The sequence below is a fragment of the Netta rufina genome, assembly GCF_964035555.1.
Source record: "Netta rufina genome assembly, chromosome: 12".
NCBI classification, from domain to species: Eukaryota; Metazoa; Chordata; class Aves; order Anseriformes; family Anatidae; genus Netta; species Netta rufina.
The window spans coordinates 21,824,487-21,896,575 of NC_140135.1; the positions used below are offsets into that span (position 1 = coordinate 21,824,487).

The following is a 72,089-nucleotide window of genomic DNA, read 5'->3' on the forward strand; positions in this document are numbered from 1 at the left end:
TAAAGCTTAGCTTTGCTGCTGGCAACGTCGCTGCGATCAGCTCCCATGGGCTTCCAGTTCCATCACGTTTTTCCCATCACACCTTGCAGTTCTGTCTTCTCCTGACCTCTAACATAAGCGCGTTCCTGGGATGGCACAAATTGACTGACAAGAATCATAGAATCACAGAATTATAGAAGATCCTGAGTCCTGAGTTGGAAGGGACCCACAAGGACCATCAAGTCCAACTCCCGGCACCACACAGGTCTACCCAAAATTCAGACCATGTGACCAAGTGCACAGTCCAAACGCTTCCTAAACTCCGACAGGCTTCGTGCAGTGCCTGCTTCCCTGGGGAGACCGTTCCAGTGTGCAACAACCCTCTCGGTGAAGAAACTCTTCCTGATGTCCAGCCTGAACCTCCCCTGCCTCAGCTTGACACCATTCCCGCGGGTCCTATATCTGGTGACTAAGGAGAACAGATCGGCGTCACTGGTGCCTAGAGAGAACAGATCGGCGAGAGAAGAGGCGATTTAAAAAAACAAAACAACAAAAACAAACAAACAAACAAACAAAACACACCACACTACCCAGCGCTCGCCCGCCCGCAGCCCCCGGGCAGCCGGAAGCGGCGCGCCCCGCCCCGGGCCGGGGCGGCCGGAAGGCGGGCGGGGGGCGCGGGGCGGGCGGCGGCATGGCGGGCGGGCGGTCGTGGCTGTCCGGGCCTCGCAGGCGGCTGAAGCCGCTGCGGACGGTGGTAGCGTGGAGGGGCAGGGCGGAGTGGGACCAGGTGATGGTGGGGCTGTACTGCGGGGACGGCCGCCTGCAGCAGGAGGCGCTGGACCGGGTCTCGGCCTGGAAGAGCCGGTACGGGCCGCGCGCCGGCGGGGAGCGGGAGCGGGGAGCCGTCGCTGCCTCCCGGGCCGCCCCCCGCGGTCCCTGAAGCGGCCGTGCGGGGCTGCGCGCCCCGGGCTGCTTCGGCACGGCCTGGCGGGGCCGGCCGAGGCGGCGTGCGCAACCGCGGGCGCCTCGTCCTGCGGGGCCCCTTCTCTGGCAGTCGCCTTCGGACACGCGGGTGGCGCCGGTAATAGCGCGGGGCCGCGGGCGCCGGGGAAGGCAGGAGCCCTGCGTGCCCGCAGCCTCCCGGACTCGTTCTGCTCGGGACGGCGCGCCGCGCTGAGCGCGTCCGGGGCCCCCGCGTCGTCTTAACTGTGCGTTGCCTCTGCTGCACCGTAAAGGAAGCCGGTCCAGTTACAGCGACTCGTGCTGTATGAGTGCCATGAGTGCTGACGTTTGGCACGTCAGTAGGTACTCATTTGACCTGCCTAGGAGCAGCTGTGTGATCGCTGTTCCAAATAAAAGTCTTCTGGAAGAAGCCTTAGTGTCTTTCTGCATACCTGTTCTCAGGCTGCTTAGTACCACAAAGCACAAAAAGTATTGTGAAGACTACCCTTTTTGTAGGGGGAGTGTATTCTTGCGAGGCTGCTCATCATTTCTTTAATTTCTAGGTATGGCCCCAAAATGCCTCTTGCAGTGGATTGTACTGCCGAACTGATTCGTTGCAAGGTTCTGGATTCATCTGGCAGACTGAGGTCACACGAGCTCATCCTGTCCTATGGTCTGGCCCTTGTAAGGTAGGACTCTGAAGGCCTACAAGGAAAAGAGAGATCTGGACAGAGAGCATTATTCAGCTGTCTCATTCCACTTTAGGTCTTTGGGACTCCATTGTTGTATGGTTTCTGGGGGATTTGACTCTGGGGTTCCAAGTTTCTTTGCAGCTTTTGATAAAGTTATTTATCTTTTCTGTAACCTGCATGCAGATTTGTCAACCTGATCACAGAAAGGAAACAGAAAATGGTCAGCATTCCGCTGAGACAATTAGCCATAGAGGTAAATATTCAATAAAAGTTAACCAATAACTTCTGTATATACAGGGAGCGTGGATGTTGGCTATTAATAACATCGGGAGGAGTTGTCAGGGTCATTCTTTCATAAGCAAAATAATGGATACAGATGCCTGTACTCTCCAACTGCAAAGCTCTGAAGGTGCTTGATGTTCTTTAAAGTCACATTAGGAGTAACAAAGGCTGGTGATGTTCACTAAAACATTTTGAATCCTGTGTGATTGAATTTTTAGATGCAAATAGTCCCACTTGACGTATATGCCACCTATTTGTATTACTGAGAGATGGAAAAAGAGCTAAGTCTATAGTTTATAAATTCAACTCTTTGAGAACCAAGATAATGCATTAAAAGCACTTAGTTATATTTTCAGGCATTTTCATCTTGTTATTCTCAATTGTTTAAGGTGAGTTTCTGTTTGGAGGATGGAAGATTCGGGGTGTAGTGGTAACTTGAGTTCTTTTTTTGTCAGGTGCACTGAGCATCGTTTCTGGGTTTGAACAGCAAATATTGACAGGGATGAGCAGATAGTATTTGAGACTCCTAGATATGCAGCCTTGTCCAATGACTCTATATGCGAAAGGAGATTTTTTTTTTTTATTTGTTTTTTTAAAAAGGTGCTGCTACTCACTTCTTAACACTGATCAAACTTGCAAATAGAGACTTTAATTATTAAAAGTCAGTTATCCATGGGAAAAATGCAAATACAACTCACAGTGTATATGATCTGAGTATTTCATATGATGTGATCATATCTTCATTACAAACTGTCATCCAGCATGTTTCATCAGTTGAAATACAGTTTAACTGATTGATACATCGAGTTACACATAGTGCTTCTGACTGAAAAGACAGCTGTTGTTGCAAGAAAAGTTGAAAAATTTAAACCGCAAAATCCAGCGTTTGTATGGATGCTAGGCCCCAGGAGGACCGGGGTCAGAGAGGAGGGGTCTCAGCCCACCCTTGAAAGGGGAAGCTGAAGAAGTTGTTCTCACTCGGGAAGAGGTTGTCTGCGGCTTTGCAGAGCTGTGTATGGTTAGGCCCAATGCCATGGGAGTTGTGTGGTGATGCCTGTAGCTGCTTTTGCAGGTGGATATCCCCATCTGGGTCGTGGATCTGCGCCATGAGCTGACCCATGGGAAGCTGCCCCGCCTGGCTCTGTGCCGCAAGGGTGAGTGCCACTATTGGAAGGTGTGGGAGGGCCTCGCCTGCAGTGCACTTAGGCAGCAGTGTCCCCTCAGGACGCATCACAGCTGGTACAGAGCCCTGAGGGAAGCAGCCCTCCCTACTGGGGCCCTGCTGAGCAGGCTGCGGACTCATCCTTATGGGGAGCATTGTGGTGTGAAACACCTATGAGGGTGTGCCGCAGCCTTGTGGGGGTAGCTGAAGCGTGCCCATTGAGGAGCATGCAGAAGAGGAGGGGAAACCAAGGCCATGGAGGGGATGTTGCTCTTCACTTTCCCATGCCTTCTGTTGTTGGGAGAGGTGGGGCAGAATCCCAGTTTTTGGGAAGGGGAAAGTGCAACTGGATGTAGCCAATGTTAGGCTTTCAAAAAGGACTGGAGGTTCTCTAATTCTGTTGGAAGGAATGACCTTCCATTTGATGGGGCAGGTGTTCAGAGACTTTCTCTTTCCCCTGAAAAAAATACTGGAAACAGTAGTTCAGCCCTAATGTTTCTTTACAGCACATAAAGTTCACATCAGGGAAGGAGGTGAATGCTTTTCCCGATGGTTTCAATGTACCCGAGACTGTTTTTAAAAAAAAAAAAAAAAAAAAAAAAAAAAGCATTTTAGGGGGAGATGCAGTAGGTAACACAACCCTGAGTAAATGACCAGCTCATAGTCTATGAAGAAATTCCTGGGAATTTGGGGTTAAACACTGAGGAGGCAGAGAAATAACCTTTGGCAGGGTCCTAAATTGAATTTGGTAGCGAAATAGTGATGGGATTTTCTTTCTTTTAAGGGGTTTTTCTTTCCATTCTATCTAAGGTATGCCTAGTGTAGTCTGCACCAAAAAAATATATTTTTGCTTTAGACGTTGTGTTGATAGCAGACCTATAAAAGAATTGACTTGTTTTCTCAGTAGAGTGCAACTGCTGGGACTTCGTTTCCACTTAAATGTGGTGTAGCTTCAGTAAGGAGTGTCCAATCTTTTTTGTTGCCAAAAAAGCAGTGGGTAGGTGTTACCAGGGCTGCAATACTGGATTGTGTGGGTTTTTGTTTTGGTTTGGTTTTCTAAACTCACTCACCTTTTCATTAATAGAATAGTATGTGATTTCAGGGTTTGTTAATGGTGTTCCTTTTCGCAATGCAAGTTAGCAATATGCCACCTGCGTTTTTTTGTTAAATGGGAAAGTAAACCTCACTGAGAAGAGAGTGTTTTATATTCTCCGTTAGGTTGTGATGTTGTGCTGGACTGGCTACGAAAGACATATTGGAGCCGTCAGTTGGGCAATAATTTGTGTGAAGAAAGTGAGGAGGAGGAGGAGGAGGAGGAGGAGGAAGAGGAAGAGGAGGAGGAAGAGGAGCAGGAAGCGATAGGAGCAAACACAGAATTGGACAATGACACATGGGAGGTTCAAACCCCACAGCATGAGGCCTGTCAGAAGCACAAGGAATTCCATGGTAGGTGTCCCTGGAACAATAGCAGATAAAAAGAATTAGATCTGTCCCATCCTAGCAAAACAGTGTCATCTTTGATCCCTGACAATGGATAAAGGTATACCTTCAGCTCACATTTTGGGATTGTTTTATGGATCTTGATGGATTCTGGGGTAACTGACTTTTCTGACCTAAGTTCACTGAATTAGTCACATAAAATCTTTTACTTTATTGAATATACAGTATCGTAATCAGTAACAGTAGTGACACAGGGATGGTTTAAGACCAAGCATTGTGAAAGTTAATTCTAGTGTCGTGACAACCATAATTTTGGGATTGAGATGGCTACCAAAAAAGTAGACTATGTGCCTTTTACAGACCTCAAAACATTATCAGATCATAACTTGAGCAGGAGCAGAATAAAGACAGTTCAGCTAGTTTCTATGTACTTAGCATGTAGGCAGGAAATCACTAGATGCCAGTAGTATGTAAAAAACAACAATAACAACAACAACAAACAACACACACACACAAAAAACACAGGTTACTCAACCAGAACATAAGCTGGTAAGACATAAAGTGCAAAAACAATGGCAGAAGTTTGGTAAACTGTTTCACTGGTTGCTTTTTCATCGCCAGAGGTCTCTGAACCCCACAATCAGGAGCTTTACTCAACAGATTTGATTGACTTACTGGAGGAAGCCTTGTAGTCTGTTTCAAGAGATTTTGGAGTAGCCTCTCTCAGGCTGAGAGAGTTGGGTTTGTTCAGCCTGGAGAAGAGAAATCTCAAGGGAGACATTATGGTGGCCTATTTATGGTTTTTTTTGAGCTGTCTGCATTTATCCAACTTGTCTTTGTCCACTGCTAGTGATAAAATACTGAACCCCTAGTTCAACACCACTTGATAAGATTTCCATTGCCAGAAAAATTGGGAAGTTGCAGGAGTCTTCAGAGTATTGTCTGACTAAGACAGAACTGCAGCTCACAGCTGTAGAACTGCAGGACTAAGCAGCTTGCCTATATACAAGAAAACATTGCACAGTTAATCTATTCCCTGCTTAAACTATGTATTTATGCTTATTTCTAGAAAAAGTCAGAGATGTGCTGATATCCTACAAAGATGAGCAATTTCGGGTAAGTGTAGTCTGACCTTTTCCCTCTGCAGAGACAGAATTCTGTTTTACAGGTGCTATTTTGTAGAATCATAGAATATCCTGAGTTGGAAGGGACCCCATTAAGATCATTGAGTCCAACTTCTGGATTATGTCCAAATTATGTCCAACGTTCATCACTTAAAATTGCATTTAGAAGAATTTACAGTGTTGGTAGGTAGGTTGTTGATAGAATACAAACATCAGAAAAAAAAATCCTCTAAAGGATAAATTCAAGGCCTGAAGTCACTGAAGAAATAACTCTAGCTTTCAATGCATTTCTCGCCTGCTTTTTGAATACTTGAGTGTAGGATTCTGATGGGATTCTAGCGGTTGCATTATTCAGCCGTCCCACCATCACCAGCACCACCGGTTGTTTTGTCTTTAAAGAGTCTCAAATATTCCATTTTCACACTGTCAAGTCAGAATGGAGAGTGTTATACATGTATTTGCTTGCAGTTTAAGTGTGCTTTAAAGTAACTGTTCATAGCCAAACACCTGTTAGATGTACAATTCTTTTCCTTGCCTTCTGAAAACATATGGGGAGATATGAGAGAATTATTTTCAATCTGCATAGCTCTTTGGTATGGAGGGCTTGTCTTTTTCATTCATGCTTTCTTATTGCAAAGACATTTAATAAAGTATAACATAGCACAGTTCAACGGTAAAATGACTAGGCATGCATTAGGCCTTTCCTGTCATCCTAGAGGAAAAAGTGAGAATTTCATTACTGTTCCTGAGCAGAAAAACTAATTACTATTTCCATAAATTCAAGGGTGGTTTTTTTTGGATTTGTATTTTTTGGTCATTTTCCCAGGATTACTTTGTTTTGAGGGTAATGCAAAGTAGGGGAGTAGGAAGAAAGATTGTGTAGAAGGAGAAAACCTGGGCTTTGCTTTATTCTTAAAACTTCAAATGATAAAAGTTCCTGCATTCTTTCTTCCCATACTAGCTTTTCCTTCATTCTTTCCACAGTTCTGTGTAGGTTAAGACATTTATAGGAAAAACACAATTGTAATCAAAATTAAGTTTGTTTTCATCTCCTGGCAATCATGGGAGCATTTAATGACTAAGGCTTAATGAAGTAATTCTATCTGCAGTCGAGGGGTTTATATATGCCAGTCTCTCTATCCCATTAACAGCTGTTAATGAAAGCACAGTACCCTAAGACGACCTCAGTTTGAACCAAGTAATCTTGATTTCTAGGCCCCTGCTTTATTCTCTAATCCATATTTATTAGATTCAGCCAGATAGCCTTCCTTTTATACTGCTACTGCATTATATTCAAGGATGTAATACGTTGCTTATTTTTAGAGACTCCTTGGTCCTACCACCTTTTCAATGCAGTTTTTTTCTGAGTATGACATGACTTATATTAATTTCTAATATACCCCTAGGAAAGGGAACTTTGTGAGTCGTTTTCAAGTGCTCTTTATGAAGTACATATCACATGGGCATCTGGTTTTCATAGCAGCGCCTTTCTGTTGATCACTGGAGTATATTTTTTGTTAACACTTGGATTTTTCCTTCACTCAGGTTATGCAGACAGTCCAGTCTGTTTCAAAGTCTCGAGAATTGTGGTCTAATTCTTCTTCAGAGGTGGACTGGATTTTGGCTCAGATCAAAGACTTGATGCAAGAGAACAGGTACATCTCTGATAAGGAACTGAGGTGAAAGGTACAGTGCAGAGCTGAGCCTGTACACCTGTTGCACTACCTTTTCACTGTGTGTTGTTTAGCTGATCCTGGAAAAGGCAATAGGTTGATTTCCTCAACATCTTTGAGCACTGAGTTGTTAATCTCTGTTAATGAATAATGTTTCTCATGCCAGATGGTGTCCCAAGTGTGGGGTGCTGTCTCTCTTTTTACTCTGCTGACCCTCAGGCATGTCAACATCTTCAGTGTCTTCAAAAGCTCTCCCAAGAACCTTGGATAGACTTTGATTTCATAGTAACCTTTAGAATTTTTCAAAATTGTAGGGCGATAGTTGGCCTCTTCTATATTTCATATCCTTCTACTGCTACAGGGATACTGCTGGATCCTATTGGACCTAGTGTGCTGACACTTTGTTATTGTTGTATAAATTTGCATGAAGACCCTGTCCCACTCCGACAATCGTAATCAGTGTAACTCTAGAGGGGAGAGACAATCAAATTATAAACTTGAGCCATATCTTATGACGTTTTGAATATAAATATATATATGTCATGCAAGCTGCCAATTAGCTTAAGCAGTTATCAGATCTTGTGCCAAAACAAAACACTGAGAAAGAGACTTGCACCTTGCCCATCAGTGGCTGAGCATGGACAAATGAGCAAGAAGGCATGAAGTTTCTATATCAAGAAGCATACTTATTGAACACGGGAATTCTATAACACTTAAACTGTTGCTAGAAGGTTGGAAGGTATTGGTGGAAGCAAGCAATTGCACCTATTTCTGATTCTGATACCCTTTCTCTAAGCATTCTCTCTGTTGGCCACTCTCAGGACACTGATGGACTAAAGTCTGGTCCAGTGGACCTGCTTTTATAAAGATATTTGAGCCTGGCATCAATTACATGACAGAGAGGAAACAGATTGCCACAGTACAAAACAAGAGTTGTGAAAGGTCTGAGTGAGAACAAGAGACTTCAATCTTACGTGAAATGGATTTGATGGGGTATGTTCAAGCAAGGGGTATAATGTCTTGGTAACAGTTAAAAGATCTTAGAAGTACCCTTTTCATATAATGAAACTGAAGTGGTAAAGATCTTAAGGTAGTCATGTAGTTGGGGTCTTTCCACTGTTGCCTTGCTGGCATGCTCTCCTATTACTTTATGTCTGCAAGGCTTAATTGTCATGACAGTACTGTCCTAAAAGTATGTGATCAAGACAAATAGTTAATTTGGAAAATGCAACGCTTTTGATTTACTTGCTGTGCGCTGATTCTCAAAGATATGTTTTTGGTATCCTGTGAAAGTGCACTGAATCACATCCTAGCAGTTCTGGTCATTAACTTTGTATGAACCACTTGTTGCATCAGCTCTTGCTATTTGTCCCACGCAGCTGCACAAGCTGTATCCAGCCCCGATTGTGTGGATTTCCAGAAGAATCAAGAATGTGCTTCAACTATCAAATTAAATCTTCCCCCAGAATACTCAGAATCTAGATGCTTTTGACTCCATTTGTGGCCTTTGAGGCACCTGTGCTTCCAAGTTGTCCTAATTTAGCTGCGAAATACCATGTGCTATTAGATGAAGAGAGGGGTTGTGGTAGCTTCGTTTTTGAAACCTTTGGAACTGATGTAATATGTGAGGCTAGAAGCAATTGGAATACCCAGCCACTTTCCAGGGCTCTCCAGTACTTGTTCTTTACTACCTGCATAGCCAAACCATGATAACATTTTTCCCTTTCAGTAATTTAAATTTTCTGTGTCAAGTACCTCACACGCTACATCTTGCTTTGAATTTCACAGGTGATTCTCAGAACTCTTTAGGCTGAATTCACCATCTCATCTGTTCTTAAACTGTTAGAATGGACAGCTAGTGAATGGGATGGGATTCTGAGGCAGGGCTATTGATTAAAACTTCACTAGTGGCTGGGTACTATCAGGAGGGCAAGGATGTGAGGAAGCTGCTTTTGAGTTTGTTCAGTGAAAGGATAATGGTATATGTGAGTATTATGACATAAGATCCTAATATGGAGATACTGTTCACCCCAAATGTGTAGTAAAAAGAGGAATTTCTCTTTGGAAAGACTCGGAGTATTTATCTTTGGAAATATTAACTTTAATAAAAAACACCACCAACGACTACAAGCTAATATAAATAGCCAATTTTCTGCTTTGCAGTAGACTGAGTATCTCTAGAGTGTTTTCTAACTCTTAAGATACTGGTAGCAGTCTGACTGGAGGTGGTACTTGTGTACAGCATCAACAGTTATCACAGCTTGTGGTAAGTAGCTTCTCTGCTGATAAGGTTGGTTGTACTTTCCCCTCACTTCTGAAGGGTACTCTTGAGCAAATAGCAAATACTCTGAGAGCAGTATGGCAGGAGGATCCCATGTTAGCCTGCTTGTGCAAGAGTTTGTTTTCCTGCGATTAGCGTGGCACCTCTGCAACAATTTAACAGGCTTGAATTCAAGTGTGGCTTTAAGCTGTTTTAATCTACTTCTGTGGACTCCCGTTCTATTCAGCGTGATGTAACCAGAACATATGCATGTATATAGCAGCGTTTTTTGCATGACCGTACAAAATACTCTGGTCTGGCAGATGTAGAGAAGACTTGTAAAGTAATCATCCCAACCCCAACTGCACCTCTAGCTTGGATGGAATATGTGCATTGTCATGTGCTGATGAGCAGCTTCTGTTTATATGCTCCAAAAGTGCATACACATAAATCTGTTCTTCTAAAAAGCTGTTACTCTGGCTGAGTAGTTAAGATACCTCAGTGTTGGTGTTGTGATAGGTAGGCCTGTGTCTTTCCATGTTGGTAGGTCAAATGGAAGGGTTAGATTTTTCATCTTTAAAAAAGACCTACTTGTGGAAATATTCGGGATAGCTGTAAATTATAAATGAAACATTTAATTACTATACAATGTGTTGTGAATTGCACTACTTTGCGTTCATTTCTTGAGAAGTTAAAGTGATATTAGGATTAAATTGTTTCTACATCCTTCTTGCTTCAGGTGAATGTGATATCATGGATTACAGGGCAGCAGTAAATTGTCGTGCTTAGGAGAAGATGCATCCAAAATTACAGCAGTTAGAAAATTTGTCGTCTGCTTGTGAAACTCTTAGCTATGCCTCAACAACTTAATTCTATTTTCCACTGACCGTTCTCATACCAAAGACTTACTTTATCTGTTCTCAATCTCTGTTTTTGCTTCAAGTAGGCCTGGTGCTGCCATGCTTCACCTTATTTAAGCCTTTTTTACGCCTACTTCTCCCATTTTAATTTTACAAGATGAAAATTATTTGCATGAATTTATTTTTTTTTCCCCACAATGAGAATGTGCACCTGTTATATAGCAAAGACTGAATCTTGTAATGCAGTGAGATCGCTACCTCAATTACGCTTTTAAAAATACCTGTAAATGGGCTGTGTGTCAAAGCTGAGCTTGCATGGGAGAGTGGAGGGTGGATCCTGCTAACTGGTTGTCTCTTGCCATCTTGGCAGCCTGCTGTTGGAACTATGATGACTTATTCAAGTTTTGGAGTTTCTTTCATGCAGCAGGGTCATTGTCTCAAAAACACAGCTTGCAATGTTCTCCTGTCTGGATGCTTAAGGAAGAATCTTTATATGATATGACTGTTTGTTTTGCAACATGCATGTGCTTTAACAAAGAAGCCAGCGCCAGGCTGTATGCTGGTTCGCATTAGAAAGTTGCTTGAATGATATGTTTCCGCTTGAGAGAGAAACTGATTTTTCAATTAATCTGCATTTTCTAATGAAGACCTCACCTGTTGGAAGAGTTGCACTGTGCTGCATATTTCAGAGTAGTAACAGTTGAAAGGCCCCACTGCATCTGAACAAAGCATTTATATGCTACACTAGCTTACATAAAGATGTCATTACCAACAAGTGCTAAATCCCAGTAAGAACAAGTTGAGCTTGTTGAACATGACATAAAATCAACCAAATCACAAGTACATTTTTCTTATAGAGGGCGAGACAGAGGCTGATTGGAAGCCTCAGAATGGTAGAGCAAACTCTAGGATTTGTCACTCACTCCCCTACTTCACTTCTGAGCACCTACTTCATCTCATGCTATTTTATTTTAGCATCCAGCTGCAACTTTTAAAGAACACAAGCTGTTACATTTATAGTTAATGGAAGGCTGTGCCTATATCCATTCTTTTAACCACCTACACGTTTTCTTTAAGAGCCTGGAATTATTAAAAGTAGTTCCCAGAAAGGATTCATACATGTGCCTTCTGCTTATTAATCATAGCATGTTAACTGTATTGAAAATGAGACCCTGTCACACTGGTTTCCGTCAACCTTCATATTGCAACATAAATACAATATTATGTCATGGGGTTTCTCTTAAGTGCAGATTCATCTTACTCTAGAGGTAATTCTCCATTAAACGTTCTTACGGGAATGGTCACAGATTCGCTTAGTCCTTCTGAAACTGAATAAAAGCTCTGCTTCTGTAGAGCCCTTTGCTACAAGTCCGTTCTCCATTTTTTGCCACATGACATTTTTGTTTGAGCAGATGAATAGTGTTATGCTACCAAAGCAACAATGAGTGGGCAAGTATGTATAATCAAGTCACTTTTTACTTAATAAAAAAGAAACTCCACAAGCTCTCAGCATGTGTTTCTGTGTATATTTTTATATAAATGAGCACAGTGGTTTTTAGAAATTATTTATGAATACTGTTGTGGTAATTGCATCTGCTTTGCTTCAACTCTGCACTGAAATGCTGCAGTTGTTTTATTCATTCTGTCACACAGAGTCTGTCATGTGTCACGAATGCAGCTGGGTTTGTGGTTCCTCAGTGGACTCTGTGAAGATGGTTTTCTGGAGAACTGACTGGTGGTGCTTTCCTTCTCAGCTGAAGACAGAGTTGTTCCAGCAGTCTCTTGTATTTCTGAAGATGTTTAAATTAAAGACCCTGAGAGCTTTTTGCTTTCATTTAGGAGAGATTTTTTTTTTCTTTTGATATTTCACTCATGGGAAATAAACTAGCTGAGGAGGGAGGAAGGCTGATGTGGAATGTATTGACAATTTTGTGACTTCATTAGGTTTGGAGACCTGGATTATGGATTCGGCGATAACAGAGTTTGAGTTCTCTTGAATATGTCAAGCGACTTACAAAAATAGTTTTCTAATTTCGAATACCTATGCATTTGCAGATAAAACCTTTTGTTTCCACTATCAACATAAACTGTAATTTTGTACTGTTCAGAGGGCAGAAGATTCCTGTGACACTAAAGCACCATGAGCTAACTGCAAAGAATCCTCTGCTGTCTGCTTCAGAGAACTTACCCAGTGGACCTTTCTTAGTCATGTTATTCTACTTAGATGGCTCTCTACTGAAGCTACTGTCTGCATGGATATAGCCTTAAATAGTTGGTGATGAGCCGTCATTACATGTAGGAATAATGGTAATCATCCTGGAACAGTTTCCAGAAAAGAGAAGGATTAATTCTTGAGTTTGTTCTCAGAAACAAATTACATTCTGCTGCCTGCCTTCTGATCTCCCAGCACATTATCTACTAGTGACAAAGTGGCATAGTGTGTGTGTGTTTTCTTCTGCACTCAGAGCTCTTCAGCTCCTGTTTGTACCTATAAAAACATACATTGTATCTAAGTCATACCTGCATGTTTAGATTTGTAAATCATCCCTTTTGGAGAAAACAAATTTTCTCACCCATTCTATACCAAAATACGCCATGTTTGACACGGATACTACCATTCCAAATCCAATGATGCTAATGGTTTCAGCAGTTGTTTCTGTGGAATTTGTTCAGTGCCTGAAAATGGCCATGTTTATTTTTATTCTGAGAAGTGTTTATTTTAGCACTGTAGGTTTGCTTGGATAGAAAAGTTCATGGATAGAAGATGGAAACATGAATGGAATAACTCAAGCACATGGCTGTATATGGAGGCAGTGGGAATTTTGATTTTGTCCATTTTGTTGTTTTACTTTCAAGCATCAGTTCAGCTTACCTGGGTGGGTGCCCTCAATTTCTCTCTTGTGTTAAGCCAACCTAGTGGTTAGATGGGTCCTTTAGCTAGAGAATTCAATGTTGTCAGGCCAACTGTAGTTCAAAGAATAGCTGTAATGGCAGGAGACGTTCAAAAAAGAGTTATAGTTGCCATAGGTAAGAATAATTGTGACCCTACTGTAGTGAATCTGCTGAACAACTGTGAATAGGGTGTTAAGAAGTGCCCTGCCAGCAAGCCAGCAGGGTTGGTTTTTCCACTTAAATTTAATCTAGCTCTTGGTCCTTGGATCTTGACTGATCTGTTGGCTTGCAACTTGAATCATGCTTAAAATCATAGGTATTTCAGTATGATAAATGGTTTATGACAAACATTCCTGGACTATTTTTAAAATACCAATGGCAGATATTTCCCTCTGCACCTCAAGCAGAAGTGTTTTCAGGGTTCTGGTTCTGCTCCACTTGGTGTAGTTGCATATTCACTCCAAGTCTAATTGGGATGTATGCAGCCCAAAACAGACATAAGGTTTTAGTGCCTTACAAGAAGCTACATCACCTCCACACAGCTCTAGTTGACTCACAAACATGTTTCAGAACTAGTGTAAGTGGTGTTTTGATATGGATGGGACTAAGTGGCATTAATAAGATTCTGTGATTGCTCTAGGGAGACAGTGGCTGAAGTTCTTCTCAGTGATGGTTTTCTCATCCCAACAGTTGATTGCCTGAAGATGTTAAATATCAAGTATGAAGGTTAGTGTGTTGGGTATCACATAGCTTACATAAAAAGTGTGTAGCCAATGTTATGTCCAGTTTTGTTCTTTTTTCCTCATTATATTGAAATCTCTAATTTGCTATATAATTTCTTTTATTTGTCTGGGTCCTTGAACAATCTACTGCTCCCTAGGCCCTGTTATGGACATGCTTAGTTATTGCTTTTGTATAAATCTCTTACTATGGAAGGATAGCTCTTCCACACTGAATGCTACTTGGCCAAAATGTCTTTCAAAGCTTGCATCTCTGCCCATATCCGTAATTGTTACCGAGTTAATGAACTCTCTCTAGTTTCTTTTGCACAATGAAGATAGCAAACAAATGTAAGTGGTGGCATTCTGAGCCTTAGTCACTAGTTGCATCTGAATTCCATGCTGCTGACCAATTGTGCATGGAGTTTCTGAAAGAGAATTAGTTAGGTAGAGACAATGAAGAGTAACTGTTTATCTACCTGAGAGCATTTAGGAAAAATAGCTAAACAGCTTTCTGAGAATGATCCTCAAATTTCTGTGCATATATTACAGTTGTAAAGTTTTAGAAGCTTTTTGATTCTTTGTTGTTTTGCTCAATGTGCCTTCCCTTTGCAAGAGAAAGATACAGGATAGCTCTTCATTATGTGTGAAATAAACTAGAACTGGCTTGGAATTAGTAAAGCAGAGTGAGGTTTTCCTGTGGTTTACTATGTGATTAGATGTAGGCATTGTATTTTTTGCTTTCGTTGGGCTATTGTATTTATTGTTGATTTGCTGCTTCTCTTAATATCTTAACATAAGAAAATAATGACTCCACATTCAAGGGTGATCACAGTACAAACTACTGAGAACAAGCAGCACACCAGTGGTACACAAAAAAATTACTTAACAGTGATTTTTGGCTTCTCTTTTTCCTAATTATTGCAGCAAATAAAGCAGTATGGCAATTCAGAATTCCTCAGACGTTATACTGCTTCTGGCAGCCCTTGCTGACAGGCCTCCTTTCCCGAAGTTTTACACAGACCCTAATAGACAAAATGTTTATGAAGTTAAAGGAATGTTCTGATTCTTCAGAACTCCGTCCTCAGTTCCTGATCAACTGGATTTCTGAGATGCTGACTAGCATTGCCAGAGTTAACAGTGGTGAGTGTGTAATTTCTGTGTGGGGAAAAAAAAAAAAAGTAGGAGTCTCTTCTGTACCATTGCAGGAATGGGGAGGGTGGTGGGTACTTTAGATTAAGTGCAATAAAATGATTAGTACATTTTGTCATGTTAACTTAGAGCTTTAATTGTTGCATTTCTACACTTTTTATGCTGCAGCTTATGTATGTTATGCATTTCTTAGCAACATTTTGAAATTACTATTTCTTTGGCAACTTGCTGTGGCTTCCTCAAGATACAAAAAGCTAATCTCTCCCATGAAAGACCAGTCCAGTACTTTCAGGAGATAACAGTAACAGAAAACAAATAAACATGTTATGTGCAAATTATTATGAGTTCCTTGTTCCCAGTTCTTTCCTCACTTAACATAACCCTAGCTTTACAATATACTTAGGTAGTCTTTCTGTCCTCCTTCAGTCCCATCTATGGATTTGTCATGCCTTTAAACTTACACAGAAGTAAAATTAATATTTTGTTTTTTGTGCCTAACTCCTTAGAAATGTTTAAATTGGTAAACTGTATGTTTAACTCCAGAGAGTGGCACAGAAGAGCTTTGATTATTTGAAGTGTGTCATAAGAATTCTGTTAACAGGACTTTTGTACTGTGATATAGTATATACCTGAAGGAGATTTCCTGCTGGTTAATTTTGCTACCTCCTCTGCTGGTCTGGCTAGATTTTGCCATTATCTGTGGTAATTGGAGGTTCATGTTAGATGCTTTCAGCCAACACTGAGCATGTCTGTTACGCACCAAGATACTGAGCATTAGCAGTCCACAGCTGTTAATTCTACTTACTGCAGAGCTATCTGGAATGATCTCAGATCCCAGAAACTGCATTTACTAGAGACAATACTGGACAAACACAGCCCTGTGGCTTTCCTGTATGGGATGCACAGAACAAGCTTGGGAAACTGCATCTCACTGTTGTCATATTTTGTGAAGCTAATTTAGCTGTTAGTGCATTGGCAAGTCCCTTTTAATGAGTTTGACATATTTAGTCAGTGTATCTGGTCTTGGACTTGGTTTGGAATGCCAGCTTGTGTAAGGATAAGAGCTCCAGTAAAAATGCAAAGGGACGAAGTGTGTACTTTTATGTATTTTGAGCACCTTGTTTTTGTTACCTTCTTTGAAGGGAAGAAAAGACGCCGCTGTAACAGACGTGTGTATGTGAAGGAGCTGTTCCTCCACAAAGTTCCTTTGCAGTGGATAAGACTAACTGAAAATTGCTTGGAAGCTCCTTGCTGGGCAACCCCACACCTTCTTCAGTTGTAAGTTTGATCCTGTGACCTAGAAAAAGGACAGTGAACAATGTTCTCTAACAGCTTTGGCAGCTTCCCTGTGATACGCTGAGTTATGGCTATGTTCCTTTCCCTACCTTTGCATCTAGTAGAAATTATGGCAGGTGTGTACTTGTGTGTACTTGAAGCATTGCATCCAGGTCTGGGGCCCCCAGCACAGGACTGGAGCACCTCTCCTACAAAGAAAGACTGAGAGAGCTGGGGATGTTCAGCCTGAAAAATAGAAGGCTCCAGGGTGACCTCACTGCAGCTTTTAAATGCTTAAAGGGGGCTTGTAAAAAAAAAAAAAAAAAAAAAGGAGAGCGACTCTGCTCAGATAATGACAGGACAAGGGTAGGGGAAGGGTATTTAGATTAGATGTTAGGAAGAAATTATTCATTCATAGGGTGGTGAGGCACTGGAACAAGTTGCCCAGGGCTCGTGTATGCCCTATCCTTGCAATTGTTTAAGACCAGGTTAGATGAGGCCCTGGTCAACCTGATCTAGTGGGTAGCAGCCCTGCCCATATCAGGGGGGTTGGACCTAGGTGATCTTTAAGGTCCCTTCCAACCTGAGCCATTCTGTGATTCTAGGTGTGTATAAAACTGTGTTTGTTGCTGCTCATCTTCCTATTGATTCTACAAGGAGAAGGAGGAGAACTTAAAAGAATTGTTCCTTTGGAATGAAATTGGAAATTATCTGTGGATTTATTAAGAAAGCAACTTAGAAGAAAAGTGATGTAGTAGCAGAGATGTAATTGCTCATGCGGGTGGTATGGGTTTAGCACAGGTGGCACCTTTTTCACATAAAAATAGCAAAGCACAAATTCAGTTAGAAATATCCCACATCCTTAATTTTAATCACAAAGAAGCAGTATTCCAGCAGTCACTACTTAGGAATAATCAAACTTGCCTTTTAGTGGAGATACATGAGGAAGCTCGCACTTAAAAGGCTGCTCAGCTTGATAAACCTTCATTTAGAATCTCTTTTTGCTTTTAAAACTTTTACATTGCCCTTTTCCTTTCTAGGATCCTCACAAGCATGAGACCTCGTTTGCCACGTTCTTCACGGAAGAACCTTCTCTATCTCACATCCATTTACACGGAAGGAGGTGGTCCATTGTCCAGCCCAGGCCTCTTATCAAACTACAGTGAACAGCCAATTTACACTATAGAGAGCTTACAGTGGAGGGTGAGGCAAGAAAATCAGGTTAAAAATGAAGGGCAGGCTGCAGAGAATCAAGAAGATGTGCTGGAGAAAGATGATGGTGTAGAGGAAGTAGAGGAGGAGGAAGAAGAGATGGTAACTGAAACAAATCATTTGGAAGGACTTGCTCATTCTGATAACATGGTGGCTATTGCTGAGAAAAAGGCAGCACTACAAGGGTCTGCATGGCAGATCATTGCAGGTAAAAACGGTTTTTATAAAATTTAATGTTTACAAGTGGTTAAGATGGTCTAAGTGAAATGCAGAGGCATGTCAGCCCTCTGGGCCTGACCAGAACTGAATTGTGCTTCAAAATAATTTAAATGCCAAATCTCTGAAAACTGCTTTTTTCCAGTCTTCTGTTTATGTGCAAATGTGATGTCTCCCTAAAAGCTCTTAAAACACTGTGTTTTTTTCCAAGAGCACATTGTTACTTCTTCCTTAACTTTTTTATCAGGGGTCTCTAATCTTAGTGTTTAAAACTTCACCATATCCAGTTGATGGGACAGTGTATATGCCAGCTGTAAATGGCAAAGACAACAAAGATATTTCTTAACCTTTATTTGTCAGAATTAGGGATATCTGAAAGCACAGTTGGACTGCATTTGAAAGCACCAGTCAGGTTCTCAGAAGTTCCAAGCCCCAGGCAAACTGCAATCATGACATGGTAGCAAGCAAGAGTTGGAAGCAGGGCAAGAAGCTTGTAGAGTAAATAATGATTTATCCAGTGTTCTCTTAGCTTCCATACGGTAGCTATACTTTCATTGGGATGTAGGATTCAACAGCTAAGAAAATTTTTGGGTGAGTGGTTTCTGGAGGGACTTAAAGGCAAGAAAATGAGATGGTGTAGAGGAGTTAGAGGCAAAGTGGTGTTTAAAGAAAGAAGAAAAATGCAGCCATTGGAAGACAATGAACTCTCATACCCCACTCACAGAGAAGATTTCCCAAGTTTAAAAAAAAAAAAAAAGGAGGGTAAGATCTGCCTAAACAATTCAGCTTAGTTATGCTTATGTGAACAGCTTGTTAGAGGTGGATGTTTTGAGAACAGAAGCAAAATTGTCCTCTACATCAGTGACTTTGGTTCTGAGCAAGCAGATCTTTTGCCAAAGGAACACACATTGTGTCTTGAACCACAAGCTTTTCATGAAGATTGTGTTTATGTAGTTGGTTGTGGGTAAATTTAATTTCTGTTTGAATAACACCAAGGATGTGTAGTTACCATCCTTAAACAAATTGAAAACTAAAACTACTGTAATGACATGTGATACATCAGCTATTTACTAGGTTGCTCTCTGAAGAGAAGGCTCAGCCTGTTCATTGTATATAACTGTAATTTGCCTTACAGTTGAGTTGGATGTTATAGAATCATAGAATCATAGAATATCCTGAGTTGGAAGGGACCCTTAAGGATCATCAAGTCCAACTCTTGACACCGCACAGGTCTACCCAAAAGTTCAGACCATGTGACTAAGTGCACAGTCCAATCTCTTCTTAAATTCAGACAGGCTCGGTGCAGTGACCTCTTCCCTGGGGAGCCTGTTCCAGTGTGCAACCACCCTCTCTGTGAAGAACCCCCTCCTGACGTCAAGCCTAAATTTCCCCTGCCTCAGCTTAACCCCGTTCCCGCAGGTCCTGTCACTGGTGTTAATGGAGAAAAGGTCTCCTGCCTCTCGACACCCCCTTACGAGGAAGTTGTAGACTGTGATGAGGTCTCCCCTCAGCCTCGTCTTCTCCAGGCTGAACAGGCCCAGTGACCTCAGCCGTTCTTCGTACGTCTTCCCCTCAAGGCCTTTCACCATCTTCGTAGCCCTCCTCTGGACACTTTCCAACAGTTTCATGTCCTTTTTATACTGTGGTGCCCAGAACTGCACACAGTACTCGAGGTGAGGCCGCACCAGCGCAGAGTAGAGCAGGACAATCACCTCCCTTGACCTACTAGCGATGCCGTGCTTGATGCACCCCAGGACACGGTTGGCCCTCCTGGCTGCCAGGGCACACTGCTGGCTCATATTCAATTTGCTGTCTACCACGACCCCCAGATCCCTCTCTTCTACGCTGCTCTCCAGCGTCTCATTGCCCAGTCTGTACGTGCAGCCAGGGTTTCCCCGTCCCAGGTGCAGGACCCGGCACTTGCTCTTATTGAACTTCATGCGGTTGGTGATCGCCCAGCTCTCCAACCTATCCAGATCCCTCTGCAAGGCCTTTACACCCTCATTCGAGTCCACAACTCCTCCAAGTTTGGTGTCATCAGCAAACTTGCTCAAAATACCTTCTATTCCTACATCCAGATCATTTATAAAAATATTGAAAAGTACCGGCCCTAAAATGGAGCCTTGAGGGACCCCACTGGTGACCGCCCGCCAGCCTGACGCAGCCACATTTATCAAATACTATTTCTGCACTTTTCAAATTGTGAAATTATAACGTTTAGAAACCACCGTTATAGGTCCGGAGGTTTAGTTCTATTAAATGCCCAGGAAAGACGTAAAAGAAAAAAAAAAAAAAGAATAAATCTGCTGGTACTTTAAGGCAAAGTCTGGGTTTCTGGACAGATGTCAGTTAACCAAAACAAATCGTCTTTGGTATTATATAGTGCAAAGGTGCTGTTTTGTATCTTCATGTGTGTGATAATTGCTTATTCCATTTACAGGAGTATGCAGAGTGAATATTTGTATAAACCTTTTCAAAGTGAATTTTAAATTATCATATAGTAATCAGTACATCAGTTTCATACAAAAGTATGCTTTAATGACAGAGGTAAGTATTAAGGGTTGCTCTAGAATAGTGGGAGGTTTCTTTCAATGGACATTGCCTCACAGTGGTTTGGATAAGCTGTACTGTGTAGACAGCATGATCATGCCTGACTCCAGATGTGTTCCTATTGTCTCACAAGGTGTAGAGACTTTCTTTGAAAGAGCTGATAAGGTTAGAAAGAAAGTTACTTAAAACTATAGCTCAGTCTTATTTTTGCTGAGTACCTGAGGTTGCTCGTGTTTGCTGAGTTGCATGAGATAGTATTTTTGGCTCTGGGGGGAGTCTTGCTTTTTGAAAATCTCTCTGGTGAGCTCGGACTTCTTGTTTATGTACTGTGTTTTTACCCAGATGAAATACAATGGAAAGACTTTCCTCTTGGGAAACTCCCAGGTCAGACAGATGACCCTGATGGTCTCATGTTGGATAATTATTCCATGATGTCTCTGCTTGATCAGCCAGTGAGAGATGAGTGGAAGTCTCCTAGTACAAAGTGAGTAATATGGGCAAGACTTTGTCCCTGAACTATGAAATTGATTTATTTCTCTGTGCCTTGTGCTGTGATGTGAAAAATTCAGGACTAGTTTTCAACCTGTTATTTGTGTGATAGCTTGACCAAAATATCTACCAATATTTGTAATATCTACTAACTGCGCTTCTCTCATGCATTTTTAAAGTAATGTGTGTGTTTGGAAGAACCTTTGTAGTGTTGATGTAATAACATAATAGTCTACTCTTCAAACTGTTTCAACTTTCACTGTTGTCTGATACTGTTAGTAAGATACAGTATGCTGATCCTCACGAGTTACTAACACGCAAGTACAGAGTTTTTAAAACAAGCTACTAAGAGCTGGTGCAGAGTCTGCCTAGTGATACACTGGGATGAGTAAGTTTAATAGGAAGAACTGTAGCCTTGCAATTAAAGCATTCAGGACTGGAAGCCAGGAGATGCAGCTAAGAACGTTAGCTCCCCAGCATTCTTACAGCCTGACCTTGGAGAAGTCATGTAGCCTCCCCCAATGTCAGTCTTCCCAGACTAGCTAATCTTGTACAGGAAGGGAGAGTCATTTTAAAATGTACAGTGGTCTGATGAAGCACTTTGAGGTGCAGTAGTGGGAAAGCTTAAGTGCAAGCTGCTGCACCTGAGCTGGGGCAATCCCAGACAGGAGTACAGACTCGGAGAAGAACTCATGGAGAGCAGCCCTGCGGAGAAGGACTTGGGGGTTCTGGTGGACAAACAGCTTGACGTGAGCCAGCAGAGCACGCTTGCAGCCCAGAAGGCCAACTGCATCCTAAGCTGCATCAAGAGAGGTATGACCAGCAGGTCAATGGAGGAGATTGTCCCACTCTGTGAGGCCCCACCTGGAATACTGCATCCAGGTCTGGGGCCCCCAGCACTAGAAGGATGTGGATCTGTTAGAACAGGTCCAGAGGAGGACTACACAGATGATCAAGGGGCTGGAGCACCTCTCCTATGAAGAAAGGCCGAGAGAGCTGGGGATGTTCAGCCTGAAGAAGAGAAGGCTCCAGGGTGACCTCACTGCAGCTTTTAAATACTTAAAGGGGGCTTGTAAAAAAGATGGAGAGTGACTCTTTGCTCAATCAGATAATGACAGGACAAGGAGAGATGATTTTAAACTAAAAGAGGGGAGATTTAGATTAGATGTTTGGAGGAAATTCTTCACAGTGAGGGTGGTGAAGGCACTGGAACAGGTTGTCCAGAGAGGTTGTGGATGCCTTATCCCTTGGACAACCTGATGTAGTGGGTGGCATTCCTGCCCATAGCATGGATGGGTTGGAATTACGTGATTCTGTGTGCTTGAAGTGAATACTGTAGTCCACTGTCCTGACTACATTTTATGTCACTGCAGTCCCGATTATTCACTTTATTAACCCAACATGAAACAAACTCTCTTCTCCTCACCCTCCTCCATTGAAGTAAGAAACTGTTTTGCTTGTTTTTGCCCTGTTAGCCTGACACTGGACTTGTATTGTTGATGGACACAGTGAGACTGAAATAGCTACTGTGACAACTCACCAGTGTGGTAGGAAGTTACTTTATGAAGGTGTAACAGTCATCCTTCTGACCTGAGGGAACACACACAGTACAGAACTCTGCATTCGTCTCCTTCATTTTTTACTCATCAAATCTGAGAGCTGCTTATTATAATTACTGCTGTTCTCTTTCTCTTCTGGGAATGTACTTTTGTTCTGCAGTCCTGGGGCCTTTTACACTAACTGAAAGTGAAATGCAAGTGACATCAGTGGCAATCAAAAGGTGATTTCCATCTTATATTTTGTGGAAGCCTGCTTATGTTATCTTCTTTCCTGGTCTTTCTACAGGAAACCATTGGTAGGATTATGAGATACTGCTGCTTAGCAGTTTGGAAGTTATTAACACAGACTCAGCAGGCATCAAAACTCTCTTAATGGGGACTCAGGTCCTCAACCACAGTATGTTGCCATTGCCCAGTGACCTTTTCAGAGCTCCAGCCAATAATTTAAGTTGCAGACCTGACCTCACTGAAGAAAGTCAGGTTGCCATGGAAATAATGGTAGCATTCTATAAGGCTTTCATTAGATCATCTCTGTTACTAAGTGACACATGTCCAGTTAAACAGTTCCATTGAAGATGTTTTCACGGGGTCATTATTTCACTCTTAGAAGTCAAAGGATCTTGAACGTTGTTAGCTTTCAAATAAATTTAATCACATACCCTGTGTGGGATTGGCCATACATGTAGTTTAATTTTAAACCAAGGAATGCTTCAGAATATAAATGGATAGCAGTTATTTTCTTAAACATTTGATAGCTTAACTTCTAAATCAGTGATTCTTTCCCTGTAGTAGATGGGCCCAGTGTACTAGCTTCCAAAACAAATGAGAATAATAATCACAGTTACACAGTTTTCCCACTGCAAGGTTGTGCAGTGGGAAAAGCTACTGCATGTATTCATGTTTTCACATATTCTGAGTTGTCTTCAGATTAGTTTCCAGTTCTGAAGAGCACGGTTTCCATTCTGACTCCATTCTCTTCATCATCTTCCCCAGAACTAGTCTACTCTTTTGTCAGCTCAGGCCTGAAGTGTAGGGGTAGGCTGCTGAGAGAGTATTATTTGTATTTGATGGATCCAATCAAAATGTAGAATTAAAATCTTGTAGATTGCTACATAATAAAAAAAGATATCCTTTTCCGGTGCTCCTCTTTCTGACAGTCCAAATAGTTCGTGAACTGCTTGGTTGTAACACCTCTACAAGAGACAGCACCGAATCTGTCTTTCTGCATATCAGGAGGTTGAATGAGTCATCCTTTCTGAGTCCTTTTGAACAGTGTTCATCACTGACCCATACTTGGAGCACTACATGAATTTCCTGTCAGGCTTTAAAGAGAGTAGGTAACCATTTATCTCCTGATAGTTTATCATCCCCCAAAGAAGAGTAAATTTATAGTAGATACAAACAGGAAAAAAAAATAATTGATTCAGCAGAACCCTTTGATGTCAGTCAGCCATGAGTCATGTTGCTTGCAACATGTTCCACATTGGGAATTACGACAAATTCCTGGAACTTGCAGATCTGCTTCTAGTCTGCAGAGCCCTGGCACTTTCACTGTAGGCAGAAATGACAGAGTACTTGATCTCAGAGACTTTAAACATAAGCTGTTTGGTATCCAGCCAGGAGGCTCTGACAGGAGATGGGGTTTCTGTATTTGTTCCTCATTGGCTCAGTTGATTTTGCTGTGCACAATAGGTGGAATCATCATTACGGAGGCTGTAATGAAGTGTATATGGAGTAGTATGATTCACTATTCTTGTTTGTAAGCTGCTACTTGAATCCAGCTGTAGCAAGTTCCCTTTCTGTCCTGGCTGTTGTAGGAGTCAAGTGTTTGTAATCCCACTATATTTCTTGGAGTGGTCCCTAGAGTAATAGAAATTAAAAACAAACAAACAAACAAAACAAAACAAAACAAAAAACACCTAATGATTCCAGGTGCTGCTCTACAAGCAAAGGAATTCTTCCAGATGTAATCTTTGTCATACTACTGGTTTAGATGTAGATGCTAGAACTTAGCCATGCTACTGTCTGAAAATCCACAGCACATATTAGTCAGTTAATTTGTTAATAAAAAATCACTAAAATTAAGAATACATGTTTTTTTTTTTTTTCCATCCTGCAATGGACATGAAGTAAATCCTTGCTAGTGTCAGTTCATAACAACTGGAAAGCAGAATGATAAAGCAAGAACCATGAACGTAAGTGCACCTGGTCGTGCTGAAGTTTCAGTATTAGGTTCCTTTCTCTTTCTAGTTAGACTTTGATGCTTGCAGCTACTTTTGTGATGCTTGTTGTTGTAGGGAATCATATGAAGCAGTTCAAGTGTTGGCAGTTTTACAGTACTGGCAAGCAGTATTTCAGTGTTATGATTCAGTGGTGACTTGGTAAGGTTTTCAGTCTGTCCTTGACATAGGCTGATGAAACATCACAAATGACTTTAGAATAAATGTAATTTAATTCTTTGGATTTGGAGGACATATAATGGAAGTAGGAAAAAGAAGTTTGAGGGTAAAACTTGTTAGGATTTTTGCAAATCCATTAAACGTGCAAAATTAGAAAGATGTTACTTATTTTCTAAAACTTGCTTTCCTTGATATGCTTGAAGAGCAAAGCATTGCAGAGTCATTAACATGGAAGGTGGAAATGCAGTGCTGGGGGTTAAAATGTTTGTAAAGATTCTTTGAGATCCTTGCCTGAGCCATCTGCAAAGATACATATTTAAAGAATCTAAAAAAAAAACACAAAACAAAACAAAAAAACACACACCCACATGTCAACAAAGACATCTCAACACTTCGCCTCAGCAAGTTTCTGATTCACAAACTACTGGGAGGTAGGAGAGTAATAGGGGGAAGACTGTTCTCTTGTGCTCATATGCTCACTTATGCATTAGCTTTTGAACATAGTTGGAGACTGGCCATTCAGACCTTTAATTTCAACTAGTCCAAACACTTGTGTGTGCTAGAACTGAAGTGCAGTTAAATCTGTGAACCTAACAGCATGAGGCACTCTCTGGAATATCTCATAGGGATGCATTCAATCTCCCTTCTTCGTGAATGTTAGTAGTCTGGGAAATATGCATGGCTGTTATTTAAAAAGGCCTTTTCCTCATAATCAACTTGGGGTGTTCTCTTGGCTCCATAGTGTAAAAAGCATTGGAAGATCAGATTTGTACTTGGTTATAAATAGCCTGCAACATGCAGACTTAAAAAATGCATAGCTGTAGAGTTGCACTAGTTTTAAGGATGAGAAAAAGAGTCATACTGCTAATTAGATGCTGAAACGGATTCTCATGCTTAAAAATAAAGAAAATGGTTAATTTATAAGCTGTTCTTTGAAACAGCTTCTTTTGTACTATTCAGTGATTTTTCACAGCAGGTGAAACACCATTTATCCATATTTCAGGTAATATTCTCTAGGTTTTACTTCCTAGGACTTATGATTCCATTGCTTGCTACAAATTAGAAGGACTCCTTCCTTTCTGGGTCATAAAAGCAAGTGGCGAGACACACAGAACAGCCATGGTTACAGGGAAATGCTCGGTCTACCTGTCTGTACACAGAGGAGCAAATTATGTTGCAGTAGGATAGAAAAAACTGTCAGGCAGTTGAAAATTTCTAAAGAGGTTCCTGACCTCAAGGCTTATCTGAAGTATATAAATTTCAACTTGACTTTGGACCCTTCCTCGATTTGGAGAATGCTCTGCCTGTAGCCAGAACAGAAATGCGTGCCCAGGCACACAGTTCTGTTCCTGGAACAGACAAACCTGATTTGCATTATAAATTCTTGCTCACATATGCCAAAATATTTCTCTTGGGATCTGCAAATGGACAGCTGGAAGGGCCTTTTTTTTTTTTTCTTTCTTTTTCATTTTCTTGGGGTTTATTTTGTAGGTAGATCAATTATTATTTCCTTCCCTTATCAGTCACACTAGATTTCTTTGGGGGATGATGCCTGGACTGCCTTTTGAAGTATGATTTAGTCATGGTAAGAACCCAGTGTATATTAATTGCAAACCAAAGTGTTACAAGTTAGGTATGTACGTCTCAGTGCTACATTATACAGACTCAGATAAGCAAAGCAGGCATTGCTTTCCCCTGTGCCATTAATAATTGCTTTCCCTGTCACCTAAGATGCTGAGAGGAACAATTGCAAAAGCTTTTTCTATACTCAGCCAAGAAGGTGGTTTTCTTTTTCTCCTCGTATGCAGCTTCTGTTTGGCTGCTTTTTGAACTAGTGGTGAGTGTATAGTGTCACACAGCTTCTATGATTAGAAAATAACCATGTAGAAAATGAAAATGCACATATCAGACTAAAAATAGTAAGTGTTTCTCCATTCATCTGTGTAGGTGAAAAGGAGCAGAGTTTCTGGTACTCAAATCACAACCTGGCAGGAAAGGAAGAAGCTCAGAAAGATGAGGAAAAACTGATCTGTTTCTGTAGCTGGGCCTGGAACTAATCTTTAGTTTTATCAGGAGTGCTATAACTTGCTCATTCCTCTTATTTCTCTTCCATTGTAGCTTCTCCTTTTGCCAAAATCATCCGGAAGGTTTTCTTGACTTGCCCAGAGGAAGAGGGGGAGCAGAGTTTCTTGGTTACTTCTCATGTATTCTTCTGTTTGGAAACTTCATTCACTGCCTTGCAGCTACATGAGTTTTCAGCTTCCCCTTCAAATGAGTGGTATATATGGCATGTTGCAGAAGGGGTGTTTGCTGTTTGCTAACTCTTGGTAGTGGTCTCCAACTTCTCTGTAGAGAGCTTTTCTGACAAGCTCAGTGTTGTCATCATACTCACAGTATGGTATGAGAAACTGTGAAAATGTGATGGTGTACTTTGGAAATATCTATAAGATGCTTGGAAAAAAGCATCTGCAACATAGGCAGTGGGACACAGTCTTTGTAAAAGCTACGGCTATCTTTAACTTTCTATTTGGCTCCCCAGACTTATGGCAAATCAAAGTAATGAACTACATTAAGGGTTTCCTGAAAAATCTGGAAAAAGGACTCTGAACGAGTCACGTAGTAGAAGCATGACCTTTTGCTGCAGCCCTAATTCACCAGGTCAACAGATGAGAATGGAGCAGTACATTTAAGGCAGCAAATTATGTCAGTGTCTGTCCCCAGAGTCTCTGTCCTGGGAATGAGTGAAGTCATGAGTAATGAACAGTTAGCATCACAAAGAAGGAAGAATTATCTCATTAGCAGGCTGAATTCTGGGTAGTTTCCAACAGACAGAGAAAGAACATCAGATCATTACTGCTGGGTGCGATATCTGTGATGTTTCTGTGTTGACTTTTTTTACAAGGTCCCTGGCAGTGTTTCGTGTTTCATCTGTGGAGGGGGTGTCTAGGGAGGTGTTCTGACACTAAAGGAAAAATTGTGTGTCCCTGAGGAGCTCTGAGCAGCAGCCTCTGCTATATTCCGGTTATTCCAGTACCAATCATTTGGAAAAGGCATTGAGTTTTTCAGTGTATAGCTTTTAAGTTGCTGTATAAATAAAGCTTCCCAAACATCTCCATCTTGTTTACAGAAATGGTTCTGGTTTAATGTGAGACATAAGTTCCTGTGATGCTTAGATGCATTGGAAAATCTTGTAGAAATCTTGTAGAATCCTTCCTCCCTGGTCCCAAAAGATAGTGTTCTTCTGTGGGTTTTCTGGTGTGTGCTTTGCTGTTATCAAAGTTTGTCCTTAGGGTTTGCTGCAGCAACCTCAGAAGCTTTGAATAGCTGCTGTCATCCTCAGGCAGACGTTTTGTTTTTGTGGTAAGCATATGTGCCTTTTGTTTACTCCCAGTGTCAGTTTTATGTGACAGCTGGGACAAAGTGGCAGTTGGCAATGACAGAGAGTTTCCTGAGAGTAGAGCTGCTACCTGCAATTGCTTTAGGGATTGTATTGAGATTTTCACTGACATTTCAGAAATGGCATTCATCGTTCAATGGTCATGGATAACGGCTGGATTTTTTGTCCTTAGAATGAGATGCATAAGCAGGTGGGTGAAAGAGGGAAATAAGGTGCTGAAGGGTAAAGACCTTAAAGTAGACAGGTAACATATTCATATCCTGGGGGATGCTAGGTTGCAGCTGGGACTGCATGAACTCTCCTTGAGCGTACATGAAAAACACGCAGATGCCGACCAGGTTTTCCCTTTTTCTTCACAGTGTCAGATAGCAGGTTTCAACTGGCTCATTTATAAACATCTTATTTTTAAAATATAGCTTTTAACTTCCTATTCTCATAAAAATGAATTAAAGTGTTAAACCCTAGTCTGGCCTACCTAACAACTCAGTAGTTTTTTAAGTTTCTTCACATAGTACAGCTTTGGATAGGGAATGGTTTACCTATGTTCTTCAACTGCTCTTTGAACCTTGAGCTTAAGGGTGCCTTATGTCTGAGAACACTGAGAAAAAAGAAAAAAAAAAAAGTATTTGTTCCTTTGTGTGCTGTGTTAGTGAGTCATGGGGGACTCAGCCCTAACTGGGTAACTTCTGCAAGGAAAAGAGATTTTACGCCTGTTTGAGACTAAGCCACTTTCTGCAGTTAGAAATGACTTAGCATGCCGCCAGTGAGACCAAATAACTTCCTTTAAACTTTTTGTAAATGCTCTAGATTCTGTGACTTCTGTGTCAAGCCATAGGAAGGGCTTGTTTCTGTGTGCAGACATACAAGCTTTCTAACATTTATAACAGATTGTTTTTATGTTGACTTCTTGCTGCATTAAAGTTTCACGTGATTACCTTGTATTGTTAGCTGCAAAGGACAGATGAGACAAGAATTGTTGTGTGGTTGGTTGTTTCTGGAGTCATGTCTCCCTTGCAATTGTTAGCAGCTGGTAATCTTTCCATTGGTTTGTGTTTTGGTACCGTTGGTACTCAGACTGTTCCCTCTCATGAATGAACTGATTAAAAATTAAGGGCATTCCATCAGTTAAACGATCAGAGCTAGAAATGAGAAATAACATTTTAGTTTGGAAGTAAAACTTCTTAAAAGTTTAACATGCTAAGAAATTTGCTTTGGTGATGTGAGCTTCTAAGTCAGCTCAGTGCTTATGTGGTTTATTTCTCATCCTCTTGCAGCTCTGCAGAATTGAATATTCCTGTGACAGGAGGATTGCTATGGACCCAGAATGACTTCCATAAAATAAAAAGTGGCCTTCAGCTTTTCTAAGACAGCAAAGTGCTCTGCAGCTTTCAGCATTGCACAAGATAAGTGACACGGAGGAACTAGTAATGGTGATATGGAAATAGCCACTCCAGGATTTTTTTTTTTTTTTCATGAGGACTTACTACTTTTGACCATGTAAAATCAGTGTTTTATCAAAGTGTTATAAGTTCCATGTATAGCAGCTATTGTCTGCTTAACTACTGTCATGGGCTTCTAACTCTAGCTGATGTTTATGAAATATAGTTAGTATACTTCAGAATCCCTCACTATTCCTTAATTTTTTTTTTGTGGTTAATAAAGGTCACCAACTGAAGGCAAACCTTTCTTTTCTTCCTTTTTTTTTTTTTTTTTCTTCTTCCTTTTCCATCTGTCCTTACTGGCCAGACTATTAAACCCTTTCATTTTCAGTGACATTAATATTGTCATGTATGAGTTGAAATTATTTTGCCAGGATAAGACTGTGTTACAATTTTAATCTAGCAAGGATTTCACATGAAGCTCCAGGAATCAAGTGAATTACAGCATGGCAGAATACACTTCAGTGCATAAACATCTTCAGCTTTTTTCTTCTCATAAGTTTTTTCAAGTGGTGCTCTTGAGGTTATGATTTTGCTGAGGTTGATAAATAATACTTTGGCCCTTGCTGGAAGCTATCATGATTACTGTAGAAATGGATTTGATTGTCATGCTAGAAAGTTGGTGAGAGCAAGGACAGCTATTTGTCTAAATTCATCTTTCTTTACTTGTATTTAAGGTTCTTGGAACTTAGAAGCTTCTACAATAACCTGTCGACATGTTAAGAGTTTAAGCATTTTTATTTCAAGACTTCTCAGTAATTATCTGTTGGATTATATCTGCTAAAGGATAAAAAGAGCCTTTCTCTGAGTCAGTCTAGTAATTGGCAGTATTTAAAAAATACACAGAAGTAGGAAAATGTCAGTGCAATGTCGTGAAATGGCATCATTTTAGTTTCTTGGCATTACTGTTCTCATTATATCCTAATAATCCATTTAAAGAGACACAAAAAGGGACATACAACTTTAGCAGTATATCGGACAAGATAGAACTACAAGTTTAGAACAGCAAATACGTGGATGCCTTGGGCTGGCTATCAAGTAAAGGCTTTCCTAAGTGTCCATAATGTATTTTTTCTTTTCTATTTTTTTTTTTGTCATCCTGTCCTACTCCAGTTAGTCTTCCACCAGACAGCCAACAATTATTTAGAATGGAAGATATGTCGTACATTTCTTTCTCTAAAAACAAGCAGTACTGGTTTCACACAAAGCAAAAGAAAGCAAACTTCTTTTTCTGTTATGGGGGATTTCTCCTGTAAGCCTCTCCTCTTTTTAGTATTTTAAGTTACTTCTTTTACTCAGTAGTTCTTCAAGCTTATTTAGGAAATATTCAGTGAAAAGGATTTGTGCTTTTATTACTGTACAAAGTGGAGTATTAAATTTCTTAAAGTACTGTGTTTGGTACTTCTGAGACCTGTCAGTGCAAGCATAACAGTTCAAAAAGGAAGGTGCAGTGCTGGCAAATACTGTGCTGTACGTGACCTTTTTCCCCTTTGGTAAAGGTTTACTCAGTAAAATCACGTCCTATTATAGTTTCTTTGTCAGCTGTAGTTACTGCCTTTTCTATCTGCCATCACCCCCACATAATGAATTACAGAATAAAGGTCCTGGGTTTCATCTAATTGCAGAGTCAAACAAAATAGCTAAATCCAGTGCTGTGAATAATTGTAGAAAAGAACAAAACTGCTAGCTGATATACACACACACACACACACACATATACCATATATATATGTGTATATATATACATATATATATATGTGTGTGTGTATATATATATATAAAGACTTAAGGAGAAGCTGTAGTAATGGCATGAATTTTAAACAGCGTTACTGATGGGAAAGGTGGGGGAGCAGGCATAGAACAATGGGGAAAAAAAAAAAAGAAGTTGTGAATGGCTGGAGAAAAGAAACATAAGTGTTTCAACTTCTATAAAGAAACAATAGTGTAACACCTAAATAATTAAATGACAAAATTAGTATTAATAGCATATAATAAAATGCACAGATAATCTTAATATTTAAAGCTGACCGGTTCAAGTGACATAAAAAGCAAGTAATGTAACAGTTAGTGTATTTGGTACTCAGAAGTCAATGCAAACAACAGTATGAAAAGCGAAGTATGATGCTGGCAAATACTGTGCCATATGTCACTTTTTCCCTCCTTTGAAAAAGGCTCTAAGTAAATTTTCTTTTTCGGCCTGCTGTTTATTTTCATTACTAGAAACATGTTCTGAATGGGGACAAGAAAGGCGGTGTTTATGTATTCCTGAAGTACTTTATGTTTTCCTTTGCATTGGGCAGGATTGCTTGAGACTGCCTTCTCCCTGTAAATTAACCTTTCCAGACAGGTTTTTATTGTCCGGTGAAAAACAAACAAACAAACCACCAAACAAACGAAAAACCTCCAAAGAGAAGGTACAGAAGGGATTGGAAATAAAGTTCCATCTCCTATGGAAGACTGCTAGGATAAACTAAGAAAATAGGAATTGCTGAAGGACGAAGTTAGGGCCTTGGGACTGCCACATTCACAACCTCTGATCCCTCTTGTCCCTTGCCATCTTTTGAATTTGTTTTCAATGTAAGTAACTGGATGGAATAGTGGAAACATTAGGATAATTTATTCCTGGCTCTTCAAGTCTTTAATATTTTGTTTTGTGAATCCTAAAGGCAGCCACTCTCCAATTGACTTCACTAGTACGAAGGGTTACAGCTAGCTGGCCATTGTGGGAACAAACATGGTGAGATGTTCAAGCAAACTCAGATACAGATAAAGATCATTTTACATCATTTTCCTTCCACTTCCTTTAATTTTTTCACCAAACAATTTAAAGCAATTTTGAGTGAAAGCAGTTGCACATTGTATCACCTGCTACCCAGTATGGAAAATTATTAGGTGTTTAAATGGCCGAAGAAAATTTGTTTAATACAGAAATTGACAAGCGAATGGGATCTAAATAGTATGGAGAGGGCTCTCCTCTGCTGTAAAGTGGATACCTTTATTCTTGTCCTTTTCCTACACAGATTCAAATGCAGACAGAAAATCTAAGCATTATGTATGATTTCAGAATCTGGGTATTTTTCCTGTAAATCATCTACAAAAAAAGAGAAATAATTTGGACAGACTGTGACAGTTGTTTTGGGCAAAACAGTTCTTCAGGGCTCTCTCCTAAAAAGGGTTGAAAAATAAAAAGCTAGAAACAAATAAACCAGTGGCTCTCAGTTTTATTAAATAAGCAGGTTTATATGTATATATATATAAAGTATAACGTATTTCATATATATTCAATAGTTGTGCAAACCTTTTACACAGAGCAGGGAGGTACAGGTTACAGCCTATATTTCTTTTGGATTCCTCTCAATAATTTCAATATGTTTACATAAATACCAAAGACCAAAATCATAGATATTGTATAAGGGCTCTTCAAAGGCTAAGCAAACACTGGCATGAGAGTAATTTAAGTAACAGTGCACTTGTATTTTTCTAGTTGAAATATTGCAAGAAATACAGTTAATAGCGCTCTGTCACACAGACTGCTATGGGGTACATAAGAAGGGTATTAAAGCTGAACACTTACCATAGTAATAATAATGAGATTTGACTATTCAAGTCTCACGATCTGACTAATATGAGTCCGGTATTAGTAGTGTTTCAGGTAAACCTTTGGCAAGTCAAGAAAAAGTAGTATTTCTGTGGAGCAAAGTGTCACAGAAATGATGTCTGTCCCTTCTTTTTTTTAGAATGGATTTTTTTTTAAATTACTGTAGTCAAAATATATCCCCTGAAATGTTCCCGATTCTAGTTTGGTATAAGTCACATGTATACATGTATGCCACCAACCAAGTATTTTCTTAGACTTACTTGAATGGATTTATTGTTTGCATTTTCTGGCTTTATCATTAAGAATTCCAAAATGCCATAATTCAGAGTTTGAGGCAAATTGGCTTTAAAAGTATGTATGGAGGACGTGTCTAAATAGATGCTTTTGTGTTTTGTTACTTTTTAATGGAGAATTTTTCTGCTTGTTCTAAGCAACCATATGCCCACTATTTTCAAGTGTTTAAAATTTAAAACATTTTTACAAAAAGCTGAACATAAACAGACTCATGCTAGTGAATGAAATACATGCAGCTGCAGCTAGAGCATTGCACACTTACTAGTGTTTTAGAAATACCACATAACTGGTTTAACACCCATTTTTCACTCATTTTGTCATTGAGACTTACATTATATTTGGGTCAACCAAAGCAACCCAAAGAGATTTATAAAATTTTACAACAATTAAACCATAACGTTTAATTCTACAGATGAATAAAGCCCACTACTGTAGCTCAATAAGACAACAACAGGACTAACGTTAGTCAAATATACTGTATGTACAACTGAATATATCACTAACATGTAATTCTTACAAAAACACATAAAATAACTTAGGCTGACATCTCATAAAGCATTTGATTTTTGAATCATGAATTTAACATTGTGAACTTAAGTGATAAATTATGTGAAAATGATATAGCTAAAGATTAAAGATCAGTAATTCAGAACTCCCGAAGTGTGCCCTGGGCCTGCTAAAGTCTACTGCTTAACTCTTGCTGATTGAAACAGGCCAGGATTTCACCTTTCCACTTTCTTTTTTCCCAGTTTCTCATCTAGGATTTTGTTAATTCTATGGATTTTATTAAAACATAGTTTCTAGAACTGTTCTCTTACAGTTTTAAAAACATTTAAATACCATGCTCTCAAAAAGAGCATTTATACAAAGTCTTATATTTACAATATAGACAGTTATGGTCATGTATTAATAAGATCAACTCTTCCATGTAAGAAGAAATCTAAGCTTACGCACTGAAGGTTAATTAATGTGTCAGTGTTATGAATTGGCTTGTAAACATATCTCAGAACAGATGTGGATGGCAAAATTATCACTTAAACTAGTTGATTAGGAAAGACTACGTCACATATAAAAGTTTCATTACCTCTAAGGAGGACTAAACAAGCACAAGATTTGCAAATTATTTCCACAAGGCTACACTGCCCAGTCTATAACTCTACGCAGGATGGATGCAAATAGCTTCTTAGAAAAAGACAATTTTGCCTTGAAGTGCCTTTGGGAAATGGTATGCTGGGTTTGCAGTAGCATAGCATTCCCGTTGTTCAGAATAATTCCTTTTTACCAGTAAGACCAAAGTTAGTGAAAATTAAAATAACTAGACAAGTCCTACAAAAACGAGTTTCTCCAGAAACCACCCACAACTTCATACAGTAACTTCTGCTTAGGCTTCCACATCTGAAAGCATCAAAAACACCTACCAAACCCTCTTAAGATAGCTTATCTTTATAATTGGAGAAAAAGGGAACAAACATTTTTCTACATACAAGTATTTAATTCCATGCAAGATGGAAAACGTGAGTGCACAATAAACTTCATTTTAAACCTAAATAATTTATAAATGAATCTGTTAAGAATAAAGCAGTGTCTACAGCAATTATATTGTTACATTTTAAACACATGCAGATGAGCTAACAGCAAGATTTTTACATAAAGTTTAGTGCAAGAATGTATCTGCTTAATAGACTAAAGATAATCATGTAATGCTTTGAGGTGTACACACAGTTTCTGTGCACATATTAAACTGGTTCTGAAAAGTTGTCCTTGTTTGTCTATAAACTACAAGTGCCCATTTTAAATAAAAAAGATTCATAATTACTCATGGGCTACTTCCCTGTGACACATAGTGTCACAAACATTGTGGTGAATATGTAATACTGAAGTTTATCTAGAGGTTTATGGGTTGTGGGTTTTTTTTGGTGTGTTTTTTTTTTTTTTTTAAACAGTTTTTATACAATCAAGAAAAAGAGATACAATTTGTATCAACAAACAAAAGGTCATTTCTGGTTATTTGAGGCACTGCTCTCAGCTGCTTATACCATGCAAGAGAAGAGAATAAGAATTAATTGCAAATTAAAAACAGAAAATGCTGGTTCCTAAGAAACATATTTGAATATTGGTCAAGAATTTTCTGTTTTCTCCAACTATTATAAGTGTCCAAAGTCTTATTTTTCCCATTAACCAACTAATTAAAACTTACTTGTTTTCAAACATCAAGTGTAAATACAAAAATCACCTGCAAGTTAATTAAATTGAAATACATAATGACATAGTCATTATATATGTTACCTGTTCCAATGGAAGAATATTTATCATGTGTGAAACGGTACAGTTATCAATTATCCGTATGTTAATTGTCATTGCACACGTTAATTGTTTTCTTTGCTGTTGGTTTGGTTGGTTTTTTTGACCTGACAGGAACACATGATAAATAGCCTGCAAGATATTGTGAATCAAACCAACCATTATTACAGTAACACAAATGGAGGAAATAATGTTTTGTTCCTCAGACAAACAGAGAACTAGAAAGCAGCATGCAAGCCATTATCAAAACACCAGAAACAACCCTGACTGCAGCCTCACGTTCCGTGTGTTTCACAGTAAGAAACATTTAGGCAGTGTCACACCTTCTCATGAAGAAACAAAAGGCCATAAAACCAGGCCTTCTCAACTTTCATGAAAAAAACTACAGTAGAAGTCAACAAGTCCTAGCTCGAGACATATCGAGTTAGTAATGGTTCAAAATGTTGAAATATACAATGGATTCAAAAAAGGGCGTTCAGTCAGTGCAGCTTAAAAAACAATAAACGCCTCTTTTGGAGACATTTAGCTACAAAGGTTCCCACCCTGAGCAAAATACCAGTTGCGCAAGCAATGCCACACAAAATTATCTCACCTGTTGAAACAGGACTCTAGAAACCATCATGAGGCAAATGCACACCTTTGCGTGGAGCTGAAGAGCAAAACGAGGCCAACCTTGCTACAAGCCCAAACTGTAGCATCTCTTTTCAGGAAACAGCCTCTCACACTCCCTTCTCAAGATCTTGCATGTTAGTTTCATCCAAATACCATCCTTGCCTCCAGAAGGGCTTAGTTACTGATGAGCTTCCAAGTTAACATTCAGTTCCTGTTGCTTGAGTCTGAGTAATCCAATTTACATAAAACTGACAATTTTCTTTTGTCTTCTCTAATCATCTAGAACAGCAGCTGTTCACTGCACAGTTGACAGGCAATTCTGAAGAGGGAAGCTACAGTTAAACATCTTTTTGTTTACTGAATGGTGCTCACACCTTCATACTCCTTAATGGTTTGGTCCTAATTTAATAAAGTATTTGGCTTCTGTTGGATTGAACTAACATACTGGACAATAAACTCTTGGGGAACAGTTTTGAAATTTAAGAAGTACCAACAATACTGACATTCAAAAGCTGAAAGAGATTCAACCAGTTTATCCTTCTACAAATTGAGTAATTTTTTTCAAGTTTATTTTTCCGCTATTTGATGTACCAATAGGCAGTGTCAAGCGGCAAAGCTGAAACCCTAAAAGTCATCTGGGACTGTATAGAGCATGCTTTGAAAGGCCAATTAGGTATTTAGAATCAAATTGAAAGTGTACACTAATACATGCAATATAATTTCTAACAATAATTTTGTATTAAAAGCTTTGAGACACTGAACGTGACATTGTAGTTCTTAATGAGCTATCCATGCAGCAAGGTATGCATTTCCTGTAAAACACTATTAAAAATCCCTATATTTAAAATCTTAAAATTTACAATATAATCAACTCTTATATAGTGCCTCTATCTATATATATGATTGCTACTGTGTACAGGACTTTATACTAACTTATTAGAAAATATTTACAGTAGACTGGCCCACTCCCGTCTTCATTTTAATTCCAGTTCCTATGCACTGTATAGTTTCATTTATCCAAAAGAGGCTAAAGTAATTTAACGCCCTGTTCTTAATTTGGCAACAATCATAGCTGCCAGCTGTTGTGCATCTGTCATGTGGGGATTCTTTTCCATCACAGAAAGGACAATGCTTGGTGGAAATATATTGCAGAGGTTCTTGTATGTTTGATACTGATGTTCTGGAATGATATGTGGTTCCCGTGGCTCACCACATATCCCAATCCATGGATTCCTCCAGAGTTGCTCCATCTTCTCAGGCATGCTTCTTACCATTACAGGTTCATAACATGGCTGCATGAGGTTGTTACTCAATGGATACGAGTGGTAAGTGTAAGAGTCTGATGCACATGGTAACGGATCCCAGCTAGCATGCTGTTCTCGACAGAGAGGTGGTCTTCTCTGCCGTGCAGGATTACTTTCATAAAGCCGTGAGTCAGAAATGCTGTCCATTCTTGTCATGACCAAGGCACGGCTTGGTTGTGCAGTTGATGGATGAATATTTTGAGGCACAGGGTATTCTCCTGGACAACTGGACCGTGCTCCAACAACTGAATGCTGGGCGTGCAGGCCTAAGTGGGAAACTGACTGTTTGCGAAGGGATTGCTTAGGCTCTTCAGTTCCGTAACTCTGAACTCTATTTAAGGCTTCATGGTAACCATGGGAAAAAGTCTGAAGACGATTTTGCGATGGCAGTCTATGGATCTTCACATTGTCTTCTGGACTGGCATCTGCTACACCCAGATACAAGTCATTGTAAGAGGAATAAGAATCATTACTTGTATGGCTTAAGCAATTGTCAGGACAGGGGCTTGAGTTTCTAGAATACATCCCCTGGTCCGTATCAGCCCCGTAATAATCTGTGTTATGCATACTACTTACGCTCAAGTTGGAGAAATCACTGAGTAAGGAGTAATAGCCATGGTCCCCTAACGATTCGTATTTGGGATACTGGTCAGTGTAACTAACTGAGGTGCCATGGCTATTGGTGACTAGTATAGGAGGATATTGCACACTGGACATGTGTTCCAGTGAGGATTTCTGATGCGTGAACTGTGAGGAACCTGGCACCGGACTGCTTGCAGAACGAGTATTTAATGCACCAGCTGCATGGCTTTTTGGTGGAGGGAGCGTTGGTACACTTAATGCAGAAACCAGAGACGGGACAGAGCTGGCCTCGGACTTGCGGGCTACTGTTAACTTTTCCTCAGGCTCCACAGCTACTGATCTAATGCTTGGATCTGACTGGCGTTTGGGGGCAATGCGTTTCACTTCAGAACTGATCTCTCCTTTGGAGCTGGATGGCCCTGTGCCACATTTGGCCAAGGCTCCCTCACTCATAGTTTTCACAGCAGATAATTTGGCACTTATCCGAAGCTCATCCGCTACTGACCTTTGAGGTTGGTTTGCCCGTTCTGGGTGGTAATATTTACATTTGTGCCCATAGGTGCACTTTTTACCTGTAAGAAAAGTATTCGCAAGATAAATAAACCAAAGGTTAATTGACACTACTATCTTTCTCTTTAACTGTTTCTTACTTGTAATGTTTCTTTACTATAACTGTAAGGAATAATTATATAAACAAGTAGTCAAACTCTGTTATTACCTATAGCCAGGTATATCACTGTCTCAAGGGCAAGACACATAACTTTTCTTTCTACTGTTCATGATTTCAATACTGACACCATAATCAATGCTATACAAAACAAACAGCACTCTAACATGGTCTGTATGGTTATGAATCTCCTTCCTTGAATAAAAAAACAGAAAAAAAAAATAGCAAAAAGCTGTGATATACACAAGCTATATCTGGTTGGCCTTAATTTTCTGCTATATTGTTCTTATTAATATTGGCATGACGGGTATAAAAAATAAATACAGTGCTTGGATGACAACAAGAAAAATAAGTTGTTTCTTTTTTTAAAGTAAAGAGATTATGTTAATTAATTGCTTGCTTCACCTACCTTCAAATACAGCAAATCAATCTGACTTAGGCACTTACCGTAAGGACACGGTTGTTTTTTATGTTCAGGAATAACTGGCCTTTTCCTTAAGAAATTTTCAAGGCTTGGACCATGGCGTCCTAAAGGATCATCAGGAGGCATAAATCTGATGCAAAATAAATGAAATGTGAAATTCAGCTTTTAACAAGGATTCTGAATTGGCAAATTTGCCTAACTTATGAAGAAAAAAAACATACTTGTCATTCACAAAAGAATACATTAGCAGTCGCTCCTCTATGAACTTCTTCCATTCTGGTTTTTCGTTCTGAAGATCCCTATAGTTGTCATTTGATACAATGATGCCATCTGAGTCAAAAGCAAGTTTTACTATGAATCGGTCATCATAGCAAACTACTCTTCTTCCTTGAACTCTTCGAGATGGGGTGAAAACAAGAATTTTTTCTTTCTCCAATTTACGTAAGATTTCTTGATCTGTAAAATAAGTTTAGTCAAGAAGCTTCTTTAAAGTCCTTTTTTTTTTTTTTTTTTTAATGCAGCTTTTATTTCTCTTCCTCTTTTCTGAAGTGGTATTTTGTAACTATGTGCATATATGGTCCTCATTATCATTTAAAAAAAAAAGAGCATGCCACTTTTTTTTCTGAGCTTTCAAAGCAATAGATAAATATTCAACATTTAACCTTCATAACTGCTCTGCTCCTGTGTAAACAACTACGTTCAGAAAGAGGGAGAAAACATACATGTCAAGAATTCAGTTGTTACTGTCTTAAAATATCTTTCTTGTTAGCCTAGAATAAAATTTAAGTACTGTCTATAGGTCAAAGCACATTCTGCTTCTTCAGTGTTCAAGATAACACTATTAAATTAGTCCCTGCCCTTATACAGCTTATTTTTATACTAGCCCAGCAACTAAGAATCAGTTCCTGTATACTAAACAATGTTTGCTAGTGGAAAAATTAGGAATACCTCACTCAACAGCATTGACGTGATCCATAAATACTACAAAACCTACCATTTTTTGCAGATGCAAATACCAAATGTGTTCTTCACCGGTGAAATTGTCATATTTTCAAACGAACAATTGAGTTGTTGGGGCTCAACCCAGTTGAGTATTGTCCACAATCCAGTATGTAGTACCCATTAGAAGGATGACGCAGTTCTGTTTTACTACACCACATTTATTTATTTAAACCAAGGGGTCAAAAAAAATCTTGATCCATTACCTGTAATTGGTGCATCAGGTCGAGACTGTTCTTTTCTCCATGCAGGTACAAACACAGTGATATCTTTATGTCCTTTTTCCAGAAACCAATCAACAGCTAGTTGAATTCCCCGACAGGAAAATCCTTCTTTATTTCCATGGCTGAAAAAAATGCAGAAGTCTTAGAAACAGCAAAGACAAAAGATACATTTGACTTTGGGTTTTGTTGTTCTTTTCCTTTCAAAGCTGCTGTGGTCTATGGATATAAAGGAAACAGAGTTTGTAAAGACAAGTAAATCTTTTTATTAAACCAGCTTATATAGCTGGAAAATGACAGTTGTCCAGAGCTATTTAATCATCAGATTACAATGCTGATACTCAGGCATTAGAAATGGTGACATTTGACTGCTTTTTCTGCTGGTGAAATTTCTGCTTTTTCATTCTATTAGGTGACCTGATGAAAAATTATTACCTCCCCCAACAAATTAAGCTTACCTTAAGTAGCACCATAAAAAGATAGTTATAATAGAAAAGAAAGAAACTAACCATGCTTGCTGTCATGGGTAATATAGTTGCTTTTAAACATCTAGATTAAAAAAAAAGAAAAAAGTTTACAAAAGTTTAATAAACATTCTGCTTTTTTCATTACTTTATATATTGATTTATTTCTCTTTCTTAGACAGAAATAATTAAGTTGTTGGAGCTCCTTCCTTTCTTCCCACCAAAATCAACAATTTGTTTTCTGAAACAAACTGGAGTCTCTGAAACTGCAACTAAGTGAGAAAAGGGGGGTTTAAAGTAGCTTTACATCACTTCATTTTCAAAGTATATTTAGAGGCTTGGTAGAATCTAGTTAAAATTTTATTTACGAATCTCATTCAGTCTACCTCACAGGTGTACCTGTCTTGATTTGCTAAACATAAAACCTGATTCTTCAGTTCATTGTAAATCCTCTCGGGAAATAGTTCAGGAATACCTGAATAATACATGTACATGAGTACGTATATTAAGCATTACATCCTTAGTATTTGGCCTCCGAGGAGGGCCAACCACATCCTAGGGTGCATCAAGCAGAGCACTGCTAGCCCGTCGAAGGAAGCAATTGTCCCACCCTACTCTGTGCTGGTGCAGTGTCACCTCAAGTACCGTGTCCAGATTTGGGCACCACAATATAAAGGACACAAAACTAATAGAGATTGTCCAAAGGAGTGCAACAAAAGTAGTGAAGGCTCTAGAGAGCAAGACGCATGAGGAGCAGTTGAGGAGGCCCTTCGGTTTGTTCAGCCCAGAGCAGAGCAGGCCGAGGGTAGGCCTCATGGTGACCTTCAGCTGCCTCACGAGGGGAGTGGAGGGGCAGGCGCTGAGCTCTGCTCTCTGGGGCTAGCAACAGGACCCAAGGGACCAGCATGGGGCTGGGACAGTGGAATAGGGGAGGGTCAGGCTGGGTGTTTGAGCGGGTTCTGCACCAAGGGTGGTTGGGCACTGGAACGGGCTCCCCAGGGCAGTGGTCACTGCACCAAGCCTGACATAGTTCAAGAAGTACTTGGACAACACTCTCAAGACACATGGTCTGATTTTTGGGTGGTCCTTTTGGGAACCCAGGGTTTGGACTCGATGGTCCTGGTGGGCTCCTTCCAACTCAGGATATTTTATGATTCTACTTATTCTACACAGGTAAGAAAGACATACAGATTGCCTTATGTCTGGATTTCATATTTAGAATCAAGCCTGTTTTCTTTACCCAAAAAATAGAGTGTAAAAGTAGAGTAGGCTGTATGGCCCGGCCCAGGAGGCTCCCAGAACACTGGAAGGGCCATGTGCAGTGATGACACCCCTCACCAGAAATAACCAGAGGCCTAGCTAGCAGTGCGAAATACAGGAGATGACTCCTCTATAGCAGCCCCACAGCATGTGGGTAGTCCAAGCAGTTGGCTGTAATTAAGGAGGCTCTGTGGCTCTATACAATGCCATGAATGCCTCCCACTACTTAAAGCAGTTGGCACTGGCTGTACACAAAGTGGCATCCAGTTGCTGTACCATCCTGTTCTAAGCTGCCCCCAAAACCGGGCAAGAAAATTCCTATACTGGAAATGGAAATGGTTCTTTCTAGACACCTTTCAGATACAATATATATAATTTACCTTCAAGGCAAGGTTGCCATTTACATCACCAACGACTGCACTATTTATAAACATAAGAAGTGTATTACCTTTTTCAGGTATTCTCAGCCTGTAGAGCAATGCTGCATAATTAAGAGATTTGCATGTTATTGAAATTCTCTTTAGTATTATTCTATAGATAATCACTCAAATTTTACTTTAATAATCTCATTATTATTATTGGAAAAAAATCACAGATTACCAGAGTGTAGCAGGATATGTGCTCTTCTTGGGCTCAAAATGTCATACAAAGTAACACTGAAATAGACTAAAGGCAGACAGGTATCTAATATCTATGGTATAACTAAGGCCTATGGTTCACCAGCATTTTCCAAATCCTTGCAACTTAAATTAATAATTTGTACAACAGCAACAATGTTACTAAAACAATTTTCTTTAGATGTTGTACATTTCAGATTTTACAGAATTTAATATTCTTGTAAATTTTCATACGCATTTTTTTTCAGAAACAGAGTGTCAGTGCTAAGCTATGCAATCAGAGTACATGCACACACTTTCCTTTAGCTGCTGTCAGGAGTAATTCAAGCAGTACAGAGGCTGAAAATAAAACAAACAGAAAAAGAAAAAGAAAAAAAAAAGTTAAGAAAACTGGTATTGGTGATGTTGCTTTACAGAGACATCTTTTGGATGGTGTTGTAGTTTAATACTGATAGGCAGCTAAGTACCACATAGCTGCTCTCTCACTCCCCCTCCTTAGCAGGACAGAGAAAATGAGATGGAGGAATAAAAACCATGCAGGTTTGAGACAGGAGAAGTTTAATGAAAGAAAAGCAGAGGAAGCACAGAAGCAAAAGAAGGAAAAAAAAAATCGCATCAGCAAGTGATGTTCAGACACTTCTTAGGAAGCAGGGCCTCAATACATGCCACGGTTGCTCAGGAAGACAAATGCGTACATAATGAGACACAGAATCACAGAACAGCTTGGGATGGAAGGGACCTTCAAGATCATCCAGTACCACCCCCCTATCACAAGCAGGGACACCTCCCATCACACCAGGTTTCCTAAAGCCCCATCCAGCCTGGCCTTGAGCACTTTCAGGGATGGGACATCCACAGCTTCTCTGGACAGCCTGTGCCAGTGTCTGTACCTGTGCCTTCAACACCCTCCAAGTAAAGAATTTCTTCCTTGTATTTCCTCTACACTCTTTCAGTTTAAAACTACTACACCATTAAAACTCAATACACCTATAAAAATTTGAATTTTCTTAATACGTAGAAAAAGAATCTTAACACAAATTCTTTTAGAGCAAAAAGCTGATACTAAAGGACATCTTCATAAAAAAAGAACCTCAAAAATCTTAATACCACTGATCACCAGACAGTTTAAACAACTCCCTTATAGAAAAATATACTTTCCTCAATGAAAAGCAAAAGCATTGTCTAGCTAACTGTGTGTTCTACAGACATGCTCCTACGTGGCATGGGACAGAACTCTCCTGAGCTAGTGTTTACCCAAACAGCCATGTGCATGTGTCCACACGTGTCTGAATTTACAAGCACCATAGGTGTGTGAGTCAGCATGTTCAGCTCATGCACAGCCCTGTACTGACACTGCTAAATCGCCCTGAATTCCAAGCAAGCTTGATCAGCAATAGTTCAACTTCCCTGAAGTCCACTGCATATCATCAGCATATACTACATGTCATTTTTGAAAGAACAAGGTTTTCCTCTCCTATTCGGTTACTTCTGGGTAATAAAGAGGAATAATTTGAAACATCGTTCAAGGACTTAAAAAGGAATTAAACCCATCCACTCAAAAGCACAGCATAGTTAAATTGCTGGAACAACAGGTTTGAGGGGAGAAGTTGGTTTAAAGAGGGGGTAGGGGGAACAGGGATATAAAGGAGTGACATACAAAGGAGTGACATCATATTTAAAAGCCTGGAGTAAAGACTCCATAAGGAAAATTTGCTCTCAGTGTAAATATACTATACAACTTAAAATGACTTTACAGTCAATATCAATTCTGCTCAAAAATATTTTTGTGATTTATTATTTTCAAATGTTGTGACAGGGAGACCCACCTCATAGCCACATTGCTTCCATCAATGACGATTGGCCTCAAGTTATCACTGTTATCCACAACTTCATCTTCAAGTGACAATTCAGGGCTTGCTATTTCCTTTGGACAAGGGCCTCTTGGCACCAGAGTACTAGTGGTACTGCTGGCACTGTTCTGTCCTTCTGATTCACTTTTGTTGCCAAGTCTCACAAGTTCAGCCAGAACATCATTGATGAGCGCATCTGCTCCCAGTTTATTCAGTACAGCCTGGATCTGATCTCCTGCATACCCAAGTTTTAAAGCAAAATCCATTTTAGCTTGGTATTCCTTGTCCAAACTCGTTTTGCATTCATCTAGCTTCAGGTCTTGTGTTATACTGCTCTGTGAAAAACTTGGGCGATCCAAACAAGGGGAGCGACAGAGTGGCCGATGTGGTTTAGTGGAAACCTCCTTTTCTCTCCACTGAATATTGCTACAGCTGCTTCTGAAGTATGGTTGCTCAGGTTCACTTTCTGAACTCGTCCATTCCTCGGATTCAGCACTGCATTCCCCAGCATCTTGTTCCACGTTTCTGTCTTCTCTGGAGTGCCTCTTCTCCATTTTCAGCTTCCCTACCATGGACCAGGCCGTCATCACGTTCAGCCTCCAGCCAGAGAGCTCAGAACTTCTCTTTCATTTCCAGAGCAACCTGGAATTCATACTCAATTGCATCGTGTTGGCTAGATAAAAGTTTACACAAGTCTGGAGCTATGCCTTGCTTACTATGTTCTGGCATAAACAACGCCAACATGAAGTTCCTTTAAAAAATAAAAAGATAAAAATTAGCTTTCGTTGAATTCTGCAAAATACTTCACTATGCTAACTTTGTTTACAAGTCAATAGAGGTCCCTAGTCATTCAGATTTCCACATGAAGATTGATCATATAAAGCACATAATTTTGTTGTCTCTTTACACATGAAAAATTTACTTTCCTCAGTATTAATTACAGCTGTAATTACTGGAGTATCTTATTAATACTTACAGAAAAAAAAAATGAAAAGGGTGACCCATGACTTTCACTAGAAAGCTGTCTTTACAGCCTTCTACTGCAGAAACAGTTTGTACACTTCAGCAACAATTGTGTGGAGTTCCAGTACACATAAGTTCTACCATAAGCCATTTCAGTCTCTTTCAGTAAGGTTTTACAATCAGAGTTGACAAGCCAAACTTTCTTAAGTTTAGTGTAAACTGGCTGCTAGACATGCAAAGGTAAATACAAACATGCAAAAAGGTTCTACACAACAATAATCTTGCGTTTTTTGTTTACTGTACCTACTACACTGAAAATTCCAAAATCAAGGATGGGTACTACATTTTGTCAAAAAGTCAGGATACATGCTTGTAATTCATGTCTTATACCAGAAGAAAAAATGTTCAAGGAATCCTGTTGATAGGTCTGCAAAAGTAGAAGATCAAGGTGACTTACGAAGTGCTGAACTGACGTCATGGAGACTTTGAAAAATATTTTTTTAAAAAGAATTGCAAAACATGTTTTAGAGAAAAGGGTCATCTCAGACCTATAGATAAATACAGGTAGCTGGAGAAAACTAATGGAGAAACATGGAATAATAAAAGGAATTAATAAATTAGCACTAAAGGCATAAAAGGGATTTCAGCTTCAACCAGCAACATTGACAAGCTGATGAAAGTAATTAACAAGATGCCTTCTTTCAGACAGTTGCAAGCCCCACTCCTCTTTGTAAAACAGCAGACTGAGAAAACAGAATTCAGTGTGAGTAATGAAAAATAATGATTTAATTGTCATGATGAAGGCATTTATTTTAAATCCGGTTCCTCATTTTAATACATTTTGCTTCTGTTAAAGCAATCTCCTTAGGTAGCTACAGACAAAAATAAGAAAGAGTGAAAGAGAAAATGAAAAGGTACCCAAGTCTCAAAAGAGCATAAACTGTTTTAAAGCTACACCTGTAGTAGAGACTTCTGTCAGCAAATATGTAGTCTGAAGAAGCATGAGGAACATGATCCTGCATTTAAACAGCAATCACAAATGAAACCGTAGTACTGACCTCAGTTTTCAAATATACTTCTGCCTGTTACCTTTGTGTTCTGCAGAATTCTGTAAATGTAAGCTGTGGACACATTAAAAGGTCTTTCCCAGGATTGTTATGATAATTTTTGTGATACAAAATAAGCATGACTTCGGCACTGGAACACAGATCAGCCAAAGATGTCCTCCTCTAATAATGCACCTCACTGATGTAACTAAGAATAAATTTACATCTCTGTCATGCACTTTTTTCGTTTCCTCTCACATCTCTTCCACTCCTTCAGGATTTAAGCTAGCATTAAAAGACAACGAAGCTTTCCTCCAAAAAGTACTCAAAAAAGCATGTGAATCATTTATATGCAAGATGTTACCAAATACACTTGTATTCAAAAGCTTTTAAAAAATCTCATTCCCATCTTCCCAAGAGACCAAAGTGGCCCTTACTTAGTTACTGCAGTCTACCAAAACAGAAAGCAACAGGAGAAATACTCTGTTAATGTACGTCAAAGGAGTTACTGTGCTGTACAGCATTGCTAAACCTAAGGTATGAAAACAAGTACTGGAGTCTGCATTGGAAGGGAAAAGGTGCATCTAGCATGGCTAAAATAAAACCTCTGACACTATTCATTTTATTATTTATTTGATTTTCTTCCTAAAAACAGAATCTTAGATTGTTGCACAGAGCAAAAATCGTTAGATGTTTAAATCAAGAGACTAATAATGGAAACGCTGACATGCACTAACATTTTAATTTGCTGAGATAGATATATATCTATATAAAAAAAATATCTTGCACACAAGGTATTTTTAAACGAAAAAATGGTTTCTACTTTTTGCTGAAAAACGAGGACTGTTTACAAAGCATTATAAGACACAAAGAAAATGAAAGAACCAGCAGCGTGCACATAAGGCAGAGATTGTTCATCCTTAGTTTCATATCCTTTCACTTTTAGGTGATAAGATGCTGAAAGTCACAGCCCCCTAATATACCACCCATCTCAAAAGGCTTTCCTCCTTCGCTACTTCTCTACACTAAATGGTGTTTTTCTGTTGCTTATGAGAAAATTTCAGAGAAAAACAATTTTAGAAGAGTGATAAAATTTGATGATCAAACCCACTAAAATGTCAAAGCATTTCCAAGACAGATCCTTATTGGCTTTAAACTGTTTCAAGGTGAAAAAATATTATTTGTCTATGGAATGCTTACATGGTAATTTTTAATTACCATAAACAGGCCAAGCAGTAAAAATCTACAAGACTGCACTCTAATTTATGCTCTTCAGTTATACATTTCACTTAGCTGTGGTAAATTTACACGCTGGTAGAGATGGGAGATATTTACCCAGAATACAATGAGCTTCAACCAACATTTCCAGTGATACTACCTAACGTCTCAAAACACATATCTACCTACAGACATTCTAGTTGTGATTTTAGACCTGAAAGGTAGGAGGTATTAAAGAAAATCTGTGTTTACTAATGAGCAATTACAGGCAAGTATCTTAGATTAAAATTTTATGATTGTGTGCTTTGTTTGCTTTGAGGAAAAAGTCTTTCATATTTTATTCAATTCACTGGTGACCTTGTAAAGTGGTTAAGAGGGAATTACTCCAATCATCAACCGTGAAATGAAAATAAAGGTTAAGAAGAAGAAAAAAAAAAAAAAAAAAAAAAAAAAAAAAAAAGCACCTTCTAAAAATATAGTCCTAGTTCTCATATCATGCAGAGTGGCTAGCTTGACTAATGACCATTAGCAATCTCAAAATTACTCCAAATAGTGACAAATGTAACAACTCTCACTCATTCATGCCCTTTTTGTGATGCACATATACATACAATAATCCACTTAAACTAATTTTTACAGGACCAAATTTACATTTTCTTACAAGTGCTTAGATAACACTTTAAGCTGCAAGCGAAATATGTTCCCACCCAACTGGAAGTGAAATCAACTGGATCCACTTTAAAACAGACCATGATTTTTTTACAGTCAATAAATAATCTGTTTAGGATTGTCACTATCACTTATGACTATTTATTCCACATTTAGATTTTTCAACTTTTCTTTTTTTTAAAGGCAACTGTAAATGTTTGTTTGTTTGTTTGTTTTCCCTCTTTCTTAGCTGGAAAACAGTATCTCTTATTTGCACATATCACCATTTTGTTGCATTCTCCCAGTTAGATATACATATATTTAGTTTTCTGTTATTTAACATCATATAAGCACTTTATCAAAAATTTTATTTTTCCTTCCCTGAAAGTAAGCTCCTATTTTAACAAGAAGTCAACAGTTAGATCATAGTTAGACCTAAGTAATCCTGAATTCAAAAATAATTTAAAATATAAACACACAGGAAAAAAAAAAAAAAAAGTATGTAGGCATCGTAGCCTCAGGAAAAGCCACAAGGTTTTCTCATTTTCTTTGAACAACCAGCACGCAAAGCTGTTTTCACAACATGCAATTTTTTCAAATAGTTTAGGTAACCTGTTCTAGCATCAACTGCCATGTTACCAGAAAATGAGGGAAGCAGTCTCCAGAGCGCATGTTTACAAACTTACGCACTTTTGTACAGAGAGCTCCTACAAAACCAGTCATTACCTCTCCACCTACAGCATCAGCATGGCAAGCATTTAGTATATTATCCCTTCTTATTGGACCACATGCTTCTCCTTAAAAAAAAAAGGGGGTCATCTATTATGTTGGCCCATCAGGAAAATTATTTTCTCTTTTCTCAGTACCTTCAAATACTTAAGCACAGGGTGTCTTGAATTCACCACTTATGTCCATTGTACAACTGCTTCCTTTGCAACAGCCAAACTAAAGAAATTTCTGATTAAAAACAGTAAGTAGGAACTTACAAAATTGCTTTAACAGAAGCTTGATGCTGAGAGGAAATAGAATCATAGGATCATTTAGGTTGGAAAGTACTCCTAAGAGCATCAGGTCCACCCATCACCTAACACTGCAAGTCCACTGCTAAGCCCTGTAGCTAGCCGCCACACCCACGTCTCTTAAATACCTCCAGGGATGGCGACTCCACCACTTCCCTGGGCAAGCTGTTCCAATGCCCAGCCACCCTTCCTGCGTAGAAATTCTACCTGACATCTAAACTAATCCTCCTGTAGTGCAAATTGAAGCTGTTTCCTTGTGTCCTAATAAATAAATAAAGTGATAACATTTTCAATCTCACTACTTCAAGTCCAAGAACCCAGAGAAGAGTCGTGGCCACCGCCGTTTATACCTTCTCGCAGGAAAGGTGAAATGGTGTTAAGCAAACAGAAGATTAACATTTTATCTTGACATTAAGCCAAGTATAAGTCCTCCAATTTTTTTTTACTGCTTTTACAATTTGTTTTGGATATTTTTATTAAGCTTTTCATAATTAGCTTACTACCCCTCACTACCCCCTCACTACCTCGTCAACTGAGATTCTTGTTTCATCATGTTTGCACTTATTGCCATTGAAGCCTAACTTAATAATTTTAAGGCACTTTTATAGTTGCTAATGTTGTTTCTTGCTTCTCATGCTGCTTACAGGCTCCTAAATATCACTTGTCAAAAACACACTATATACTGTACCGAGTAACCATGGTTTCTGTTCAGAAAACACTGAGCTGCTCCATAGCCCCAGCTCCAACCAGTAGCAAGGCTGATCACATAATCCTAGTAAGCGAAGAGAGCAGAGCACAGATCTGCACAGGCAGGAACATGCAGCACTCTCACAAACAGCACCAAGGGCTTTCCCTCTTGTTGCCTTTCCTGTCTGATGCCCATTAAGGTTCATTAAAGGGAAATGCATACAAACATACAATGCAAAATACTTTTTGCATTTATTTGCCCCTTTAGAACTTTGCCCCTTTAGAACTTTGCTTTATTTGTTAAAATATATGTATTTACATACATATAAAATATCATTTGCTAGTTCACATTATCCACATCCATAAAAAAAACATTTCCTGGCTGTTAATCTTCCTGCTTCTTGCTTTAAATGACAAAGTTCAGCATTTTTTGACACGTGGCACTGAATGTAGTTGTTTTCACATCTTTGACAGAGCTTCCAATCAGCAGCAATGTATGTATGCAATCAACTTACTGGCATTTAGACTAAAAACTGAATGCTGTAATAATACATAGATATATAAATATATATATATATATATTTTTTTTTTTTTTTCTACACTGCACTTTTCAGTAATTCAAATACATAATCTTATAGTGGAATACTGACAATATTATTTTATTTCTGATTCATATTATCTGTTGGGGGTAGTACAGACTTATCTAGGGACCTCAGTCAGTTCCTATTCTATTCTAACCATATAGTCCCTTCTCAGATAAAACATAATCTAGAATTATGATGACAAATTACAAATGAATTAAACAAGCGATAATTTGAACAGAAGAAAAACTACAAGGATCATTTTGGTATTGTTGTGGGTGAGTTTTTCCAGGCAGCTTTAGTAGTAGTACTGTGTGCACTTCTGGGCACCACAGTACAAAAAGGACGTGAAACTGTTGGAGAGTGTCCAGAGAAGGGCTACAAAGATGGTGAAGGGCCTGGAGGGGAAGACGTACGACGAGTGGTTGAGGTCACTTGGCCTGTTCAGCCTGGAAAAGAGTAGGCTGAGGAGAGACCTCATCACAGTCCACAACTTCCTCACGATGGGGAGAGGGGGGCAGACACCAATCTTCTCTTTAGCGACCAGCAATACATGTAGGACCCGAGGGAATGGTGTCCAGCTTCAACAGCGGAGGTTCTGGCTGGATATCAGGAAGAGGTTCTTCAGTGAGAGGGTTGTTGCATGCTGGAACAGGCCCCTAAGGACATAGTCATGACACCAAGCCTGTCAAGAGTTTAAGAAGCATTTGGACTGTGCTCTTTGTCATACGGTCTGAATTTTTGGGTAGACAAGTGTGGAGCTAGGAGTTGGACTTGATGATCCTCATCGGTCCCTTCCAACTTGGGATATTCTGTGATTCTATGACTTTGCAGGGACGCCAAAGGAGTCTAAAGGAAGGTTCTAAAGGGGTAAGTGAAAAGAAAGCATGTTTCTAACACACTTGTTTTGCAGAGACACATATGCACATCAAAACAAGCAGCTTAGGGCAAAATGTCAATATGAATTCAGAGCCTGGATAAACAATTTGGTGGATTAACAGAAATGGAGGACTCAATCTCAGCCATCTCCCTGACCGTAACACTGGGAAATCTTAGACCCACGCAGCCAGACTACTTCTAAGATAGACTAAGAAGTCTAAGGGGGCTCCTAGATTTCAAGCCCACATATCTAGGAGAAATGAAAGCACTATTTCAGCCAATTTCACTTTATGTTAGCGGCTGAACGTTTATGAAGATTATCAAATTCTCCACAAGCCACAAGTTTGAGAAAAGGGAGAGATCTGTAGAAGAGAAAGCTATGAATCAAAGAAACAGTTCAAACCATTTGAATTAACTCCCCAGTAACAGGGTACAGAATAAAAACTGAAATCAAACTGTGATGAGACAAGATGAGACAAGAAAGTGAAGAGATAAAGTGGTGTCATCTCAGTGCTGTATATAAAGCCTGCAAACACGATACATCTCTATCAGGACAGTATCAGACTCTGAATAGTAGAAGAGCGAACTGTTGATTACAATTAATCTAGTGTAAGCAATTCATGCATCACGTAGAATGAAATGGCAGGTTTCAGGCAGTCTTTGGCCAAGCATATGTAAGCTGTGTTCTGTTTCTGGTATCAATAGGTGCTTTGCTGAGAGTTCTCTGCTGTCTTACTGCCTTTATGCTCACTTTGTCCTTACCCACATAGAAAGAAGTTACTGGAAAAAACATTAGTCTTCTGCCTGTGAAACTCACCTTGTAGTTAATTTTCTACTTTTTTGTTTTGTTATGGCTTATACTGTAAACTTAGCACAATTAGGTTAAACTGTAAAGTCAGCGCAGATGTATTAAGGAGTTATCACACGAGGTAGATTTAAAAATAAATATTCTACTTACAGGTTAAGACAGAACAAATATTACACAAATAATTTGAACAACACTTGATTTTGCTGATAATTACTAAATTGAGAAAAGCCTGTGTGCCTCAAAATTTTCTCAAAGATGGAATAAAAGCTCGTATGGATCATAAACAAGAATATTAAACAAACTGAAATTTTAGTGGTTATTTAGTACAAGTTACATTCTCTCCAAGACAGCAAAATAAGCACAAACACTTAAGGAGAGAAACAAAAGATACTCCAAGTTTCTTATCAGAGTATATTTTAACTATATATTAGAAAAGTATATTCTGCAGCTTTGAAAATCTGAGTCTCTTGATGGTCATTGCTAAGCAACCAAGTTTTCTTTCCTAAACACTTCTTTCAGCACAGTCACGACCAACTAGTAGAATTGGTAATGTGATTCAGAGGACCAGTCAGGCAAAAGCATCTCCATATTTTGTTCATAAAGCACCAAAATGTAAGCATCCATTTAACTTTGATGGTAATAAAACATAAGGAAAACGTCTGCTAGGTAATGAAGTATTGAAATGTTTATGAAAAACATTTGAGAATTACTTAACAATTACTATTCAAATGACAATGACTATGAAAGACCTTGTGCTAGAAATAGCTCTACTCAAAGCCTGCTGATTTCAGCAGAACCAAAGGAAACAGAATACAGGGTGAAATAATGAACTGATTTTTTTTTCATCCTTTATGAAACTGTATCTTTCTATCACCTCTGTGCTCTGAACCACAACCTTCAAAACCAAAGGGACAATTACATGATGCACACATCTAATATGAGGAACAACTTTTAAATGAAAAAAAATATGTATTTCATTAACTTATTTAATCAACTTTAAAGCAGGTTTGCCTACTGTCTGTCATTGTAGATAGTAAAAAGCAGGCTTACAAAAACACAACCTGAGTATTTTCTCAAATTCTCTCACCTGGAAAAAAAGTACAGATTACAATGATTCTGTAATATTTATTTTAATTAGGGAGAGCAATGTGTGTTTGTTTCTTGTATATTTTGAAATATATGCAGTTAATAAATTATTTCTTATGGTAGTTTGTGAAAAAATAAAAAAAAAAAAGTAACCACATAGTAACCATGTAAAATAGTAACATCTAGGGAAGTTCTATATGCACAGCGAGGAATAAATATCACAAATTTCTCCTTTTATATTTCTTAAACTGTCAAACATCTTCACAAGAAAAAAAATATGTAAATCATTAAAAATGAAGCTATTCCCTCCATTGCTTCATGATGAATTCTAATGTCTTAGTTTCTCTCTTCATTCTTCATCTCATTCTGCTATCGTTAGTGTGCTACTCTGTGCAGATTCGTCCCTGTAACACGGGCCTACAAGGAAGAGGCATCCTTCTCGAAGTCAGCCATTCTAAACAACAGCCAAGTCTTCAGTTACTGTGAATATTTCCAGATTATCAGAAAGTGACTGAACTATACAAAGACATAAATCCAAACTGAACATAATAACATGAACTTCAAAAGACAGTATAAACCTAGCACAATCGCAGGTTATTTATTCTACTGTGAATGACTGAAAACCCTCCTACAGTCTTCACAACTAAACGACAGGTAAGGCAGGCATACTATCCATTTACTGCAACCTCACCTCGTGATTACAGAATAGATGTCGCATAAGCCTGCTAACATAAAAACTTCCTGGTTACACACATACCAACTCCAGTAAAGTAAGAGACTAAAACCATGGAAACAATACGAGTAGAGGTAAAAAGAAAGAGAAGCGTTTAATTACGATTCAGTGTTCAGAGACACTAAATCCAACACGCTCTTCAATGCTACGGAATGCTACAGCACGGACTAGCGGTTACTAGAAAGAAATGCTGCCAGAGCACACTTGGGTCGTTTTCCCTAACACCTGACTAATTGCCATTTTGAAGACACTACAATCTGGGTCTGAAACACAAAACAAACAAACAAACCAAATAGAAACACTGGAACCAAAACGCTGGCACAGGTTGCCCAGAGAGGCTGTGGATGCCCCATTCCTGGAGGTGTTCAAGGCCAGGTTAGATGAGGTCCTGGGCAGCCTCATCTAGTGGGTGGCAGCTCTGCCCGTGGCAGGGTGGTTGGAGCTAGATGACGTTTAAGGGCCCTTCTAACCCAAGCCATTCTAAGATGCTATCAAATGCATTAAACAACAGTCTTCAAGAGTATGACAGAACAGTACTTATTATACAGTAGTGATCGTCAGAGGACATCTGAACTTGGAATTAGCTCTTTATTTTGAAAAATGCATTTTTACAATGCTCATGAAAAAGTGACAAAACTCAACACTGGTGTTTTCATGACAGTGAAGAAACAACCTCCTTGTAATCTTACTTCAGCAGTGTAAAAATATTACTCATCACTTATTGTTGCTTTTATTATTTTTGGAGGTAGTAGATTATTGTATCTACTGATACAGACTTCATTGTCAGCTTTAAGCCACAAATAAAAAAAGAGCTTTTTCGCATTCTGGGTATATACTTTTACTCATCTGCTGGGAAAGATTCACAACTGAACAAGATCTTAGAATGTTCTAAAAGTAATGTTTTGGTATTTCAGAATGTATTTTTAAAAATGTAAAGAGCTGCACTGTGTGCACTGTGTGTGCACTTTTGGGTGCCACAATATAAGGGCAATTACCAGAGAGCATCCAAAGGAGCACTATAAAGATGGTGAAGGAAGGGTCTAGAGGGAAGATGTATGAGGAACAGCTGAGGTCCCTGGGTTTGTTCAGCCCAGAGCAGAGGAGACTGTGGGGAGGCCTCACGGCAGCCTGAAGCTCTCTCATTAGAGGGGAGCAGAGGGGCAGGCGCTGAGCTCTGCTCTCTGGGGGCAGCGACAGGACCCGAGGTGACAGCATGGAGCTGGGACAGGGGAGGGTCAGGCTGGGGGCTAGGGAAAGGTTCTGCACCCAGAGGTGGTCAGGCATTGGAATGGTCTCCGAAGGAACATGGTCACAACACCGAGTTTGGACAATGCTCTCAGACATAGGGTCTGATTTTTGGGTGGTCCTGTGTGGAGCCAGGAGTTGTGACTCAAACCTTGTAGGTCCCTTCCAATTCGGGATATTCTGTGATTCTACATTATGTGGAATTCTTTTGTCCCTGCTAAAATGAAAAAGGTGGGATGTGTTTTGCTTGTGTGTTTATACACCTTGACCATACTAGATTTCCATATCGTCCTTATTTTAAAAAGAGATGATAAGGATATATTACAGTTTACACACACTTACCATAATGCATATGCTGTAATTCAGCAGGAATTAATCATTTTCACCAATTTATTTTTTGAATATTAGTAATGAATTATTTTCAGCCTGAAACAAACATGGTAGGTTTAACATAGTTAATTTTCATCCACTCTGCCAAGTGATGCAAGACTGTAGAAAAACAGGACAAAATAGATTTTGTATAAAAACTACCAAATCATATTGGCCATTTTGAAATTAAAGTGACTACAAAATGCAATGCTTTTGCAAAAATGGAATCTTTGATAATTTATAGTACAGTTTGAAGTGTAGCTCTAGGTAACGTCAACAAGATCACATGTCTAAGCACTCTGAATTTATCTAGCAGGATTCTGCTTTTTATTCTTTTTAAAACTTTGTTTTTCACATTTTTTCTTGAGACTGTCTTTAGAGCTTTTGTAGTTAGCAAACAACACTCGTATAAACATCAAGCCATTCAAAGACGTATAGCACATATATTCTGATACAGCTTCCTTAAAAAGACTAAAATACATAGGCATGAGTTAGTAAAGGAAGATCATTATGCCAGGCTTTAACCAAGGTAAAAACATCTGTCTTTTGCCAGCATCAGCATTACTTACAGTACCTTCTTCAACAAGGAGTGAGGAACCTTTGTTATTTAAAAGGAGCAGTCTTACTGTAAAATACTTTAAATGAACACAAGTTCAAATACTTAGTCTAATAAAGTACACCAACTCACTCATCCATGAGAAGATATGGTAAAACATAGAAGAGATGGTCTAAACTGAAGACCTGAGCAGAGAACCACAGCTCATTTACATATTTAGAGACATGTGTAATCAATATTCCCAGAGCATGCACTAAGTCAAACTGCATTTGTAACAGAAGTATTAAAATGGCAGATTGGTTTTCAGTCCTGCAATAATTACAGCCATATAAATGACAGCACTTTGATTCAGTTTAATGGATTTTTTTTTCTTAACTTACTATGCAATGTCAGTCTCAACACATTAATGGGAAGTTTCAACACTGTCATTTTGATGGAGAGAGAAACAAAGTTGCATGAATCAAAAGCCTAAAACAGTACGGTCCTTTATCAAGCAAACTCAGAACAACATCAAGAAGCATGTTTTACTTTTTGTACTCAGTATGATTTCTCTGAAATAAAACACTATACTATATTACATAATATATTACATAGTATATTACATATACTATATGATACTCATCATCTGAAATAAAGTACTAACACGTAACAACAACAGCAAATGTCCTTAAAAACTATATTGAAACTATAGGTGAAAAACAGCCTGCTGGCTATGGATAAAAATAATATTTTTAGAAGCTTATTCCTTTCTGAATCAATTCAGATATAGTATTAAAAAAAAAAAGAAGAAGAAGAAGAAGAAGAAAAAGGCAAGTTTGCATTTCTGTTTCACATTCCACATAAGGAATGTGGCTTAGCACACTTGTGTTAGAGGCAAAAAGTAAGATTTTCAGTGTTGATTCACCAGTTAAGATGTACATAATTATCATTACCACCCAACCTTTAATATTCTTTCTTAACAATGCTGAGGGAACCCTGGCAATGGTACAAGAGGTTCAGCTGTGCATACAGGACCATCCATTTCACCATTGCTGAATGCAAGAAAGAGACTGGTCTTTTGAGCAAGGCATTGGAGTGACAATTTCATTCAGCACTGAATGAAATTCAGCCAGACACTCAGATGAGCATCCGAGAGCCACTACTTTCTTCCTAATCTGTGAAAGTTAATGAACACAACCCTGAGTCTTTATTGGTCTTTTTTATTTTGTCCAAAATTAGATGAAATGCCACAATTCTAGTGACCAAGCCTAAAAACAAAGAATTTTCCATACCTATTACTGAGTTTCAGTGGGTTCAACGATTCAGATCTTTTCTAGCTGACGTTGATGAAAACTTCCTTGTCCAGCTTTGAGGAAAGGGTAACGAGTTACAATTCTGCTCAACCACTCCATAGCAAGCAAGACACTAAACAGAACAGCACAATGCTCCTCCTCTGCATCAAAAATATTATCTCAAAGAAGATGCTCAGAATTTCATTTTTCTGCCTTTGATTATGTATCTACCTGGCAAGTTTTTCTGAAAAAATTAAAGCATATGAATGAACATCTGTAGCTTTTTTCCATAGCTAAGCTTTCATAAACGATTCAGAAATTAATCTAGAGGCAATGCCAGTAAAAGGAAAACATTACCCAGTCAACAAACAACAGGGAAATGAGTAAAACCATTTTGATTAGCTAGAATTTTGAGAAACAATGGCCACTTCTGAAATCCAGAGTAAAACCTCTTTAACAGGTCATGGCAGATTTGGAATACTAAATAAAACAAGGTATTCTTTGCTGCACAGATATGCAATGAATCCCAAGGCCCCAAAGATGTTACTTTGCTTTGGTGAAGATTACAGGATTTAATTCAAAACACAGGATAGAAACAATGCAGTAGAAAAGAAAACCTGTGTTAGAAGTTTATCCCTCTTCACATCACTCTTAGCATATTGTCGAGTTTTGTTAAACTGAAAAACAGTAATATCACTATAAACTACGCCTCATTGCAATGTCTAAGATATTTCAAATTTATTTCAGTAAATACTTCAAATAATCATGGATCCCAGTATTAGAGTATACATAAAAGCAAGCTGTGTGTAGCACTACACATAAAAAGAGGATTTGAAATTGCTTAAGAAGAAGGAATACACCACAAATCAAGTTGGAACTAAGAGACACAAAGTCAGGGTAGAATTTAAGCCTTATACCCCAGACTTCGTTCATTTTGTGACACTCCTAAGTATGAATTTAAAGGGGTAGGATGGACATAGTTGGAAATATAAATACAGGAAGTGGCTTTTTTCCATCTGTTTCTTAAGATATGTGATTTGTGCATGAAGTCAACCAACTTCTTCACCTAGGTAGTGCTGAGCACAAGACAAGTATTAAGTACAGGCCTGACTTCTGGAGGGAAGGAAAGGGAGCATTTCTTTTGCACCGGGTATTGCATTTGACTTCTTAAGACAAAGAAAAGAAGACAGAAAAAAAACACCACACCCTAGACAGTAAACATGCGTTCAAAAAAAGGGAGTCAGAACAATACCTGGTACCTCTTTCCACCAATCTTCTCTTTCCAATAATTTTAAGTAATTATGGCTAGCATATTTGCCACTGAAAAAGTCTGTTGTCCCTACCAAGGCAACATTTATGCTTCAGTTGACATCCTCACGTAAAATACGAGCACGTAATAACCTCTCAAAAGAGCAGTTGTTAGTAGTTCCATATGAACTGAAATCATGGACTGAAACCTAAAACCAAAGCAATACTATGCTCATTCTTCCAATCCACATTCAGATAGGAGGCTGTTACCCTGCAGATCCATATGATTCATTAATGCTCTAGGAAGGAAAAGAAAACATAACATTGTAAGTGCAGCTAAGTCAAAGACACATCAAACATGTGATGCATTTTATCATTTTAACTTATACTGACTGTAATTTTGTAACTGAATATTTATAACTCTACTTTGCTAGACTAAACCAACTCTTCCTTTAACCAAAAATCTCTTTTAGTAACAAAGCAATCTTTGAGAAACCTGAAAAACAAAGTGCATTCGGTTTCTAAAGGCCTCAATATATTAAGTGGACCCCTACCTGCTATGCCATCCAACAGGAAGTGGGATGAACTCAGCAGCTAGCATATATGCTTCCTGATACACAACCAGCCTCTTCAGAAGCTACTAAAAGAAAGCATCGGAATCAGAAAGACACCTCATTGAGTTAGCATCAGCGTACCTTTATGGAAAGCAGTAAGAAGGGTTTAAAAGTGACTTGTGGCTGGAGATTTTCAGACTTGCTACGCTGCTTTTGCAAAAACAAGGTCAGTCACTAATTAGGTCTGCTTTAAGCAGAGTGTTGGACTAGATTACCTCCAGAAGTCCATTCCAACCTAAATTATTCTTTTTTTCTAAGACTCCTTCATTCCTAATATGACAACACGGTTCATTTCCAAGGCAAAAAAGCCTGAAAATAATTTTCAAGAAGACTACAGGAAAAGCCTACTGTTCTGCTTTCAAAAATTAAAACAGCAGATCCCTATGCTCTGGCAACTGTATCTTACTCTTTAAAGAGAGACGATCTACATGTGGACTAGGCCTGAGAGAGAGGAAGATTCCCCCCCAGTCAGGACAATCTATAAATCAGAAAAAAAAAAAAAAAAGACTTGGCAAAGAGTCTAAAATTAGTGTTTGAACTTAAGAAAAAGGAAAGAAGGAAAGAAAAGAGGGAAGAGAGAGGGTTGATCTCATGGTTTTTAGTTTAAAATTCTGACTTTGACTTTGTATGATTTGGCTGAGGTGTCTGTGGTCTCATTAAAGGCGCAAATACATCAAATTTCTTGCGGATGCCCTTACTAAAAATAATTTTAGTTTGATTCTTTGGTTTTAGCCTAAGGTTTAATATTCTGACTGTATTACAGCATTGCCCCCTAGAAAAATGAACAAGTAGACTCAGCTAATCAGAATTGATATTAATCTTGATGAGAGGACTCTCTCCAGATGAACTGAATGTGGAAAACGAACTCTTATATTTCAGCTAGGTTACCAACAAGTACCTTGGCCAAAGCTAGGATTTGTAAAAGCTTCAGTATAGTGTACTGTTATAGCCTAATGAAATTCCAGAGGAAGCCCACAACAAACGATATAAAGTCTAGATTTTACTTTGACATGGTGATTCAACCTGGTTTGCTAGCAAGCAAAGTCAAAAATAACTCAAGTAAGAATACGAAATACAACAGCTTCCTTTAAAACTGAAAGATACTTAGCTAAAGTACCATTTTAAATATAGAAAGAATATATATATTTGAGTTGAGACTGACAGCTAATGAAGAGTTTCTCTTATTTCTTTCACCTCAGAACAATAAAGCTACATCTTAGCGGATCCTATACTGATTAGCTCTGCACTTCCACACGTGTTTCCTAAATCTGAAACATATCAAACAATGCTACATGTCATGGAACCAGTAAGCCTAGATTTTCAAAGCTGGCCATGGTATTCTTACTTCTAGATTAATTTTCTATGTTACCATAAAATACATCACATCAAAGATGGCTTATAAAAAGAAAAAAAAAAAAAAAAAAAGTAGGGGAAAAAAAGAAGAGCTCCAGTGCTTATGCCCTTGATGTAAATAGTAACAGAGAGCAAGTGACAAAAGCAATTTGTTTTATTTCTATTATTTGCAGATCTATAATAGAAATACAAACGTTTAAAAAAATGACATCTCAGTTGCAACCTGTAAAGTGGTTAGGAAAGCCAAAAACAGTAGATGACTACAATCGAATAATTTGCATTGGAAAAGGCATCCCAAAAGATCAAAGAACAGAAAGATGGAACTTACTCACCACAATTGATGGTAAGAATTGACTTTCCTACTAGTTCATCCGCACATAGTGTCACTGATACCCATTCACCCTCTTAACGTCTTTTGTTTCCATTCTTTTATTAGTGACTTTGGGTGCTGTTAGATTTTTGAAATACATCTTTAAGGGATTATTCACATGAAATTTAATAGCTTTACAGAAGCTTTAAAGAGGACTTCTGTTAAAACTCAGTAACCATTAGAACATTTAGAAGACAGGTCCAGAAAATATCAGTAGCTACAGGACCAATATACAGGTAACGTGACAGTCAAGAAAGAAACAACACGTTCCAACCACGTTGAATTGTTCTAAATGTGAAAATGACCTTGACATCCCCACTAACCCACTTTTCCATCTAGACACAAAGATCATTTTGTAAGCAATGTTAGCTACACTTGTAAAATGTATCTTTCAGTTCTACATACCATAGTCCATTTACAGAGTCTGGCAAGTAAAAGACACATTTCTTTAACAAAGGGTGCTTCCTGTACAAAAGCAACTACTTCATAGACAACTATTTAAATGAACAAACGAGCTGAACATATGAAATCAGATAAATCCGGACTGCTGCAGATTCCCAGGCACACCAAACTACTGATATGCTCAGCAGAAGTTCATAAACAAGCGGTACTTTCATTTTCCTTCTATTCCTCCTTCCAATTTATGACAATACCTGCCTATCACTGAAATACAAGACTTAAAAAAAAAAAAAAAGACAGTATACCACATGGAGGTCATTAAGCAACCAGAATATCCACATTTGTCAACTTAAGAAGACACAGTATAGCTTTTGCATTTCATTTGACTGCTTTGTTACTTGGGAAGGAAATATACAGGTCTTGTGAAACACAGCCTCAAAACAGAAAAGCAGAGAGCTACGAAAACCAACATTTTTAAATGAGCTCGTGAGAAAGCTGCCTTAAACCTCACCTATCCTGCCGCAAGTCACCATCTCTCATTGACACTTGCGCTACAAAGAGAAACGGAAGGCTGTGAGCAGCGACCATCGGACACCCTCTACAGAAGTAATTTCCTCATTGGATCACCTTGCTTTTATAACGCACGTTTCTCGCTCCCCGCCTTATGCCCGGGCGCAGAGCACCTCCCTGAGCAGCGCACTGCCGCAGCCTTGCGCTTGGCATCGCTAAACGGCACCGCGCGCGTCTCCCGGTCCCGCAGCCCCCGCCCAGGCCCCTTCCGCCGCCAGGTCACGCCGGGCTCCAGGGCCCCGCCCGCACTCCGCGGAGTGCAGGGCGCCGGCAGAGCACCGGCGCCCGCTCCAGGCCCCGCGCCCCCCGCCCGGGCACGCACCCGGCTCGGGCCGCGCGTGCGGACAGAGGAGGAGGAGGAGGTGGAGAAAGGAGGAAGAGGCCGCGCTCGGCCGCGGCCCGGCCCGGAGAGCACCCGTCAGGCGGCAGGGGGCGTCCCGCCGGCCTCGCGGGTCACGCAGAGCGGAGCATCCCCCCCCCCCCCCCCTTTTCTCCCCCCTCGCCGCGCCGCCGCGGGGAAGCGGTGCCCGGCGCCTGCTGCCGCCCCGCGCCCACCCCCGCCCGCAGCTGGGGCCTCACCCGCTGTTGTCGCTGCAGACGCCGCCCGCGGCTCCCTGCGGCGGCTGGCGGCGGAGAGTCGAGGGGCGGCGGGGCTCGGTGCGGCCGCGGCACGGGCCCCACTCCGGCCGCTCCCGCCGCATGGAGGGGGGAGGGCAGGCTGGAGCGAGGGGAGAGGAGCGGGGGGAGCGGGCAGCGAGGCCCGGGCGGGACGGGGCGGGAGGGGGCTCAGCGGCGGCGGCAGCGCGGGGGCCGCTGCCTCCGCCTCATCCCTGCCCGCGCCTCCGCCGGGCCAACGCCGCTGCCCGGGCGCCGTCGCCTAGCAACCGCGCCCAGCCCCCGCCGCTGCGGGCGCCCGGCTCCTCGCGGCGCCCCGCGCGCTCCCGGCGGCAGCGCACGCGCCGTCGACGCGCGGCCGCGCGCACCGGCCTTCCGCTCCCGCCCGGCGCCAGGGTGCTGCCGGCGCGTGCCCGGCCCCGGGCCCCGCCCGCGGCGCAGGAGCAGAGCCGGGCCGCGCGGGGAGCGAACGCCTGGAGGGCTGACGAAGACGGGGTGCTCTTAGGAGCCGGGGGCTGGCGTGTGGCTGCCGAATTTGGAGCGAATGCCGTACCTCGGGATGCGCCATTTTGACTCCTGCTTTCTGAGGTCTGGCAGCGCCGCTCCCCGTGGTGCTCGCGGCAACACGCCCCCAGCCCCGCGGCACGCCGGCCCGCGGCCGGTCCTGCTGCGTGCTGGCGGGGGGGGGCTTTTCCATCAGCCTGCCAGCCTGCTGTACCAGGCTTTCTGCTAGCGCAGCTGCAATTCCTGGGTATGCCATTTCTTTCACAAAACGTGTTACACACTTTTTTTTTTAATGTCAGTCCGCACAAATTCTCACCTGCCCTCACATCTCCCAAGTTTCCCCTGGCAGCTGGACGACCTTATAAAATACTAACTGTCTTAACAACAACAAAAAAAAAAAAATCAAAACAAAACAAAAAAAACACTACATCTTCCAGCTTGGCTGCTTTAACTCACTGATATTTGTCTAGAAAGATGTTTCAGATGCTCTGATGAAGATACAGAAAAGCTGACAAAATGTACAATATTACTGTATATGTCACTTGTTACATAAATGAATCTATCACAGTGGCTCATTTTATAGAACTTAAAAGTTTATCAAGGCATTCTTTATAACGCAAAAACTTTTCTGTAATAATGAGCAATGTACACAGAATTTAATGGTATTTTTTAAACAGTTAAAAATAGTTTATGAAGAAAATATATATATACATATGGTAATGTGTTAAATCCAGCATATGCTGAGAAAATAAGAAAAAAATATATATATCTTTATGTCCAGCTTTGTAGAATTGATTGTTCCAGGAGGGATGATTACCTAGGGGGGGAAAAAGTCATTCTTGCAGTTGGAACTGTTGTGTATCAGACTTCTTGTCACAGTGGTATCAGTGTATGGAATGAATTTATACTAAATAGAAGTGTCTAATCTTTTTAAATGCAACAAAATTCAAACTGGTGCTCAATGGGTAGGGTAGTACTTAGGCATTGAGTTCGGTCTGCATACTACTAAAACTTGTTTTGAAATGTATCTGCCTATTAGCTCTTGGTTTAAAAAGGATCAAATAGGAACAAGGATGAATTTTTCAGGAACAGATGACTGGGAGTTTTTTTTTCAATGGCAGTTGTTTGCTTTAGTCCCACATCTCCCACTGAAAAAATCTTACCTGTATGCTGGGAGAAAACTGATCGTTATTTATATCCGACACATCAAAGTTTATACGTAGCAGCAGAGTAGATGTGAAACATCAGTGCAGTGATTTCTGATAATTTAAAGAACTGTCAGACCTATTTTGTATACAACAAAAAGTGAAACACAGAGAGATTAAGACACTTGCCCAAACCTACTAAGAAAAAAGTTGAACGCCACCTTTTGAATGTGCTTGGACTGCCAGTATTAGCATCAGAGCTGAAAGAGTAATCCAGATGGACAAAACCTGGCCTTCTGCTCTGCCCATAAAACAGCATGCCTCATGACATACCGATTCTTCACTTTACAATCTGGAACAGGATTTTTCATCTCTATCTCTAGAAACAGTAGGGATCTCAGAGTGCACAATCAGGATACTGACCTATCTCTCAAGGGTACAATGCGCCTTTTGCTCACCTTGTTACCTCTGATAGCAGTGGTGAAAGTACATATTCTCCTCTTCCTCTTTTGTCACTTTGCTGAAAGTTTACACTGAAAAAGTCGTTCAGAAATTTGGCAGCAATAGCAGAAGCCTCATTTAAAGGACTGTATTCTTCATCAACGAAAAGAAAAATGCCACCGCATTTCAAAAAAACTGTGAGCTGAGAGGCTAGAAAATGCCAAGCAGATTCACTGTACTTCAAAGGCAGCATAGGGAAGAGGGCACAGGATGACAGCCATGCTGATTCCACAATCGAGGAAAGAGGAGGATATCTTACTGCAGCAGGCACTGATTTCACACGGATGCTGAACTCAAGATAAATGCATGCTCCAAAAGACTACTTACTATTTTTCTAGAGTCTGACTTACGACCTAGTGAAAGCAATGGGAATTTGCCTACTGATATGAAATGGTTTTCCTCAGGCTTTCATTTCTTTTGAATACTTCTGAGGATTGTTTCTTCACTTTGTTATTCTGCAGAGGTTTTTAGTTTTGCACAAATGGTAAAGTTAACAAATTCCTACCATCATGTGTATAGCACACCTATATTTTTAATTGCTTAAAATGAGATCTAACATACCTCACGCTCACATGGTTGACTTTTGTGTATTGAGTACAAGTGGTATTTCTTTGACCTTGCTTTTATATAAACAGATTTGTGTAAATAAAGTAAGAAGAAAAAAATTTAAAATAAGCTATATAAAAAAGTTAAAGTCTCACTCTTCTGGGAAAATGAAGGAGAGAGAACAACTTGCATAAAGCATGTGCTAGTCCCAGGAGATTGTCTCAAAAATGCTCCAATAATGTTTTAACGGGCAGAGTATTAAACAAGAATAGCACAGACAGAAAAGTGATCTGAATTTTAACACTGGAGAGGTGGATTAAAGATTCTGTCCTGGAGGTAAGGAAGAAAGGGTAGAAAGAATTGTTTCTCATATATTGTTTATCTAACATCAAAAGTATCCCTACATTATTAAAAGTATTCTATCCCTACATTATTAAAAGTATTCTCAAATCCACATAAATTCTTAAATCCACACTGTAAGTATCAAGCTTTGTGACCACTTTGAAGTAAGTTAGAGCTGCTATTTATTCATTACGGGTTCCAGAACTATGTCTGCAAGAATACATTTACAAAAATTGGACTTGTATAATGCATATAAATCCTCAAATCATTAATTGGAAGATTCATAAGAGAATCTGAAATATGTTTTTTATAATGTTTGAAATTTTCAATATATTTCTTAATTTATTGTCTAGTGGAATTGTTAGAAAAAGAATGTAGATGTTTTGTGCAAGTCATCCTGAGTTTTTAACTCTCTTTAACTATTGATTATTAATTATTAATTATTATTAGTGATAAACAGATCCATAATCTTTTGTCTGAGAAGACTGACCACAGCTGCCAGTTGCTCAGGCACGAGGTGAACCTCAACCAGTGCTCATCGTGATGGCTAGTGCTCTGTGGCACATAAAGAGATTCTAAGACCAATTTTTAGCTCGGAACCAGCTATTTTACTTGGACTGTCTGAGTTCAGTTAGCAACTATTGCAATAATGCATGACATTCTGAGCTTTGTGTTGTTTTTATGACTTCATGCAAATTGATATTACTTCACAGGTGAGTATAAAAATGGGGTCTCTGCTCCAAAGCAGTGTAAATAGAAGCAGCAGCAAAATCACTCAGAGAAAACATACTGTCATAGAGAACAAGAGAATGTTAAAGACCAAGTCACAGAACGCAGGTAAACCAAAGAGAAAAAAAAATGTTCTGCTTACCTGTGCTTAATGAAAAACGATAATTTTTGCTATTTTTAAATAAATGGAGATGTGAAACTGGAGTCTTTGGTCATTCCAAATTCCCATTTACTTCACTAGAAACTAAAAGCATTTAAAAAGATGACTAGATATATTATGAAAAAAATAAGCAGGAAGCTGCAGTGCACTGGTGCTGATATCATCCATGAGTTCTGAAGTTTTCGTGACTGACTTGATTTGCTGGATTGCTCATTCCCACTGATCAGTGAAAGCAGGAAGAAAAAAAAAAAAAAAAAAAAAAAAGGCCAAACTGCAGCTCCTGTGAAGAGAGTTAGCTTCTCAGCTTCTCACACTGCCTGAAACAGGGTCTGATCTGCATCACACAACATTGATTATTCAATGTAATTTGCATAAGAAGAAAAAAATCCCACTGACAAACATTTGCTGCCTCAGTTACAAAAGGTTTGCTTAAACATCTTTGTTAAGCAGGGCAGGGCAGGGGAGGTATATACTAGCATAAATTCTTTGGAGACTGGCTGAGTAGCAGAATTCAGGAATTTAAGCCTATTCTTCCTTCCCGACAAGAACTCAGAAGAAGGTAGAGGGAATGTTAGTCTGTCACATTCCCTTCTACAAACCTCCATCTCTTTTGTAATACAGAACATTTTGCAGTTTTATTGTTTGCTTTCATTTTCATGGCTGCTTTCTCATCAGATTCTCTGTATTTATTTCAGACAATGAACATCATTTCCAAAGGTAGCAAGCGCTATTTCTTTTAACCTTCCAAAGTGTTGAGATATAACTGGTATCTTCATACCTTAAAAAATAATTATTAATACACTGTAGAAGCTGAAGAAAAATAATTGCCTATCTGAGGAATGACTGACTCTATTCACCAACATGTGAAAAAGCAAAGTGCTTTGATATTCGTGGCTAGTATGTCCTTAGAATGGCAAATGGTCACTTTTCTCAATTTAGCTGTTTTATTTGCATTGTTATTCTTTTCAAAACTAAGACTGCTATGTGTAGTGGCAGAAATAAAAAAGAAAATCCTAAAGAACAAAATGTATCTGTTCTGAACTCCACATGCACTCATCATCACTCAGAGTACCTACAAGAAAACAGCATGGTAGTAGTAATGGCTACAGCATGTTTTTATGTTTTACGTCAAAATTACAAACACATCCAACGATTGTAGTGCTTATTCCATAATTCCAATGATTTAATTAAATGTTAATTATTGCATAGACCTCAGGAAGTCACCTTTTACTCTCTTTGCACTACTAACAACCTTTGACATAAGGTGTGACAAATTGATTCCAAATGTAGTTGCAGGAAAAAGGGCAGGAAAGCTCTGCTTTGCCTTGTGGGTGTTGTAGTCTTTCTGCTGACTATCTGCCTAGTCAGAAATAGGAAGCTGGACTCTAAGTCCCATAGCTCCCACTAGAGCCTACTGCACAGGCTCAGAGACCATATGCTCCGAGGGGGTGACTACATTGTGTCTATTGTATGGTTGTTGGTTTTTTGTTGTTGTTGTTGTTTTTCCTTGGCATTTTGTACGTTTCACAGGAGGTTTAAATCGGGAGGTTTAAATCGGCATGGCAGATGAGCAAGAAATTATGTGCAAACTCGAGAGCATCAAGGAGATCAGGTACGTTTGCTTTGTGCCGCATCAGTTACATGAAACGGCTTTCTCAGGGGAGTGGAGGAGTTGCATCGATCTGAAAGTACCTATTGTGCCCCCGAGGGAAAGCAAACCACCCCTGGGCTTTATGATAAGAGATGAAATTACATTTTTCTAAATAGGGAAGGAGCATCTGCAACCGGGAAGTGGCAGCAGAAGGTGCAGCAAAGGGCAATGATGGTCATACATTTCCAGAGAATTAGCTCAGTGACACCGTAACACGAGAGGGAAGAGTGTGGGAGTGGTGTTGGGCTGCAGGTGTTTTCTTTTAAGCGTTTTGAAGTATTATTTCACATTCCTGAGTCGCTCTGTCATAAATCTATTATTTTGCCTTGCCCACTCCCATCATTCCCTGGCAGGAGCCTTAACAAGCTGGGAAAGGAAGGGCAGAAAGCAAACAGAGCATGACAGCAAAAGACAAGGATGGATGTGCCCCTGAGAGTGGCATGTTTAAGTGTCTGAGCAGGACATGTATGTCTGTGCACAGCCAGGCAGAGACCAGTGGGAGGATGTGTGGCTGCTCAACTGTCGGGGTGGCCGATCTCCCTGGGCAGTCAGTGCAGGAGGTCAGCTTTAGCTGGGATTGCGGCCTGCGAGGGAGTGTGGAATTTGTGTGTGTGCTAGGAGGGGGGAGCATCTGAGCCTGTGAAGCAGCCAGTGTTTACCTGGTTTCTTTCTACTCTCCCTTTCCTGTGCAGAGATGTGGCCCTCTACCCAGAAGCAGAGAGATGGCTAAGGTGGGCAGGGAGAGCAAGAAGTCTTCCTACCTGCTGTTTCTGGCCACCACCCTGATGTGGTGAGCAGGGCCACATGTACTGGGGTGACAGAGTGCCATGGTGGTGATGGATGAGGACACGACAGCATGGGCTTTCTCTGCCATCATCTTGAGAATCTGCCACAAGGCAGGCAGCTGTCTCTCTCTGCTTTTCTGTGCAACAAGACACATGAAGAATTTGTACATAGTGTTCTTTGTATGGTGAATTGCAGAATGCCTTGAAGAAGGGGGGGAGTCATGAACAATGAACAGCACCATATGTGCCCATGTTGGATGTATGTATTTTTCTGAGCTTTAGGTAGGACATTTTCACTCTTTGACACAGGACACTGATATTCAGGATAGGGCCTGAGCTGTCTATATTTAGCAGGAATTCATGCACCCAAAAGCCAGAATGCATTACAAAGAAAGTGATTTGGTATGTAGCCAGGAGCTGAAAGGTGAGGTGGTGGTGGGTAACCCCAGAGTGGAAGGAAGTGTTTTGGGGCATGACAACTGAAGACAGGCTATCAGTGGGGATATTTGCGAGAGAAGCAGGGGACAAAGGTGCTGCTGCCTGGCCCTGCACGCACATGGCTGCAGAGACATCTTTCTGGCTGTTAACAGCACCTCTAGCAAGCACACTTCACCTGTGAAAAGAGGTGAATTAGGCAGCAATGTATGGGCCTCGCCTTCTTCACTTGATACCATGAAGATGAACCAAGATCAGGCAAAAATTTTTATCTAACATCCAAAAACTACATGTAGAAAGAGATGGAATAACACATGCTTTTCAGAAAAAGAACAGCACTTTTCTACGTAACTGTTATTGGACGGGCTCCTTTAAAATACAGATCTAAATATGGCCTATTACTGTTTGAGGTACAAATATTCTAACACTGGCTTTAAATATCTAATTAAATTATCTTTCCAGACAAAGTGGTATCCTGTATTTGGAAATTTATGGTGCATTCAATTTTATGACAGTATATTCAAATGGGACATTTAAACTGTAATTAAGACATTTTTTATATTAGTTTATGGTATAAGGTACTGTAAAGCTGACATTACTACCTTTATTGTACAATGAGGTATCAAGAAATTTGCTTGAATATATTTTAATTTAAAAAATCAAAAACAAATCCTACCTGCAGCATTCTTGTCAATTTTGAGTCTCCTTTCACAAAATGTGTTCAAATAAGCTACCTATTTAAAATGTCTTCTCATTCTGTGAAAAAAAAAACAAAACATTCAAAATTGCTATAAGAAACTCTTATCTTTACAAAGCAAACACAACTTTTGATGGATTTGGCAGGCTTTATTTTAATTTGCATTCCATGTACTATTCTATAGATAAAGGAAAAAAACAAACAAACAAAAAAGCTCTCACAATTAAAATCAAAGAAATTGCCAATTTCTGTAGCTGCACTCTATCATTTATTAAAGGCAGCTCAGCTGGGTTTTTGATGGAATTCTGGATAAAAAAACACACTATATTCTCAAAACCTGTATACATAGATTCAAAAAAAGACATAATTTGCTGGAATTGCTGTTGTCAGTAAATGTATATATGTGCCACCAATCCAAACGTATCTGCACATGCTTATTGATATGCATTGAGTAGTTTCACAGAACTAACCCTAGTTGTAAAATTAAGCAAATACAGAAAGGCTGGACCTCAGTGTTCTGACTGGGAGGAGATCAAAGAGAATGAGAGCGAATTTACCCATCACAAATGCTATTTTCACTGTTCAATGCCCTACTGTGGCATTAAGTAGTCATTTAGCGACTACCATTACCATTGCAATCTAAGAACTTAAATAGAAGGGCAAAGAACACGAGAGAGCAGAATTCATTAGGCAGTGTAGAAATCACAACCGCAGTTTTTGTCCCAAAACATCACAGCATTTTGCCTGATGCTAACAGAGTTCTAATTTGTATGCACTTTTTCTTTCCTATACCAAAAGCTAATCATTTGGTCTGAAACAATCTCCTGCAATGCATTTGTTGTGGCAGTTTGGCAGAGCACAGAGGCCAGTGACTAGTAACAGTGAGGAAAGTGATCAATTTCCATTGTCTCGGGTGAATGCATTCCATAAATACAAGAGAGGAAACAGGGATAAAACTGGGGACAAGTACTCCCAGTTTCAGTAATCAAAGCTGGTATTGCTAAGTATATGGAAACAATGAGGCTGAATGAAAACAGGAGTAGATGGTTGGAGGATACTTTTTAGTGGGATATTGCCACATTTAAAATAGAAGACAGAGATGATCTCTTTTACTGGTGTAAACCCAATATTCATGTTCAGACTAGTAAATACTCTTCAGACTAGTGAGTACTGAGATTGAGGGACTACCTCATTGCAGCCTACAGCTTCTTCTCAAGGGGAGCAGAGGGGCAGGCGCTGATCTCTTCTCTCTGGTGACAGTGACAGGACCTGAGGAAAGGGCATGGAGCTGGAACAGGGCCAGTTCTGGTTGGGTATTAGGAAAGCCTGCCTGAGTTCAAGAAGCGTTTGGCCAACACTCACAAACATACAGTCTGATTTTTAGCTGGTCCTGTGTGGAGCCAGGAG

General features: G+C 39.7%; 3 protein-coding genes across 3 annotated transcripts in view; 2 read left to right on the forward strand and 1 right to left on the reverse strand.

Moving 5' to 3' along the window:
• Positions 1 to 475: 475 nt before the first annotated feature.
• On the forward strand, positions 476 to 30,056 carry LAS1L (LAS1 like ribosome biogenesis factor). Its single transcript, XM_084294234.1, has 13 exons — positions 476 to 846; positions 1,488 to 1,613; positions 1,800 to 1,869; positions 2,971 to 3,052; positions 4,279 to 4,506; positions 5,570 to 5,616; positions 7,170 to 7,279; positions 13,950 to 14,035; positions 14,956 to 15,171; positions 16,323 to 16,458; positions 17,496 to 17,875; positions 20,776 to 20,917; positions 29,552 to 30,056. The coding sequence occupies exons 1-13, from the start codon at positions 674 to 676 to the stop codon at positions 29,640 to 29,642; spliced, it is 1,887 nt and encodes a 628-aa protein (XP_084150360.1). The 5' UTR covers positions 476 to 673; the 3' UTR covers positions 29,643 to 30,056.
• A 1,606-nt stretch (positions 30,057 to 31,662) lies between these two features.
• Positions 31,663 to 45,632, reverse strand: ZC3H12B (zinc finger CCCH-type containing 12B). The gene is made up of 5 exons (XM_084294383.1): positions 44,886 to 45,632; positions 40,704 to 40,843; positions 39,720 to 39,954; positions 39,522 to 39,628; positions 31,663 to 38,979 (listed from the first exon to the last, which is right to left on the reverse strand). The coding sequence occupies exons 1-5, from the start codon at positions 45,494 to 45,496 to the stop codon at positions 37,559 to 37,561; spliced, it is 2,514 nt and encodes an 837-aa protein (XP_084150509.1). The 5' UTR covers positions 45,497 to 45,632; the 3' UTR covers positions 31,663 to 37,558.
• Positions 45,633 to 68,652: 23,020 nt separating this feature from the next.
• Positions 68,653 to 72,089, forward strand: part of ZC4H2 (zinc finger C4H2-type containing) — an 8,958-nt gene continuing 5,521 nt past the window's right edge. The window contains exon 1 of the mRNA XM_084294060.1: positions 68,653 to 68,726. Coding sequence (XP_084150186.1) covers positions 68,674 to 68,726 — 53 coding nt within the window. The 5' untranslated portion in view covers positions 68,653 to 68,673. The remainder of the gene's footprint in view (positions 68,727 to 72,089) is intronic.

Excerpts from the sequence above, each read along its gene's own strand:
- LAS1L (XM_084294234.1), top strand. The coding sequence starts at position 674 with ATGGCGGGCGGGCGGTCGTGGCTGTCCGGGCCTCGCAGGCGGCTGAAG. Across the intron at positions 1,614-1,799 it reads TATGGTCTGGCCCTTGTAAG|ATTTGTCAACCTGATCACAG; the intron begins GTAGGACTCTGA and ends ACCTGCATGCAG. Across the intron at positions 3,053-4,278 it reads CCTGGCTCTGTGCCGCAAGG|GTTGTGATGTTGTGCTGGAC; the intron begins GTGAGTGCCACT and ends ATTCTCCGTTAG.
- ZC3H12B (XM_084294383.1), bottom strand. The coding sequence starts at position 45,496 with ATGACGGCCTGGTCCATGGTAGGGAAGCTGAAAATGGAGAAGAGGCAC. Across the intron at positions 40,844-44,885 it reads GGAAGCAATGTGGCTATGAG|CCATGGAAATAAAGAAGGAT; the intron begins GTGGGTCTCCCT and ends CATTTTTTTCAG. Across the intron at positions 39,955-40,703 it reads ACCTGATGCACCAATTACAG|ATCAAGAAATCTTACGTAAA; the intron begins GTAATGGATCAA and ends CTTATTTTACAG.